This window comes from Talpa occidentalis, unplaced genomic scaffold, assembly GCF_014898055.3.
Source record: "Talpa occidentalis isolate TD23 unplaced genomic scaffold, MPIMG_talOcc4v2.1 talOcc4.9, whole genome shotgun sequence".
Lineage (NCBI taxonomy): Eukaryota > Metazoa > Chordata > Mammalia > Eulipotyphla > Talpidae > Talpa > Talpa occidentalis.
In genome coordinates, this window is record NW_023605305.1 from 94274994 (window position 1) to 94336006 (window position 61013).

Here is a 61013-nt window from a genome sequence, read left to right on the forward strand (position 1 = left end):
GAGGTAACAATATTTTTTCTTTTTAGTAATAAATCGTCTTTTACATCTATATGTATTATGTGGCTTCCTAATTCCTACACAAAACCACTTTAAAATTTAAATACAGTTGACCCTTGAAAAGTCCTGGGGTTTAGGGGGTGGGGGGGGCCTCCTCACCTGAAGATTCAACAACAAGCATCAGTGGTTATCTGAAGGCAGAAACCAGTGGACCCTGGCAGCTGAAACCTGTGATGTGCAAAGGTCGACTGTATTTCTTAAGCTGACTTCTGGGGACATTTATTGAATGCATGAGACCAAAGATTTGACAAGATTCCTCTTGCCAAATCTGAACAAAAATGAAGGATGTGAAACTTAAAATGTCTTTTATTTGTCATGGAATAGCCCTGCGATATCTCATCTTGAAATACTAATCTTTAGTCATTTTTCAAAATTTTGGAAGCTCTTTTCTCTAGCATTTCTGTCACAAATCCCTAGCAAATCTCAACTTCTCCATGAACAGTCACCAATATCTGGATATTTATGTCTCCTAATGTCTTTTCTGTGCTCCTGTCCCATCTTCAACCTGATAGTAATTTTTTTCATTTGAATAATGTACATTTTATTTTTTAAACTAAACCAACAAATTATCAAGAGGAATCTTTCCACCCCACCACAGTTTTGTTGCATTCTAACTACTGTAATTTAACACACTTAACAAATCATACTAGTGAAAATTAATGTGAAAGCTTTATTATTTTGTCTTTGCTGATTGTATTTTGAACTGTATAATAAATTCTCTGCTCAAAATCTCTACCTTGGCATCCGTTGCCCTGAATTATGTCCATAACTGAATTATTTTCCCCTCCCTTAAACTTGTTCCCTTCCTTTAATCCCCTTCCTTGAAAGTAGTGCTTTCTTCCAAGTTCTCAGGCCAGAAACCCCGAATCAAACACTTCTAAAGAGTCCCCTTTTTTCTGTATTCTCCATTTTGCCATCATCTTATTTCTTTTTTAACTCAAATCCAGTTTTGCAACTCTTCTCCTCCCCACCCATGTACACCTTTAATTCAAATCCTATTTGTCACAGTCCTTAAAACTGACTGGATCAAAGGATAATCTACTTAATGTTAATATACTTTAAAGACTTGATACTATGCACTCATGGTGCTTACTGTTTAGTGGGGAAAAGACATTAAATATACCCCTGGCTATATGACTAGAATAGTACCAAGTGGCAGGAATTAGGTTGTAATAAAGTGTATTACAGGAAGATCTAATGGCAGGGTAGCCTCCTTGAAAAATGCCTTTAGGTTGAGGCCTGAGTATTAGCTGTGGGATGGAAGGACAGGGGGAGGGGACCATTGTAGAAGTAGAGGAGGTGCTTCTAGAAGTAGAGGAGGTGCAGTGGGGGGGGGAACAGGGCACTGAAAAAAGGTGAAAGGTCATTGTGGAAATGGGGGCACTGCTGGACAGGGTTGGAGCTGAAGAAATAAATCATGTAGAACCTTGTAGTTGACATTAAGGCTTTTAATCTTTATCTTAAATAATGAAAGCAATTGAAAGGTTTTTAGTGTATGAACATGATGAGATTTAGCTTTTTAAAAGATCATCCAGGCTACTCTGGAGTGTGCACTTCTCTTTTCCATTAGTTCTCAGGAGGAGTCCAAAAAAATTGAGTAGAAAAGGATGATGTAAAATATATCCATATAAAATAAATTAAAAAATTAAAACAACAATAAAAAGAAAAAAATGAACAAGATTTACACCCAGACATTCCTGCCTTTTAATTCTTTGACCTCTCTTAGACCTTTCACAGTGAGAGGGTCCCACCCTAGGTCTGCAGCTAGGTCACATCTCAGGTCCTAATCTTTTCCTTGCATAAGATTTTAAGCAACGCAAATTAACACCAAAATTGAATCTCTACAAGCTGTAGCTATGGTATTGGCTTTTCCATACAATATTTGTTCTTAATATTATTGGAAATAAAGGCCTCCTTTGATTAAAGTCAGCCATGTTCAGAGATTGGTGTAAGAATAGCTTATCTAATGTAAAAATGTCTGGAGTTCCAGTTATTTATCTTAGTAGGATAGGATGCTGCTTTTCTGGTGAACACCTGGTCCTGAGTCCCAACATTCTAACATAAAGACGTTGGAATTTACACATTCTGAGCTGTTTGAGACCCCAGATTTGTGCTTCAGGAAATTGGATTTCTTTTGATGGATTTAGCTACCAGTTCCGCAGCTGTTTTTGCCCCAACTCACCCACCCACCATCCATCCAGCCACTAGGAATGAGAGTTAAGAATGAGACAGTTTGCAACTGTATCAAATAAGTAACTATATACATCCACACATAAAAGACTGTCAGTATCCGAAGTCAATCTTCTCACGCAGCTGTTGTGAAACAGTTTTTAAGTGCCATTTTATTTTTATTTTATTTTTCCAAAAGATTTATTTATTTATGCATACAAGAGCTGCGGTACAGGCCAGAGGTGCAGGGGTGTGTGTGAGAGCGAGAGAGAGGATTCACCAGAGACAGAGCAGGGAACAGAGCAGGCAGACTGACTGAAAACACTGCTGAGGGGAGCAGCAGGTGAGTCAGGAGAGGTCTGTTGCGCCATGTGGGTTGCTCCCTGGCGAGCCGGGAATTGAACTCGTGCAGCAGAGACGGCGGATTGCTTCATAGCTTGCTTCTTAACCCCTTGTGCCACCAGGGAGGCCCTTCAGTGCCATTTTAAACCCGACCAGCTCGCTTTGGCTCAAGCTCAGCTGTTACCTCATGAACTCACTACATGCAAGGGCTAGGAGCGTCAGGGAGGGCGGACTAAAAGCGTGAAAACTCCTCACACCACAACTGACCAAGCCCCCACATCACCCCGGGGCTAACAGATTGAGTTAAAGAACCGCTTTAACGGTCAGCACCGTGAGGGCGACACCCCTGCTCGGAACGCCGGCTCCTCACCGGGCGCCCGGCACTCAGGAAGCGGCCGCCGCGCGGGACGGCACTACCTCTAGTGCCGCCTCGGGTGCGGGTGCGGAGCCCTGACCTCACGCACCTTTCGGCGGCGGCGGGGCGGGGACACGTGACGTGCTCCAGCCAATGGGCGCGCCGCCCAGGCAGGGGCTCCCATAAAGGCGCCTGTCGCTGCCCGCTAGTGGCCGCCATTAGGGTGAGAGCTGGCAGCGACGAACGGTGGAGAACTGCTGCCCTGCACCGCGTCATCGTGTGCAAGCTGAAGGGGACCGTCAAATAAGGTTTTCTTTTTACTAAAAGGTAACAGTTTCCATGGGGAACACTGCCCTGAGATCCCGCCCCCGGGCGGCCCGGGTGGGGAGCAACCGTTTCCCCCCCTCTTTTCCCCTCCCCCATCAGCTGGGCAGTTAGAAGCCAGCCAGGTGCGAGCAGTGCCGCCCAGGTGAGCTGCCAGTTTCTTTCCTTGGTGTTCCCAGCTGCAAGCTCGTTGCCCCAATGGGCCCCCCAATGCAGAATTTTTTTGTTTGGTTTGCTCTTACATTTTGGGTAGGGGGTGTTGGCTTTTTGTTTTCGTAAGCAAGGGATGGGAAGGAGAAAGTTGGGGTGAGTGGGTGGGGGTCGGTTTGTACCACCTACCTCCCCATCCTGAGAAACACTCATGGTCCTTGTGGTTCTCCTTAGGTCTTGGATTGCTGCTTGTGCTGTAGTGTCGGGAATGCAGGAGGAAATTCGCTTTGTTGTAGCGACAGTTGTTTATTCTCAGTGTCATCATTTGGGACAGGACAGTCCCTTTCCTTGATTCATTTGTTCATTCAACTGACATTGTTAAGGCCTTGGAACATGCTAAACCCTCGACTGGGTGCTACAGAATGGGGGCCGGGCTGACTTCCAGGCACTGACTCGTGTTAAGAATTAAGATGTGTATGTACAAGGTGTGTTGGGACCTGTGGTAAGGACCTGTGGATGGAAGGGGAAGGAGAGAGACTTCTGAGTAGAGGAGATAACTGAACTGATCTTAGTGAAATAAAAGTTAAAATAAAGAGTGATGAGAAGATCTCCAATAACAAGAAAATTTCCGAAGGCATGTATGTGCGGGAGCACAGAGTAATGTAGGATAGTAGAAAACCCCACGTGTTTTAGTGTGACTGGCAGAGAGTTGGGGTTCGAGGGAGTGGCAGGAGGTGAGTCTAGTGAAATAGACAAGGGACCATAAAAGGGTTGGTGTATTTGTATGCCTTTCTATATCCAGAAGTCATTTGGGTAGAGATATTTGATATCTTAGAGTGGCTGGGGTCTGACTAAATGGGTGTGTAGATGGAGTTTTTTAAGAGGGCAAAGGAAGAACCCCAGGGACTATTAGTGGGACTATTAGCAGAAGATGAAAAGCAGGTAAGTTGGTATCATCATTTTGGGGATTTTCCTGTTCTAAATGATGACCTGGAGAATTAGAAATTCCAGCCTGACCCTCCCATTTGTTCCCTTCAGCCCTGTTGCTTACCTCTGTCTGCAGTAAAGTGTATGTTGACACGTTGTAATTGTCTATTCATAAGTTTCTGTAAAGAAACTGTATCCTCAATTTGTATCTTGGTGCTTGGTACCATGGTAGGTGCTTTATAAATATTTAATAAATGGGCAAATAGAATCTGGGGATGGGAGGGAGTGGTATCCTGGAAACCAGATTTCAAGGGTCACAATAGTCCAGTGACAGATGTTACTTAGAAGTCAAGTAAGATAAGATTAAAAAAGAATTCAGTGGATTTAACAACTAAGTGTGGTAAGTAGTAACCTTTAGTGTAAAGAAAGTTCTACATGAATAGGTGGGGAAAAGTTGAGTGTGAGGTGGGGAGTAAAGACAGTGCCACTTTTTAGGGTGCTGTAGTGTGAGTTACAAAAGGGAGATGACATAAGAGACATTAGGATCAAGAGAATTTTAAGAGACTTAGAAGTTTGTGTGGATGTTAAACTAGTATTGAACTGTTGCATATACAAGAAAGCAAGGGTGTTTTAGAAGGGGGTGTTATCTAGAGTACCTGGGGAAAGAGTTCTGGACAAGAATAGGTACCTCATTTTTAGACTGAAGAGAGGAGCAGATGAGAAGATTGAATCATTGTCAAGAAAATTCAGTTTCTACAAATTACCTGTTTGACCTCAGTGGAAGCCTGATTTTATTTTTGAAGAAGCCCTTTTCTCCCCTGAAAGAGAGTCACCTTCTCTGATGACACAGGATTTGGAATCAGTATTTGAATTTATCACAGGGCAGTTTAGTTTTGACCTTTCTAAGTCCTAGAGCTATCTGATCCACAGAATCCAAGCTCAATTCCCTGCTGTGCTATTTCCCTCCAAGGTATTAGATCTACTGTGTAAGTCCAATCAGAATAAATTATTCTGTCCATTGCTGAAATGGATGGAAAAAAATATATAAATATAGAAATTTGTTCTTGAAGTAACATTGGTTTATAACATTATAGAGATTTCTGACTTTTTTTACTTAGCATAATCTCAGAATACATCCATGTTGAAAATGGCAAAATTTATCTTTTTTATAGCTGAGTAGTATTTTGTTCTGTGTGTATATACAACATGTGTAATACACTTGTTTACTGTATTCATTTGTTGCTAAATATTTAGATTGTTTCTAAATCTTGGCAGTTGAAAATAATGCTGCTCACTGTTGACAAAGAAAATGTAGTATATATACATAAAGGAATACTACTCAAAAAAGTAGTATTAAAAAAAAGATAGTATCATGCCATTTGCACCACTAGAAGGCGATTATGCTAAGTGAAGTAAGTCTAAAGGAGAAAGACAAATGTGGAGGATTTACTAATGTGCTGATTGCACTCCTGTGGAATATGAAGGAATGAAGCAAAAGAACAGCCAAAGCAAAACCAAAGCCAGCCTTGAGTTCTCACTACAGACTGCGGTTACCAAAGGGGGAATGGAAACACAGGGCGAAGGGGATCCAGAGGGCTAGTGGAGGATGTGGTGGAATAGACACATTTGGCGAGACATGAATCTCTGCTCTTAAAACATGCACAGTGATGTAAACCAATGTTACCGTAATTAAAAAAAAATGCTACAGTGAACATAGTATGTTTTTGAATGTTCTTTATTCTTCAGATAAATACCCAGAAGTACAATAGCTGGATCATGGTATTTCTATTCTTAATTTTTTTTTTTTTGAGAAATCTCCATACTATTTGAAAGATATTTTTAAAAAATTAGCACCTCAAAAATTCCAACTATATTAAGATTCAGCCTTCTGTCTAGGCTTAAAATGCTAATTTCCACTTTTTATTTTTAATCAACTCAGTTCCTTAAGATTATAATATGTGTGTAGGGAAACACAATTTGATACCTGTACTGCTCACTCAGTTAGTAATAATTAAGGAATTAAACATGTTTTTAGCTTATGTGTCCGTTTCAGGAAATCTTTGGTCTGAAAATATTTGTCAGAGATGACTTTGGAATATTCACAACCATCTCATATTCTTTTTCTTGGTTTTAAATTTTACTCTGCAAACTGTTAGTAGAAATGTAAGTTGAATTACTTCTGAAAAATAATTAAACATCTAGCAAAAGTTTTAAGCCTTTGTTTAGAAATTAATAGAAATATATTCAGTAGGTACTGGCATGTGTATGCAATGATGTGTTTGAGAATATTGATTGCAGTATTATGTATAATATCTGTATATCAACATCCATTTGATGACATCAGCCATTTAAAAAAAAGTGGGGTTAGGGGTTTTCCTGAGACATATTCTAGGAGAAGTAAGTATATAATCCATCATTCCTAAAAGAAAATAAATACAAGAAATTGCCAATAATAAGGAAGGGGTCTGGTGGACTAAGGACAAGAATAGGATAGAAAATTTTGAATACCATTTTTATCAGAATTTCTTACCAAGTGGATGTTAAAATTAAATTTGCTTATTTTTAAGAAATACATAAAGGATGCATTATCTTTTAAAAATCTCTCTAGGGTTTTCAAGATTATTTTAATGAGCCAGTGAGTAGGCAAAGGGGTTCTGATTTTTAGGCAACTTGCTCATGGAGCCATACAATGATTTGACCAGATGATGCTATTTGATTTTGTAATTCTGTCAGAACTTTTCACAATCACTTTTCACGATCATTTATGTTAACATTTTCTTTGAACAGTTGTAAATGGTGGTTGTTGCATAGTATTCAGTTCTTACTGGCATCAGATTTCATGAGTTCATGCCAACTTTTTAGAATGTATCTATGGATAAATGTTTTGAAAGAATAATAAATGACAGACTACTCACCATAAACATTAGAAACAACAGTGGATTTTCACATAGACAGGATAGGACACCGGTATGCATAATTGCTAACATACTTGTAACTCCATGCTTTGCAGGTGGGATGTCTTAGTGCTTTTAGAGGAAAAACCTTGAAGTAATCAATCTATTTAAATGGATGACAAATTACTTCTGATATCTTACAACTTATTGTGACCCACCATTATGTCAAGATAAGGTCAATATCTCTTAATAGTGTGTAGTGGAACCATCATGCAGCATTTTTTATTTCCTATTAAAAATTAAGAATACCAGTTAAGAATAAGGCCTTTCAGAAAGTAAAGTAAAATCGTGACATTGGCAGTTAACACAGAAATTTACCAACTATCATAAAAAGCCACATAAATGCCTGTAAAAGAGACAATTCCTAGTCCTCTGTTGCTGGACAGAGTTCTTCATCACATGCTAAAACTGTTCACTCCTGAGAAGATCTTTAGATAATATCCTGCTAAATGATAATTATCAGAGCTCTTGTTCAGGGACAGTCCATCTGCAGTATTTAATCATACTGTACTTTTCTATTAAACATTTCTAACATGTAGGAATAACAGATAAAATAGTTAAAAAAAAAAACCCTGTATAACTACCAACAATTGTCAACATTTTGACATTTGTTTGTCTATATAGGATTTTCAAAGAAATCATCTAAACATATTTTACAGATGTGACTGATATATACCAATTTTGAACATGTTTAATTTTTCTCTACGTATTCACCATATTAGTCTCACTAAATTGAACAATTCTGAATATCCCTAGTCGTCCCAAAATTGTCTTTAGTAGCTGATCTCAAACAAAGACTAGATAAAGGATAGTAAATTGAGTTTAGTTATTAAAAATTTAGAGAAGTTTCTCCTTGTGTTTCTCTACTTGTCTTACAGAATTGTCTGAATTCTACATTTATCTGTTTCCTTATAGTTTCATTTCATTTGTTCTAGCACCATCATATAGAACTTCTCTGCAGTGGTGGAAGTGTTCTGTAGCCACATTGTCCCATGCAGTGGCCACTAGTCATACATGGCTTTTGAGCATTTGACCTATGGCTGTGGTTTTTATTTTATTTAATTTTAGTTAATGTAAATTTACTTCGTTACCTGTGACTTGGTGTTGTCATGTAAGACTATATATCTCTAACCCTTGTATTTTCTGTTGAATGAAAGTTAAACCTAAAATCTTGTTATACATTTTTGGCAAAAAGTCTTTATAGATATAATTTTTTTAAAGAGGTTTGCTAGCCATTTAAAATACTACACAGAAGTCTGAGAAGATTGTGAGGAAGTATGGTGGGGTGTGAACTTAGACTGTTAAGGTATTCGTGTAGGAGAGCAATTTTCAAAGAGTTTGAAGAACCAGTTGGATACCTTTGATCTTTAAAAGGTTCAGTCTTGGCATTGTACATTCTGAGGGTTTGGGCAAGTGTATAAAGGTATCCATCATCTATGGAGTACTTTGATTGTTCTAGAAGTTCCTCTGTGCTCCATCTTTTCATCCTTCTCAACTCCTGCCAACTACTGATCTTTTATGGTCTCCAAAGTTTTGCCTTTCCCAGAATATCGTATACTTGGAATTATACATTAGGTAGCCTTTACAGACTGACATCTTTCACTTGATAATATGCATTTAAAAGTTTTTCATGTCTTTTCATGGCTTGATATCTTATTTCCTTTTAGCACTAAATAAATAATAGTCTGTTGTCTGAATGTTTTTCCACAGTTTGTTTCACCTACTGAAGGTCATCTTTGTTGCTTCCATGTTTTGGCAATTATGAATAAAGCTGCAGTAAACATTTGTGTGCAGGTTTTTGTGTGGGAATGGGTTTTAAGTAAAAAGAAATTGAAAACACTGATTAGAGTATATCTATAGCAGAGATACAAACAGGTTAATTAAAGATAAAGAAGTGAATGTAAAAAATGAAACCACAGAACAGAAAAATGTAACCATGTGCTTTATTACATTTAAACAGAGGAAAGCCTCCATAAACCTATTAAAAGAGAAGTATACAGTGATGGGAGTAGAGGGATAATTAGTGAAACAATCAGACTATGGAAAAAGGCAAAGAAGATCTTTATGGAAAACACTTAAAAGGAAAAATTTGAAAATAAGATAAGGGAAATTAATTTTTTTAAAAACAGTTTCTCTTGTGAACCTCCTGAAAGTCTCTGTTAATGGGTGTAATGGAGTCTGGTTTTAAGGAGTAGAAGTTTGGAAGAGGCATTTTGTAATGGATATAGTAATACATTCATTCATTTTTTGAAAAGCAGTTCCTGAGCAACAGGAACTAATTTAGAGGTAAAACATTGTTGCTTTCCCTCCCTATGTAAACATCTACTCTATCTCTAACATAAAATTGACGTGAACACTTTAATTCAGCAGTGTAAGTTCTACTAAGCATTGGATCAATATAAACAAGGTCCCTGCAGGCCTAGGGTTTACATTTCTGGGGGGTAAAGGTAGGGGGTGTTGGGAGACAGTAAACAACTAAACAAACAAAAAAAAACCATGTTAGTGGTAAAGGCTGACAGGTTGAAATTGGGAAGGAGGGGGTAAGTGTGCCTATTTAAAATGAGGTGAAGGAAATTCTCCCTGAGAAGCTGATTTTTCTGAATAGATAGGGAAGAGGAGCATTTCAAACAGACTGTAAAGGCCTAGAGCTTGGAACGCTTGTGGCATTGCAAAGAACATTGAGATGAGAGTGTGGTTGTGATACAGGGCAGCCACCTGTTACAGTTGTAGTAAGTGAGCCAGGAGAGGAGATTGAAGGAACAATAAATCAGATCCTGGAAGGTCTCAGAAAGGTTGAGCAGTTGGTTAAATGATAGTGCCACTCATTATTTAAAAAAGGGTAAAGTTGGAGGAAGAAGAATCTTGAGATACAGTGGGGGGATTAAGATCAAAACCAATTCATGATTCCTCTCTGCTGGACTAGTTCAGAACCCCTTCCAAGCTTTCCTGTTTTCACTGCTTGTCCCTTCAGTCTTTGCTCACAAAGCAGCCCACATTTAAAGATTGAAACTTAAATTCTTACTGTGGCCAGAGAACCCTACATAATTGCCACTGTCCGTTTAAATAAACCTTTTTTAAAAAAATGTTTTTTTCTCATTTTGTACTCTTACCCCATTTTCTGTATAGCGGGTCCTCCAATAAGGTCATTTTGTTATAATATTGACAAAGGAAAAAATCACAGCCTTTGTTGAACTGATGTAATTCAAGGACATTCTTTCTTTATGCTTTTGTTTCCCTTTAAGCTGCAGCTTCGGAGATCCTATGGACCAGGTTAAGTGAGGACTTACCTTCTGGCCTCCAGTCTTCCTTTAAGAATACCAAGGCTCCTAAGGGCTTTTCCACTTTCTGTTCTTCCTGCCTGGAAAAGTTGTTGCATCTACTTAGTCTTTGCAGCTCAATTCAAGAGTTCTTACGTGCCTACAATCCATTTTACAGTTTATCTTTAGGGTATTTATCACTTATAAAATTATTGTACCTTTTTCTTTTTGGTCTTTCTCCATTAGAACGTCGGTCCATTAGGGGAAGGATTTTCTTATTACTATATCTCTAGCACAGTTCCAAGTCTTAGACTCTAGAGTTCAACAAATATTTGAATGAGTTGAGTTGGATAACATGAATTTATGTCATATGAGCCCTAGAAAAGAAATTATACAGTTTACCAAGTGTTAGGGGTGAAGCTGAAAAATAGGGTTTGGTAGGGATAAGGAAACACAGGCATAGGGAAGCGTATAATAGAAATAGCTCACAGGGGAGAAAAGTGTTGTCTAGGCTGTAGCAAGAGACAAATGAGTTGAAATATTGAAATACAGAAATACTGAAGGACCGTTGTAGGCACGGTACTACACATCAATATTGTCCAATCAGTTTTCTGCAATACCAGAAATGTCTTATGTGTTGTCCACTTGCCACATATGACCATTGAGCACTTAAATATGACTTAATGCTTCTGATGACCTGAAATTTCAGTTAGTCTAAATATAAATATTCACATGTGGTTATCATATTGGACACATAGTTGAAGAGAATTTTCTTCAAAAAGAAGCTTAAGCCTACATACTACATGCCTTTCAAATTTGATTATAAGAACTCTTAAAGCTGTTCTCTAGGACTCCTCATCAATACTTTGTTAAACATTGGAGTTTTATGGATACACTCAAAAATAAAAAAATTCAGAGACCTCTTCTGTGTTTGCTGTGGGAAGGTTCTAAGTTGATAAATGCACTTCATTAATTATAATTTCAGTTCAGCTAAAGACACCACTAAGAGACTGAATGTGTAAGCCTTGCATGAGAAAAGATATTTGCAACACAATAAAGATTTAATATTCAGAGTATGTGAAGAACTCAATAAGATACATTCCCCAAGAGAAAATGGATAGAATGCTTCAGCGTGGTATTTAATAAAGATGATGTCCATGTCATCAGTAGACATGTAAAGAGTTTCATTCATATCATGAATTATCAGAGAAATACATATTAAAGTCACAATGAGATTTGAGTTTGCATCCACCAGAAATGGCTGACACGGAAGACACTGCTAGAACAAAACATTCATGAGGATTTGGAATAACTGGGATTCCCATCTGCTGTTTATTTAAATTGTACATTTTGGAAACTTGTTTGGTATCTATTAAAGTTGAACATACAAATATAACCTGTGACCCAATGATTTCACTCTTATTTTTATATCCAATGTAATGCATGTACATAATACACTACAAGCATGTTCATAGAAGCATTATTTGTCTTAGTGAAAAGCTGGGAGCAATCCAGAAGTCCTAATGGGGATGAATAAAATAATGGCATAATTCTATAGTAGAATATATGGCAATGAAATGAACAACATAGGCAATAACATGGATAAAGCTCACAAATGAATATTGAAAGGAACCCAAGGGCCTCCCATGTAGCCTAGGGGTTAAGTTTCAGCGCTGTCCCCAGCCAGGGAGCTAACCCAAGCATGGGGCAGCAGGCCTCTCCTGTCTCCCCTGCTGCTGCCCTTAGCAGTACATTTCAGTAAAGTCTGACTGTTCTCCCCACTATGTCTCTGGTGCATCCTCTTACCCCCTGCACCTCTGGCCTACACCTGAGTTCTAAGAGAAAAAAAAAAAAAGGAAGCCAAATACAATGTAATACATAGGAAAAAAAAAAACTGTAGAGTTCAGAAATGGTCACAACTTAATGTTTAGTCTTAGAACTCATGGGCAGTGGTAATCTTATGGACAAGGGTGTATGAAACATAAAGTTAGGATAAGAGCCAGTTTTAATTGCAGTACTATAGAATACCTCCTTTGATTCTCAATGACTTTTTATTAAGTTCTATTGCCTGTATGTAACAGGAGCAGTAAAGTCTTGAAGGTGATGTATAAGATTCGTAATGGCCATCAAGTTAATTAATTTTAATGTAGTGGATCTTTAGTCCTGGCTATACATCAAAAGCACCAGGAAACTGAAAACACAAAATTGATTCCCAAGTCTGGTCTTTACAAGTTGGGACCTGGCCTGGGGATTTTGAAAAAAATCCACACCACCTCACACCCATTAGGATGCCTACTATTTAAAAAAAAAAAAAAAAAGGCAGAAACAAAATAACAAGGGAGGATGTGGGAAAACTGGGACAACTATAGGTTGATGGGAATGTAAGACAGTGCAACTGCTGTGGAAAGCAGTATGACATTTTTAAAATTAGTAATAGAATCACCATACCTTCTAGCAGTTCTACTACAGGAGATAGAGTCAGAAAAATTGAAAGCAGGATCTTGAAGAGTTATTTATATACCCATGTTCACAGCAGCTATACACACAAGAGCCAAGAGGTAGAAGCTACCCATCAATGAATGAGTGGGTAAAAAAAAGATGGTATATATATATGTTATGGGATATTACTGAGTTTTATATAAAAGGAAGGAAATTGTGACATGCCATAATGTAGACAAACCTTGAGGACACTATGCTGGGATGAAGGAATCAATCATAAAAAGAGAAATACTGTATGATTCCACTTATAAATACCTAAAATAGCCAAATTCAAGGCTATAGAAACTAGAATGGTGGTTGCCAGAACTGGGGAAAAGTGAGTTGTTTAATCGGTACAGAGTTTCACTTCAAGTTCAGAAGGCTAGTTGCTCAAAAATATGAACATAACAGTACTGAAGTACACTTAAAGGGTTGGAATGGTCAATTTTGTATGTATTTTGCCACAATTTAAAAAAATGCACAAGTGATGATTATATAGCAGGAGTTGAAAATTAGCATTGCTTTCATGCAAACAACTACTGGATAATGCAGTAACACTTGTCTCTAAAAGTGGACAATTTATTTCATCATTTTGTTTTGCTGATATACTTGGTGTAGTACCTTTGCTTTTCATCTTTAAAGTAAGCTGTCTAGAAATACTTAGATAACTATTTCTCTGGCATACTCAAAGGTATTGTAGATGTTGTTACATTGACAAATGAATAGCATATCAACATCTCGTTTTTCTTTCTAATAATCAGATTTTAAATTAACTTTTTAACCAGAAAAATCCTTTACCTTGCCTTTCTCTATTCATTCAATTAATAAATTATAGAGTGAATAGCCATATGCTAATATTGTCTTTATTATCCCTGTTACTTTTTTGCCAGGAACTTAGGCTTTTCCTGCTAAAACGTCAATTTGTATTTTAGAAAAGTAGAAAGAGTGTAAAGTGAAAGATTGAAATAAACCGAAGCTAAGGAATACATAATGAAACAACTTTTAGTACTTGTACAGAACAAGGTTTGTATTAGTTTAAAAATATATTTATCATTTTGTTTCCCCTTTTTTTTGCTGTCTCAGTTGTGATGCGTTACCTGTTACTGTTGAATAACATTTGCAGTTTCTATAAAAGCCACTTTGAAGTGCTTTAAACACAATGGAGTTTTTGTTGTCTTTTAGGACATATAATTGTAAATTTTTGAATAGCAGGATTGGAAGTAATTAAAAATGTCCCTACCAAGTCGACAGACAGCTATTGTTAACCCTCCACCACCAGAGTATATAAATACTAAGAAAAATGGGCGACTGACAAATCAGCTACAGTATCTACAAAAGTTTGTCCTGAAGGCTTTATGGAAGCATAGTTTCTCCTGGCCTTTTCAGCAACCTGTGGATGCTGTTAAGCTAAAATTGCCTGTAAGTATGTCTTATAAAGAAAAATCCTGTAAATCTCTGAAAGAAATATAGTAGCCAGTTTTTTATACCATAAAATATATGTAATATCAATTTAATCCACACTACTGAAAAAAATCTCAATATTTTTTTCCTAAACAACAGCTCATTTTTCTGAGCACTGAAATTCTTATTTTGACATTTTGTGGTAAGTTGCAGTACATTCTCGTGATACCAAAAATTTTCTGACTTTTTGAAGCAGGGTTGTCATGAATGTCAACCTGCTCTATCAAGTCATTCTTGAAACTTCATGGAAGACTTCACTGCATCAGACAGAAATCAACTTTTTTTCTTACTTTAGGAATTTATAGCCATCTCATAACAAAATGGTTAAAAGTAAACTGAAGTGGGTGTTAAACTCTGAATCTATCAGAGTACAGACTTCGTAAATACTAGTTTTTTTCCTGCATATCTTGTACTTTTTATTTTCCAGAATTAGTTCTATTCTTTCATTTTTTTTCACATTTATTACTGAAGGTTTTGCCTCCCAAATTACAACTTTTTAGATGTAACCAATGATTCTCTCTAGTTACATGTACATAATTTCTTAAAATTCTTGTGTGCGGGCCTCCCCGGTGGCGCAGCGGTTGAGCGCTGGGTTGCGAAGCTGCCCGCAGCCTCTGCGGTGAAGGTTCAATCCCCGGCTGCTCCCCGGTCACCAGAGGAGGGTCCCACGTGGCGCGCAGACCTCTCCTGCCGCCCGCTGCTCCCTCAGCAGTGTACTTTGGTCCTTCTGCCTGCTCTGCTCCTCGCTCTGGCTCTGGTGAATTCTCTCACCCTCCCGCACTTCTGACTGTACCCAGTGCATGTATAAACAAAAAACAAATAAATAAATAAATAAAACATGCCTTTATTAAAAAATATATATAAAATATATATATATAAAAAATAAAATAAAATTCTTTGTGTGCTAATAGTTGTAGTGAATCATTCTCACTACTAACATTTAGAATTTCTTCTTGGAAACCACAGGATTATTATACCATTATAAAAAACCCAATGGATCTAAATACAATTAAGAAGCGTTTGGAACATAAATATTACATGAAGGCTTCAGAATGTATAGAAGACTTCAATATGATGTTCTCAAATTGTTATTTATACAACAAGGTATGCAACCCTGTTTCGCTTTCTAATTCTTAGCTGTTGCATATAAATAAATATAAACAATTATGCTGATTTCATATTTTATAACAAATTAATGCCAAGTTCAGTAATTTTCCTGAACTAACTTAGAAATAAGTGTTCTCTGCTTTAGATTTTTGCTTTGTAATTAGTTTTTTCTTACTATGAGGTAAAGTAAGAAGATGACTTCTAAGCAGATAGTTAAGATTTAAAGTGTCAGTTAATTGAAACTGGACAGTTAATTAAAAATTGAATCACATTAAGGGCCTCCCCTGGTGGCGCAGTGGTTGAGCGCTGGGCTGCGATGCTGCCCGCAGCCTCTGCAGCACTGGTTCGTTCCCCGGCCACCAGCGAGGGTCCCAACACACACACACAAAAAAAAAAATTGAATCACATTAAGTCAAACCATGATGTTCTTTTACATTTGTGAACAAGTTTTGTTTTATAGTGAAATTCTAGTTTCTGATACTTTCTTGTATTAGAAGGATTGTTTGGGGTATAACCTTCTGGTGCTCAAATAAGCATCCTGGTCTTGGGTGGAAATTAAAAGGGTAAGATGTTAGAATTTAAATGTCAGTTGTTATGTTGTTTTCTGAGCTTAATTTAGAAGCTATAAATGTTGGTTAGCAAAGTCTATCTAAGAGTACTACATCACCATCTTCTGTAAGATATCCTGAATTGTAGAAATTTGGCACTGTAACCATAGGTGTAAATTGATGGTATATATTATATATTTCCTAGCCTGGAGATGACATTGTTCTTATGGCACAAGCACTAGAAAAGTTATTTAGGCAGAAATTATCCCAAATGCCACAAGAAGAACAAGTTGTGGGTGGTAAGGAAAGAATAAAGAAAGGTAAGCAAGAAAAAAGTTTATGTTCTCTTTCTCTTCCGTATATGTTTGCATATACACATGTGCATTATCCTGTTTGATAATACTTGTGGACATTTTGAACATGTGAGTACAAATATAATGACTAGAAATAAATCCTCAAAAAGGATAGACATCTGGAAGTCTTTCTACCTTCTACTCTATTGATGTAAATGTCCATTTTAAAGGTCAGCTGAATTTTGAGCACAAGGATGTCTATCATACGAGATTGTCTTGCATTGATTATGGTTGTGGAGCTCGGTTTCCTGTAGCACAGTGCCGTTCATATGTAGGCACCCAATAATGTAAACTCTAAGATAAAAGGTTACTGTTTTTAGTGGATCTTGTATCTATTCTATACTAATAGGTGGGCCAAAATTGCCAATGTTTTCTGTACTAAAAGATCCCATAAAAATAAAATATTACTGTTTTGGATCTGAAGCGCAGTTTTATATTTTATTAAATGTTGATTCTGATTCACACTTTGTTAGGTACTCAACAGAATGCAGCAGTTTCTTCTGCCAAAGAAAGACAATGCCCTAGAGTACCAGAAAAAGTATTTAAGCACCAAGTGCTTCCTTCTGTATTTCCTGAAACATCTATCTCTCCTTTAAACATGGCACAAGGAACTCCTCTCAACTCTACTTCACAAACAGTGACTCAAGTAAGTTTACAGTTTGAATATTTCAATGTAATTTTGGTGATTGTGGTGTCAGTATGTTTTTTAAGTTGATATGAAAATTGGTCTTTAGCAGTCTTTGCATACCATTTCTGCCTCTGTATGCATTTTTGTGAACAGAGAGTAGGGTACAAACCAAATCTTTAAGATTTCTTAGAATTTGAACTGTTGTAGTATCGTTGTAGTATTAATATTTTAAGTTGTGCTATAACTTTTTTTAAAGATTTATTTATTTACGCATACAAGAGCTGGGGGGCACGCCAGAGGTAGGGGTATGTATGAGAGGATTCACCGGAGACAGAGTCCAGCAGAACAGGTGGATTGACTGAAATACACTGCTGAGGGGAGCAACAGGCGAGACAGGAGAGGTCTGCAGCACCTTATGGATTAGCTCTCAGGACTGGGAAGGAACTTGTGCTGCAGTGGCTGCTGATAGCTTCATAGTGCTCCCTTGTGTCACCAGGGAGGCCCCATGACTTTTTTAAATCTTTGATTGGTCTCAAAGCTTTGTACAATATAATTCTTTGGGGTACGGGAAGAAAATATTGGAACTATTTATTTTGCTTATAAAAAAGAAATTAAGCTTTAATACTTAACACATAGACAAACTTTGCCAGTAATCTTTTCTGTGTTTTAAAAACTTTTTCTAAATGTGACTTTAATTGTACTTTTTCTGTTGAATTGTTTTGCTTTAGGCTACAAGGGGTGTGAAAAGGAAAGCAGATACAACCACTCCTACAACTTCAGTAGTTAAAGCAAGTAATGAATCTTCCCCAATATTTACAGAGAAAAAATCAGTGAAAATGCCACCTATAAAAGAAAATGTGCTGAAGAATGTTTTGCCAGATTCTCAACAGCAATATAATGTTGTAAAGAGTGTTGAAGTAACCGAACAATTAAGGCACTGTAGTGAGATTCTTAAAGAATTGCTTGCAAAGAAGCACTTGTCATATGCATGGCCCTTTTATAATCCAGTTGATGTGAATGCTTTGGGACTCCATAACTACTATGATATTGTAAAAAATCCAATGGATCTTGGCACTATCAAGGTAAGCGTTTTTTAATAGGATGAACTACATTTTTGATTATAGAAGTAATTTTATAATTGTAAAGAAATTGAAAATTCAGAAAAAAATAAAATCACCAGTAGTGTATTCCAGTGAATCATTGGGATATTTTAAAATATCTTTTTATTATATATTATGGCACGTTATGGTTCTTTTTTTTTTTTTTAAAGATTTATTTAGTTATGCATACAAGAGCTGGGGTACAGGCCAGAGGCGCTGGGGGTAAGAGGATTCACCAGAGACAGAGCGGGGAATAGAACAGGCAGATTGGGCCTCCCCAGTGGCACCGCGGTTGAGCCCCGCAGCCTCTGCAGCGCCGGTTCGATCCCCGGCTGCTCCCCGGCCACCGGCGAGGGTCCCACATGGTGCGCAGACCTCTCCTGCCGCGCCCGCTGCTCCCCTCAGCAGTGTTCTTCGGTCCTTCCGCCTATTCTGCCCCCCGCTCTGGCTCTGGTGGATTCTCTCGCCCTCCCGCCCATCTGACTGTACCCAGTGCTTGTGTAAAAAATAAATATTAAAAAAAAATAAAAATAAAAAATTTCTACAATTCTGTAATTTTTGGGGGGTAAGGCATTTATGTAGTTTCCAACCCTCTGCATTTTTATTCTTGTGTTTTGTCTTCCGCTGGATTAGTAAATGTTCTTTATTGCTGATTAAAGCTTTAAATTATTGGCAAAATTTAATTATATATTAATCTTAGGGCAATTACAAAAAATAATAGAACTGTAGCATTTATAAAATTATTCAATATCTCAGTCTTCCTAAAGGACTGCTCATTTTGTTCTTCGTTGTGGTCTGGATGACATAAACATAGTTTTTTTGTTTCATCAGTATTGGATTTATTTATTAAAAAGACAGACTTACTCAGTGTCATGATTAGAGAATTACATTTACCAATCAACATCATGGGTGCAAAAAACAAATCTGTATTAAAACCCTTTGTTGAAATGATTGACACTTTCCATAGACCAGACTAAAATAACCTGTTATACAATTAGTTATAAATGCATCTTTGCAATTTTTTGCCCATACACAGAGTATTGTCTAAAATATGTCTGCTTTATAGCAACTAGGCCCTGCTATCATTGTGCTTGACTGAGTTGAAAGACCCGTTGTAGTCTTTTGTTTCCTGACAGTTAATTAAAGCCTCCTGCCACTGTCATATCTACTTCTGCTGGTAGACCCACCATAGCCACCTTGGTTTCATGGTTTGACAAAGTATTGGGGTCTCTACCACCATAGAGGTCAGAGCTTCTGCTTCCAAAGTTTCCTCCTTTCTTGTGTCACAAATCTGAAGAGTGATTGTTGTTATTGCCAAAACATTGTTGTTTTCACTACCTCCAAAATTGCTTCCACCACTACCACCAAAGTTGCCTCCACCTCTTCCATTCTGATAGCTGTCATAGCTGCCACTCCAGCCTTTGACACTGTCCTGGTTTCCATAACCCTGTCTACCACATCCATTACTTGTGTCCTCCAGAGTAACCAGGGATGCCTCCTTTATAACCTCCACCACTACCAGGTCCATTGTAGCTATCCACACGACCACCAATGAAGTTTCCTCCATGTCCAAATTTGTCATTCCCTCCAAAACCACCTCCACAACCACCACCAAAATTTCCAGAACCACTTTGCCCTCTTTGACTAGATGAAGCACTGACCATCTCTTGCTTACATAGGACTTTCCTTAACTCATAGTTGTGGTATTCTTAGTGTGATTTTCCTGAATGATGGTCTTGTCTAAAGAATCTTGGTCATCAAGGTTACAGAAGAAAAGCATCTCTTGCCACTGCCTCAACATGTCATGATTTCATCACTTCAGTTGCTGATCAAAATAATCTCTTAAATGAGGTTCAGTATCTTCTTTAATGCCACTAAAAAAATTCTTTTCACAGTTAAGTGGGCACCAGGCCTTTGATAATCTCTTGACACAGCTTTCTTTGCTTCCACAACTCTTCCATCCACCTTGTGTGGCCTTGTCTTCATGGCTGCATTCACCTCCTCTGCATTGGCATACATGACAAACCCAAATCCTCTGGAGCCCCTGGTGTTTGACTCTTTTCTTTTTCTTTTTTTTTTTTTAAGATTTATTTATGCATACAAGAACTAGGGTGTAGGCCAGAGGTACGGGGGGTGAGGGAGTTCATCAGAGACTGAGTGGGGAGCAGAACAGGCGGATTGACTGAAATACACTGCTAAGGGAAGCAGTGGATGAGACAGGAGAGGTCTGCTGTTCCATGTGGTTTAGCTCCTTAGCCAGGCATCGAAATCATGACCAGTTGCTGGTGATAGCTTGATAGCACTGAGACTTTAACCACAGTGCCACCAAGAAGACCCCATATTTGACTTTTTCATTACCAAAGTCTGAGTGTTCTTCATTGCTCAGTGACTTCTCAGACTCTATTCAGTTGTTTCAAAGCTTAAATCTCCAATAAAGAGCTTCCCCAACTGTTTTGGCTTCTTGGGTGACTCTGACTTAGACATAATGATAGTAGAAGGGGATACTTTTACAATGCTTACTCAGTGATGTCCAGGGACAGGAAACATTAAAAATTTATTACCCATTCTTGTGCTTATCCTCATTTCCTGCATCCTACTCTTCCACTCTTTTTATTTTTGCTGAAGTACAAACTGTAGTGTCTCTTTCATGAATATTTATAGATCAGGAACTCTCAGTAGTTGTATGTCTGAAACTGTTTATATTTGTCTTTATTCTTGAGTGAGTCTGTAACTGACTTGGAATTCTAGAATGATGGTTATTTCCCTTGGCTCTTGAAGATATCTTCAGGTATCTGCTGTCAAGATTTATCATCTTTTGTGTCTTTCCTCTCTTCTAATTGGGCATTTAATTTCATTCATCTCAAGTAGAAATCAGTAATTTCAATCTAAAGCTCATGTTTTAACTTATAAAAAATGTTTAAGCATTATCTTTTCAAAATGTGTTTTTCTCCTTTTCTCTGATTTATATAAGAGGTCATGAAACATCTGAAATAGGTCAGTTTGGGTTGATTCTTAAAGGATAAATAGGACACAGTATGGTGCAAGGTAGAAGGACTTGAGGTTAAGAACATACCAGATCTTTATATTTAGGTCGAGGTGTGTGATAGGATTCACCAGAGATAGAGTGGGGAACAGACCAGGTGGATCTACTGAAATACACTGCTGAGGGGAGCAGCAGACTAAAAGGCAGGGCTGCTGTGCTGTGTGGGTTAGTTCCTCAGCAGGGGCTCAATCTCAGGCTGTTACAAACTGCTGAGACTTAACCCCTAGGCTACCAGGGATGCCCCCTCATATTTGATTTTTAAGATTTCGGCGTACAAGATCCGGGGTACAGGACAGAAGTGTGAGGGGTGAGAGGATTCACCAGAGACAGAGTGGGAAGCAGAACAGGCAGACTGACTGAAGTACACTGCTGAGGGGAGCAGCGGGCGAGTTCAGGAGAGGTCTGCTGCGCCATGTGGGTAGCCCCCTGGCTGGGGATTGAACTCATGCTGCGGTGGCTGTGGATAGCTTCCGAGGTTGTGTCTTAACCCCTTGCGCCACGAGGGAAGCTCTCATATTTGATTTTTATAATTCCTCTAGCAGCAGTGTGGTTAGGAGGCTACTAGAGGATGCTAAGGGTAAGTAGATGATGATGTTAATTGATGAGATGATTCTCAATTGCCAGTGATCTGATTGCTAGAAAATTGTTTCAGTTTTAGTTTTGTGTTTCTTTAATTATTCTTGAGGTCTGACACATTATATTTGTTTGTATATTGGTCTTTTGTATTTGTTTTTTACTGTCCATTGATATGCATGTTTTGCCCAGGAGTCTATAAGATTTTCTTGTCTGCTTGTTTTTCTTTTTATAGTAACCCCCTCTGCTACTCTGTACCCCTTCTCTGTTCGCTTCATATGAGGCTGCCCACAAGTACAGATAGTTCTTTTCAATTTTTAGTATTTTTCATTGCAAAGGAATTTTATTACAAACCTTTCAGTTAGGTGTTTAAGGAATTTGTCTTTTTACTATCTTCCTACTTGTCTGTCCAAGATTATCTGGAAATACTTTGTGCTCCTCTGTGATTTTGTTCCCGTTATTCTTTTTACTTGGAATGCCCTTTTCAACTCTACTTGTCAAAATCCTGTGGATTTTTTCAAAATCTGAATATGCAAACAAATATAGCAAAATTTTAACATTTATCAAATCTGGGTGGTAGGTATCTGTTTTTGGTATTACTTGTATTCTGTCTGTCTGAATTATTTCCTAATATAAATACTGTAGGCACCCAAATAGTTATTAAACTGTTACTTATGGATTCTGTAATTTTTTTCCTTCATTTAGGGAAAAATGGACAACCAAGAATATAAAGATGCATATGAATTTGCTGCAGATGTTAGATTAATGTTCATGAATTGCTACAAATACAATCCTCCAGATCATGAAGTAGTCACAATGGCAAGAATGCTACAGGTAGGTCTGTGTGTGCTCTGAGTGTGTTTTTCTCAACAACAGTTTAGAGATTTTAGAATCATAATTTATGATAAAGAATAATGCCCACGCTGTTATAGAGCAGCCCCGATATTGAACGGGTTGCCTGGCTGTGGGTCCTCATCCGCGCGCTTACAAGGGACTTATGAATACTCCACTACAGGCACACACAAAAGGTTAATAAAAGGTTTATTTACAAGGGAAAAGGAAATAAGGAAAATGTACAACTCAGGGAGAAAATAGGGAAATAAAGTCTTTAATGCATCCTACCGGATCTGCCGACCTGGAAACCCAAAAAGCACTCTCCGAGCTGGCCGGACGCTGCAAGCTGGTGGAGAGTCAAAATGGGGACCCCTCCAAAGCCCACGTGTCTGGCTTTATACCAATCTGACTGCTTAACCCCACCCTCAGGTCCCAGCCACCTTTCCTTTGGTGGTGATGGGATTTGGAGTTCCCAGTGTCTTTGGCTTTGGCCTGGGGTGGGGGTGGAGTCCACAAAGCCTGTATGGAATTAGCTTTAGGACATCCTTTTCCCCCTAACAACACCTCTCCAAGTTATAAATATAGTTTATAAATTATACTCTTAAAACTGTGGGGACAGGGGAAGTTATTTGTTGAGGTGTAGCATCCTTTAGTAACAAATCTTTTTTTAAAGCTTCCCTGCATATAGAGAATCCTGGGGGGCGATATTAGTGAAAAGAGAAGAATCAGTAAAAAAGATATGGTTGACCAGAACCCATGTTCCAGTAAAGAAAGACTCAAGAGCTTTTGAGGTTAAGCCGTAGGAAGATTAAGTAGTGATACACCAACCAACCACAGAGCAGGGGATACTTGAAAAAACATCTCCTATATAACTTGAGAGTTCTGTCTTACAGGAAAAGGGAGAAAAATTGCTAAGGTAAAGCATGAGTCTTATTATTTTTAATTCTGGTAAATCTTTTTCCCTAATTTTATAGAGACATATGACATAATATAAAATTATATAAGTTTGAGGTAGGTAACATAATAGTTTGATAAAGGAATATATTGTGAAAAGAATTACCAAAAGAAAATAATGGAATTCTCATCAAAATATCAATATAATAATGAAGGTACTTTTTCTCTTCTCTGTTCCCCCCTACACCCACCCCCAACATTGAGCAACTGGTAGGGAGGAGGAGGGGAAAAAAAAAAAAAAAAGAAAGAAATGAGAAATGTACTTTTTTATTAAAAGATGTTATTGCTGCATTAAATCAGAAATGTAAAAAACCATTACTGCTAATTTTCTATTATAGGATGTTTTTGAAATGCATTTTGCAAAGATCCCAGATGAGCCTGTTGAAAGTATGCCTGTATGTTGCATCAAAACAGATAGCACCAAAACTTTAGATAGAGAAAGCAGTAGTGAAGCTTCCTCTGAAGACAATTCTTCTGGTGATTCTGAAGATGAACGCGTTCAGCGTCTTTCAAAACTTCAAGAGCAGGTAGTTAATTGTATTAACAACAAGTTTTTATATTCGTTTGAGAAGCGACTGCTGATCTATTATAAAATTTTTCTCTACATTAAAAACTTAAATATTTTAGATGACTAAGTATTTGTGGCCTTATTTACTTACTGGCACAGTTCTAATGTTTAAATCTTTTCCTACTCAAAAATCTTTGTATCTTAAATTTCTCATATATTCCTAACCACAGTGAGTTGATTCTAACTGAAATGACTTATATGACATAATGTGAGATATTTATGGATGAGATCTTTATTTGACATTTGTTGCCTTTTGTGATAAAATGTTAATCTGCTCTGAACTCAAGCCTGAACAATCAATGATTTAAACACTTAAGGGGACCTGGAAATGTTAATTATTCTTGATCTGATTTAACATAGATATTCTTTGAGCATGTGATAGCGTTTGCAATTTAATTTATGCCCTTCATTGAATTTCTGAATTAGAATGAGAACCTGAAAGAAAGGTAATATTAAATAAATTTCATCAAGGGTTCTCTTGGCTTTGGAATGCCTTCATTTTTTCAAGTGTCTTTGATTATTTAGAACTATGAGTATTTAAAGAATACTTCCTTTTTCAGCTTAAAGCTGTTCATCAACAGCTGCAGGTTCTGTCCCAAGTACCTTTCCGTAAGCTAAAGAAAAAAAATGAGAAGTCTAAAAGGGAAAAGAAAAAAGAAAAGGTTAATAACAGAGATGAAAATCCAAGGAAAAAGTTTAAGCAAATGAAGTTAAAGGAAAAGCCTAAGAGCAAGTAAGTATCTTTCATGATGCTTTATATAAAAATATTTTGGTTTTTTTAAAAAAGATTTATTTATTTATGCATACAAGAACATGGGTGTGGGCCAGAGGTGGGGGGAGAGGGTGAGAAGATTCACCAGAGGCAGAGTGGGGAACAGAACAGGCAGACCAATTGAAATACACTGCTGAGGGGAGTAGTGGCAAGACAGGACAGGTATGCTATGCCTTGTGGGTAGCTCCCTGCTGCAGTGGCTGCAGAAAGCATCATAGTGCTGCATCTTAGCCCCTTGTGCCACCAGGGAAGCCCCTAAAAATGTTATTATCTGCAATAAATTTGACTAATTGTAATGTTTATTTTCATTGTAATTAATTTATTATAGGCAGCCAAAGAAGAGAAAACAACAGGTCATTGCTTTGAAATCTGAAGATAATGAAGATAGTGCTAAACCTATGAACTATGATGAGAAAAGGCAGTTAAGTTTGGATATAAACAAACTCCCTGGAGATAAACTTGGGCGAGTTGTTCACATAATACAATCACGAGAACCTTCTTTGAGAAATTCTAATCCTGACGAAATAGAGATAGACTTTGAAACCCTGAAAGCGTCAACACTAAGAGAACTTGAAAAATATGTGGCTGCATGTCTAAGAAGAAGACCACTAAAACCTCATGGCATGTATTTCTGTACATTAGTAGAAATCAGTCTGGTATTTATGTTGGTTGAGTTGTACTCACTCCTTTTTCCTTAATCATACAGCAAAGAAAGTAGTGAAATCCAAAGAAGAGCTGAATTTGCTGAAAAAACAGGAGTTGGAAAAGCGGTTAATGGATGTCAATAATCAGTTAAATTCTAGAAAACGTCAAACAAAATGCAAGTGGCAGGTTTTTTTTTGTTGTTCCTGTGACTGTTTAATTCTATTGTTACTTTAATGTGTTTTTCCCTGTTTTATAGGTGAGAAAACTCAACCACCCAAGCCCACGGCCATGGGAAGTGGTTCCCGACTGAGTGAGACTAGCAGCAGCAGCAGCAGCAGCAGCTCAGACTCTGAAAGTAGTAGCAGCGATTCAAGTTCTTCTGACAGCAGTGATTCCGAATCAGGTTAGCTGTCCCCTTAAGTGTGCTTCTGTTTGTGGGAGAATTATTTTCTTGTAATATTGAGACTTACATCTTGAAGTATGTGTTAGTTTCCCAGAATCTGCGGTTTGGATGCCATACATTCTTTAATTGCATGTTGATAATATTACTATTTTTCTTAAGAGATGCTATGTAAAATGAAATTTCATATTATACATATGTGACTTGCAGGCTTGTAATGTTGAAAATAAGTTTACTAAAGGTGGGATAGTCTCTTAATATATAATACCAGATCTTAATATCAGAATATATCAAATAGTGAAATGACGATCTTCACTTCTTTTTATGAAATAAAAGATTATTTGAGGACACCTTTCACTTTGCTCTCCATGTTATAGCAGATCACTCTAATGTTGAAAGTGTTTCCTGTTGTGGCAATATATTCTGAAAACGAATAATCATTTTGAATTAAGAAGCCAGTCATTCGAGAAACTGTAAAGTAGCGTTTCCCCCCACTTCTGTGGTTTCTTCACAGTAGAATATTATCTTCCTTTCATAGAAAAATGTGCTTAAAATTCAGATTCTCAGTAATGCTAAAATACCATATTGACTTGCGGAGTGTACCACAGCTTTGTCAAGCATAACTCATTCATTTTCCTTTGTGCTCTTTGATTGATAGTTTTATAGTTGACCAGTTATCACTGCCTCAAGGAACTGACTTGGCAGTGGCATTTCATCATTGTTTACCAAAAGGCAAAATCAGAATATTGGGTCCTTTTGTGCCTAAATTTTGCTTTATTTTTAATGGGATGTTTCTTATTTGTCATGAATTTCAATTATCTTTTTTAAGAGAAATTCCCACATAGAATGTTGTCACAGCAGGAATTCTTACCATTTGTAAGAATATCCCTCTTTCACTTGTAGTAAGGGTCTTTTAGCTTGCAGTACTTCTCACTGTGAGTTCTGTTTAGTTTGTATGCATGTGGTTCTGATTGCTGCCTTTTGTTTTTACATTTCTTAGGTATTTAGTGGTAAACATTTCTGTTAGAATAAAAAGAGTTTTTGCTTTTGTTGGAATTTGTCATACTAGACATTTTTTTAATTTAGGGCTTTGATTATACATTATTTCCTTATATTTGACTAAACATAATACAATACTGGAAAAACTCAAGTTGCATTTAGTATTTTAAGTTGTATTTAGCATTTGTAATTTCATCTAATAAAGCATTTATGGCCTAATAAGTTAGAGCATTTTGTCTTTTATTTGTAGGATAAAACTCTTAATTATAATGTTAATTTGAATTATCTAATTATTGATTGACTACTGATCAATAAATGCCTTGAGTACTAGAAGAAAATTAGCACTGAAGCATAGGATAGTTTAATAAGTAAATTAAATTTCATCTGAGCTATCAGTTTCTGAAAGAATCCTCCAAACGTTTCTTGAAGGAAAGAATGTTTGTCACCCACTATGTGTCCTTAAAATGTGTAGCAGAATAACTGCCTCAGGATTCTAATTATAAAGCACTATGGAATTTTTATTTCATAACTGACATTTTTGTTTAATGTCATATTTTTCAAGTAATCGGCTGTTTTAAAAAACATTATTGTTAAAAGTAGCAATTTTTTAAATTTCAGCCTACAGTATGGATAATGTGTAAATTTGTAGCACTATAATAAGTTTGTCTTCTAACATGAGTTATCCTTTATCTTTGAAATTTTAATACTTTTATAAATATTCAAGCTATGTTCCTCATTGGAAAAACACTATAATATGTGCTATAAATTGCAAGTGGAATGCCTGATTTTATAAGGAAAAGACAGTTGTATTTTTGATTAAATTAGTAGATGATGCAATATCATCTCTTGTCTTAAACATTAACTTCAGTTGTTCACATTAAAATACTTCAAGACTCAATTTCTAGTGTGTAAACTAAGAATTCTTTTTACTTTACTGAGAACAATAAAAGAAGAATTTTAAACTGAAAAAAATGTTTAAATCAGATCATGTCAATAGCAGCCTCTACTGAAAGATTAAGTGAAGCATCTACCATTCTTAATTATTCACATGACTTTCTCAAGGAGCAGATGACAAATCCCAAATCTAAATTTTTAGGGTAGGAAAAAATTAGGCTATTTACTGAGAAAATGAAATGTGAAAATTAGATACATTAGCAAAAACTTTATTAGTAAAAATTAACTGAAAATATAAATAAGATTTTTTAGCTTTCAAATTTATCAAGATTTGTCCAGAACTGAAACTTACAGTAATGGTTTGATTCCCAGAACTCTAGTTAAGAAGGGGTTGATTATTCAAGATAATACCTGTGATTATAATTTCATTTCTTCAAATACTTAATAGAGGAAATTTTTTTTGAAGCTTCTGTGAAAAATGCTTTTCTGATAGGATATGGAGCTTTAGTAAATTTTTCTTAATCTGTTTTTTAATACCTGTCTCCCTAAATTTTATAGCAACGTAGCTATATACAGTTTTCTTAACCAAGTCTTAGTCTTTTGTAATTTTTGTTATAAGGAACAGAGCTCTAAGTTAACTTCACTAAATTCATTAATATTAACTCCTAGGTTTTTACAATTATCCTGTACTGTGAGTTGATCTCTTTTTACTGAAATATCATTTTGTTTAAATGTGCCCAAATGTTTTAAGAGTAAATTTATGAAAAACATTTAAGTATTATAAATGGTGTTAGAGCTGTGTATTCCACATTACTTAAAATTATTTTCTATGTATTACCAAACCTTATTTTATGTGCTTTTGAAAAACATGGACTTAATTCTGATTTGTTCAATAGAATTAAGTGGGAAAGCAGTGATTTCCAAGGAAAGTTTCATTTAAAAAGTCTTTATTATTTCAAACAAGATATAAATCAATGCTAAGATAGAATTGTAGTAAAGCTCCAAAGCTTTGAAAAATAAAAATGAGGAATCTGATTTTATCATTTATCTTCCTGGATGATATCAGCATATGTAAATTGTCAATTGAAGATAAATTGAGAGTGTTTATTAAACATTGTTATAAATATAAAATCTTTCTAAACTTTTTTTATTACCACCAAGATATTATTAAATATCAGGTAAATAAGGCTTAACAATGAAATGAATTCCCAGTAGATACACCCTTTGTTAGCTAGGCTGTGCCCTTACATACACAAGTTGCAAGCTGTTGAGAGTTTTTCTATAGTACAAGTAATAGGGGAAGAATAGGATTAGCTTTAATCCTGTGACTAATAATATGACTGAGAAATAAATTAAGCAGCTCACCTGTAGAAGTGCTTTTGAATGAAACCTCCAGGAATTATCTTAATGTAAGCACATATTCTTGATTAGTATGGGATAGACTATTTTGCAGCAATGTTTATCATTTCAGCTGTTAAGCAATTACACACAAAGAAGTTCAGTGGTTATGGTTCAGAAGTTAGCTGGTTAAGACACAGTGGATTTGTCCCTTCATCTGTTGCACCTTTTGGTTTCATAGGCACCTTTGGTTTTCATAGCCTTTGGTTTCATAGGCTTTAGTGTAATGTTCAGAGAGTGACATTTATTACATTCTTTAACAATTGCTCTCTCTTTATTTAACTTTCTTAGTTATGGGTAACTTTAAAGTAGGAATAAAATAACAATTTTCCTTTTGGTGCTAAAACCCAGGTTTTCTGTAGAAGTGACAGGATGTGATTTTTTTTCATGCAAGGTTAAACAGACAAAATTGGTTCAAGTATAGATTTTGTTTTACGATATCAGTGGAAGGTGGTTTAGTAAAGGTAGGAAGTATTGTTTTGGAGTAATGACAGTTTTGGAGTAATCTTAGTCATTCAAACCAGAAAGATGATTGAGTATCTATCATTATAAGTTTCTGAAACTTTTATTAGTTTCTCATCAATTAACATGTTTTCAAAGCAAATGAAGGATAAATTCAAGGATTCAAGCTTGATTAAATACTCATATATATTAAAATCTGTGCTTGAAACTTGAGTCTTAGAAATAGTGATGAATTTTGTCATGTGCATTTAAAATTTTTCTTTTCAAATAAATAAAAAGGTTATCTGGGTACTATTTCTCCTCCTTGGCACTACATTAGAATCACCGCTAAAAACTTTTAAAAAAGTGTACATCTGAATGGGGCGAGGTATGAATAGTGTTCAGAGTATCCCAGGTGATTCTATTGTGCTGCCCTCTTTGAAAACCGTCTAAGTTTTTTTGTTTTGTTTTTCCCCCTACTTTCTAATGAGGTTTAAATAAACTAGGTAAAAGAATGAGAAATTTATAATTGGTTTGTTCTTCTATTTTAAAATCAGTATAAACACTTCAAAGAAAACTGCCAAAACATTTTTTAAATGGACCAAACTTTTTTACATCAATAGCAAATTGCTTGATTTTTGTCTATAGAATAAGGCTTTGGTGATAAACTAGCATTACCTAATTAATGGCTTAGGTAGTAAAACTTTTTTTTTAAGATTTATTTATTTGTGGGCCTCCCCGGTGGCACAGCGGGTTGAGCACAGTTCTGTGAAGTTCCAGCCAGGGAGATTCCCTACATGGCGCAGCAGACCTCTCCTGTCGCGCCTGCTTCTCCCCTCTGCAGTGCTTTCAGTCCATCTGCCTGTCCTGCTCCCCACTCTGTCTCTGGTGAATCCTCTCACCCTCCTGTACCTCTGGCCTGTTTATTTATAAATAAATAAATTTATTTATTTATTTATAAATAAAAAATAAATCTTTAAAAAGAAAGACTTATTTGTGCATACAAGGACTGGGGTACAGGTCAGAGGTGCAGGGGGTGAGAGGATTCACCAGAGACAGATTGGGGAGCAGAACAGGTAGATCTACTGAAATACACAGCTGAGGGGAGCAGCAGGCAAGACAGGAGAGGTCTGCTTTACCATGTGAGTTAGCTCCCTGGCCGGGGATTGAACTCATGCTGCAATGGCTGGGGAAAGCTTAATAGCACTGACTTTAACCCCTGGGTCACCTAGGAGGCCCAAGTAGTAAAAATTCTTTCCTTTAAAATAAGGTAGCAAAATCAGGCAGTGATTTCTAATCATTTTTCTATGCATTGTCTTGTATAATGGAAGTGTGATTTATTTTTCTAACTTAAAAAACTTTAGTAAGTTTTCTTGCTTGATGTGGTGTTATGTTTTGGTTTTGCATTGTGAATTATCTTTCTATTTGGCTTATAGAGTTTTGAAGTTCATATTGGCTTGCTGATAACATTTGGTATCTCTGGAGCAATTTATCCCAGTGATTTGACAGGTGATAGATATTAAACAAACTCTTCAATCAAATATATGATTCTAGCACTCTCTCTATGATTAATTTTTTTGCCAGTTCAGAATCAAAACTTGTAATCAGTTTTACATTGAGGTTTTTTGGGAGATGTTAAAAGAGAACATATTAAGGAAGGTACATAATATGTTTTTGTTTAGTACTTTATGTATATTACCCAGTTTTATCCACATAAGGTAGGTATGCTATAACCACAGTTTCCTGGAGAAATTAGTTGCCTCTATGTATATGTTTACTCTAGAGCTCAATTTAGCTAATGTTGTTAGGGAGCCGGTAAGGTTTCTTCACTAATTGAGATATTATATTAAGCTTCATAGTAAAAAGGCCAAGATGTCATAAGTAAACAGAAATATGCAGTTTTACTTTACTATGTTCCTGGAAAGTGAGCTATGTAAGACTAGAATGAGAAGCAAAATACTAAGTCATAGGTTGTCATTAGTCATCTAGCTGTACAGTCTATGAGACTTCTATAAGACATAGTATATAGGTGATTTGGTTCTTTCCTTATATTAGAATTCATTGATGTCTTTTGTTAATATCTTCAAATTTTGAGGTGCTAATTTTTATAATTCTGAGTTTGTTTTATATGTCAGGAAACAAAGATTATACCCTTGAATATTTTAGCAGAATACTTACATAGTATGTCATATTTTTATTATACGTAAGAGTTTATGTTGTAGAATAATATAGTTTAGGTGCATATTTGAGTAATTGATAAATATATAAATGTGCATATATTTTATGATCATTTTAATGAAGTCTGTTTTTTGTTCAGAGCTAAAAATCATAACTTTCCCCTAAATGTGAAAGCTTCCTGAATCTATGTTCTCAATTTTTTTAGTTTCTCTTCTTCCCTTACTTTTCCACCTAATGCTTGACACTTAAAATAATATTTAGTGGAGTGACATTAAGATGGTTCGTGTCATTTTAAATACTTGAATTCTTTAAATTAAAGCACGTCATTGAGTGGCATTTAGCAATTTTAACAATGTCCAGCATCAAACATCTTAGGAGAGGAAAGAACAGTAACACATCCAATGGAAACTGATGGCATTTCAGGAGGCAGAAGGTAATTATTAAAATTAGAATATTTTAAGTTTGAATAAGATTTGGTGTTGACCAGCCTTGGTGCACTAGAACCTGAAGCAAATAGTGCTTACATGGCTCATGAAAACTGGCCAGAATGGGTCAGAGATGGGTCAAGGCATTAATTACCAATTTGGTGCTTTGCTGCACTGACTAGTCTTGTGATTTGGAGGCTAGTACCAGAATCAATTATAAGATAAAGAAAAAGGAACCGAATTATCCCCCTCACAGAGAGGGCTCACTTTCTATCTACTTATACTTCCATTGTCAACTATAAAGGCATTTCTAAAAGAAAAGAGGCACTATAAACCTATTTGTTACTGTATAGTTGAGGCTGCCAAATAGTTTGAAGTAATTAGAATATTAATTAGATGGGTTCTTTATTATTATTGCTTAGCAAGCAAAGCAGATGTTATCACAAAATCAAATTGCTTCACTTTTAATAAGACTATCTATTCAGACAAATAACTACCCTTCTCTTATAGTAACTTCTTAATTGTTTTAAGCCGCTGATGGCTGTATTTATCGCTACTTGATAGAAGATGATTGTAGTATAGTTGGTACTGCATGTTTAACTTGTTATCGCTGTTGTAACTTGTTCTTTTTTAAACTATCACTTATCCAAGTTCTTTACTGTGAAGTAACACACTGTTCTTTTTTTGCCTATATAATCCAAATTGAAATTCATGGGTGGATATTTATTCCTTTATGTGGAAAAGAAAATATCCCATTTCAAAGCAAGTGTCCCTTTAAGTTTTGACTGATTCAAAGAGGGCATAACCTGGTAACTAGAAGGATTTCTTAATTGAAGAGGTTGGTAGTAAAGGCATTTTCTTTAAATCACCATTTTCTAATATAAAAAATTTTGTGACTTTAGATGGTAATTTTTTTTAGCTGGCAAATTCTGAAATACTTATTTATATACATTTGCAGACGTGTTTCCTAAATTTACTGGCGTAAAACAGAATGATTGTCCTTCTAAAGAGAATGTAAAGGTAAATTATTTCATCATTTTACCTTAGAATCTTTAAATTTTGAAAATTTTAATTAGTATAGTAACTTTCTTTAAAATTATTTTTTCTTTATTTACATGAAAAAAGTTTTCACTCTTATTTTGTCAATTAAATGTTTAAAGATTTTTTTCCTGAAGAAACTAGGATAGAGAAACTGTTTGGCTGCCTTTTTCTTACAAGATATAGCTGTTTTCTTAGTCAGGAGTAGCTAGAACAAATTAAAGATATTTCCGCTTAGCCCTACTGTCTAACTAACGGGGGACAATATTAGTATTCCCATGTGCATGCAGTAAGGTATGCATGATAAGGTGGAATTTTTTTTAAAAAGTTAATAGGGAAATGACAGCATTTCTAAAGATAAAGCTTATAGTCACCAACTATTAATTTTAGTACATTAATATTGAATAAGTAATTGACCTGCTTGGAGAATAGCAGTAATTTTATTTTATCTTTTACCAATTTAGTTATCATCCCCATATAAAACACTTTATCTACCCCAAACATAGAACTACAATAATTTAATTTAACACTATCTAACTTGGTTAGGGAATACAACATAGATAACACTGTCTTGAAGGAGCTCTAAGTTTGGAGAAGAAATATAATCATTAGGTTGAGAAATTATATGATTAGTGTTGTAATAATTTATTGAGAAAATGAAAAAGAAATATACACTGCCTAAAGGAAAGGGAATGCTTAAAATGGGTCTGAAATTTACAGAAAAATGGAAGAAATGATTAGTATATTACCTAATATACTAATATAGGGTCTTTTTTTTTTTTTAAGATTATTTATTTATGCAAGCACTGGGTACAGTCAGAAGTGCGGGAGGGTGAGAGGACTCACCAGAGCCAGAGCGGGGCACAGAACAGGCAGACTGACGAAATACACTTCTGAGGGGAGCAGCGGGCATAGCAGGAGAGGTCTGCATGCTATGTGGGACCCTCCCTGGTGGCCAGTGATCGAACCGGCACTGCAGAGGCTGTGGGCAGCTTCGCAGCCCAGCACTCAACCGCTGCGCCACCGGGGAGGCCCTATTCATTCATTTTTATCTACTCATTCACTTCAATGCCTTTATTAAATAGAGGAGAAAGACTGTCTTATTCATCTCTGTACTGTCTGCTACTCAAAGCTTAAGTGATATAGTACCTGGAGTTGGTACTATAACTTAACTTGTTACTGAAGAGATAAAAGGTTTTATGCAAGTTACTTTTATTATTTCTAAGACCTGTTGTAAACTCTAAATGGAGATAACCCATAGGATAATTGTAAAAGTTAAAGAAGACAATATAAAGGGCATAGGGGCCTCCCTGGTGGCACAGGCGGTTGAGCACAGCACTGTGAAGCTGTCTGCAGCCTCTGTGGTACGGGTTTGATTCCAGCCTGCTGGTGAGAATCCCACAGGCGAGCAGACCTCTCCTGTCTCACCCGCTGCTCCCCTCAGCAGTGTATTTCATCAGTCTGCCTGTTCTGTTCCCCGCTCTGTCTCTGGTGAATCCTCACCCTCCCGCGCATCTGGCCTGTACCCCGGTTCTTATAAATAAATATTTATTTATTTATTTATTTTTAAAGATTTATTTATTGATTGATTGATACAAGCACTGGGTACAGTCAGAAGCGTGGGAGGGTGAGAGAATTCACCAGAGCCAGAGCGGGGAGCAGAGCAGGCAGAAGGACCGAAGTACACTGCTGAGGGGAGCAGCGGGCGGCAGGAGAGGTCTGCGCGCCATGTGGGACCCTCCTCCGGTGGCTGGGGAGCAGCCGGGGATCGAACTGGTGCCGCAAAGGCTGAGGGCAGCTTCGCAACCCAGCACTCAACCACTGCGCCACCGGGGAGGCCCTAAATAAATCTTTAAAAATAAAAAATATAAAGGGCTTAGTCTGGTGCCTTGCACATAGTAGTCATTAAATTAGATTTGCAATATTTAAATTAGCTGTTTTACCTCCTAGTTAACTCGAAACAGAATCAAAATTTGATGGTAGCCTTGTTGATCAAGAATCATGTGATTGTTAACCTCTCCTCCCAATGTCTGTAATTCAACTAGGAGAAAAGGGGTAAAGAAAAGTGGGTTAGTCTCTAAATTTAGTATAAAACTTAGTCTTTATTTCAGTAACTCACAGGAAGCTATTTTAAATAGCACTGCTATAATAACTGAAACTTCTTCAGTCTATGTCTACTACTCTTAATATAACTTTGGCCAAGTTATTTAACTTTTTCAACCTTAGTTTTCTCATCTGTAAGGTAGTGATAATTATAACTTTGTATAACTTAAATAATGTATTTGAAAGACAATATAAAATTATATTCTTCTCTCTTGTTTCTGTTTTCTTAGTTATATTTCTTAAGTGGTTAAAATGCTGAAATATTAATGTATATAAATACGTTGATTTTAATGACACATAGCTGAAATTTATGTTATAATGCAGTGTTACTTCAATTAACAAAAATCTCTGAAAGATAATATTATTTGACTTTGTTTTAGCAGATACAACCTTCTGTGCAAGAGACAAGCTCTGTGAAAACTACCCTTATGTGTCAGACTACACACTTATGTGGAGAACCACCAAATCACCTCCAGTTAGCATTTAATCAAGAATCTGAACATTTACAGAATGTGAAAAACATACCACCTTTACAAATTCTGCCCACCTCAGGTAAGAAATAAACAAGTAAATTATTATAATCAAGGACCTGACTTCTCAATTTATATATGAAAATTCTATGACCATCTTAAAAAGTTGCATGTTTGGGAGACTGGAAATTATAACTAGTAAATTCTAGCTTAGAAATAATCACACATTGGGCTTCCCTGGTGGCGCAAGGGGTTAAGATGCAACCTACGAAGATATCCGCAGCCACTGCAGCAAAGTTCCATCCCTGGCTGGCCAGGGAGCTTCCCACATGGTGCAGAAGACCTTTCCTGACTCACCGCTGCTCCCCTCAGCAGTATATTTCAGTCATTCTGCCTGTTTTGTCTCTGTTGTTAATCCTCGTACCCCCTGCACCTCTGACCTGTACCCCAGTTCTTGTATACATAAATAAATAAATCTTAAAAAAAGAAAGAATCACACATTGTTAGAACTTATTTGCTTTATACCCAAAGGTACTCATATTTGAATTAGAGGAAATATGCACAACTATTTCTATGTAGATTATATACATTGGCATGTGGACCTTATATAAAAAGCCCTGTCATTGGCTAAATTTTTATATGTTAGATTCATTTGACTATAAATACCATTTAGTCTTGTCTTATATGAAGGTATTGTCTGTCTCAAAACTGGGGATGTATGGCACAGGATTCTTACCTAATTCTGATGAGCTCAGCTACTGAGCTCCTTGAAATACTAATATTCAGAACTAGACTAGAGGCAAGTGTAAATATTCCCTAACCATGTCTCCTTCCCTTTAGGCTGTTTTTTGGTTTCCACTTGTCCTTCCAAGGCCAGGAATTTCTCCAAGGCAGCAGAAATTTCTTAGCTGTGTTACTGGTAGTACAGATTAGGAGAAACAGACATTCTGATCTTCCTTTGTTGCTTCCAATGAAAGCACCCTACTATTCAGTGTTTGCATATCCCATTTGTATTAAACTTGACTTATAGTTCTTTATTGTGAAGAAGGAAGTGGAGATCAAAAGAAAAAATATCTAAAGCTACACTGGAAAGCAACTAGGAAGAAAAAACAAAAATTCAAAGTATAAAATATTTATATGCATCCTTTTCTAGAAAAATATTTTCTAGATACTTGGAGAATAACATGGGATAATGTAGAAGTTCTAGGCAATGAGTTGTCTTGAATACCAGTGCTACATTTGAGTCTTTTATACATAAGTATCTTCAAACAAGAGCATAATGCTCTTGTTTTATACTAGAAAAAGTTGACTGTTTACTACATAGAGCATGGATTAAGATGAAGATACTCTGATGTAGTTGGGATCAAATAAGGAAACTTAGTGCTATAGCCTAGAAAAGAAATTATGAGGACCAAAACAAAAGCAGTAAGTATAGAAAAGATGTAGATAAATTAGAAAGATATTTTTATGGCAGAATTGATAGATTGTGTTAGAATGAATGTCTTTTACTCTAAGGTATCATACAATAGTTGGATTGAGAATAAAAGGCAGTACTTATTTGAGACATGTTTGGAACAACAAAGGAATATTTTCTGAATATCTAATTGAAAATATATAACTAGAAATAGGTTTCTAACAGGGTATAACAAGATCTTTAATTTTGGAATTATCAATATGTACAATCTACTTAAAACCAGTAGAATGAATGAAAACACCCAGAAAAATGTGTAGAGTAGGAAGGAAAAGGTCAAGGACAAAATTCTAGGAAACAAGTTCCCTAGTAAAAGTAGGACAAATTAATAAGCTAAAAAAAAGAGGTGTCGAAGAAGGAAAAAGGATATACTTGAGGTCCAGGAAGATAGGTGTATTAGAAACAAATCACCAAGGATATCACATACCACAGAGCACTAAAGTAGAATGAAGAGAAAGGTTTAAGTTGGCAGTGTGAAAGCTTTTTGCTTTTGCAAAGGTTTTTGAATTTTCCTTGTCAATGGAACATAAGTTGGATGGTTTTAAATTGAGAATGGTAAAATCTGAATGTAAACCATTCTTTTAAGAACTTTGCTGGAGAGAATGGAAAGATAACTATAGCTTTAGCAGGAATTAAGCCTGTGTTTTTTGGATGGGAAGAGGTGTTGTTTTGAATCAGATATTTGAACATGCTTGAAAGTTGACCTGGAAGAACTAGGGAATGTTTGCAGTTTTCATTACCATACTTCATAGAAGAATAAGTAAGGGTATCCTGAAAATGGAATAAAGGCAGTAGAGAGAATGTAGTTGTGATGGAGTTTTGTTTTTTATTTTGTTTTGTTTTGTTTTAAAAACACTATGAAAAACCAGGCTTGAAATACTTAAGTCTTTAGTCAGGACTAATTTACTGTATTATTTCAATTTCTATTTATGTGTTGCTTATGAGGAACTACATTGAGTAAAGGTAAAGTTTGTATGATGCTAAAGTAGTTATTCTGCATTTACCAAATTTTTCTGAACCAGAGTGGTTTGCACTTGCCAACTGTAGGTGGCACTATACCTAAGAGAAACTGTGTATAAACTCGAAAAGATACATAGAATTTTACTCTTAGTGGAGAATAATCTCAATGGAGATCATTTTTTTTTTTTCCAAATGTTTAAACAATGAAAATTTTTTTAAATTTCTCTGAAGTTTTGTTACTGAAAGAAATAATTTGACAAAATTTTAAAGTATGCCGCGGACCAGCATAAGATTTAAGAAGCTGAATTTCTAGGTACTGTCAGTTTCTTCAAAAAACCCCTGCCATCACCTGCCACATGAACAGGAAGATGTCTAATTTTTTTTTCATTAAATTAAGTTCAAGTTTTTAGTCACACAAGATTTTTTTTTAAGTACTTTTTTTTTTTTAAGATTATTTATTTATTTATACAGGCACTGGGTACAGTCAGAAGCGCGGGAGGGTGAGAGAATTCACCAGAGCCAGAGCGGGGAGCAGAGCAGGCAGAAGGACTGAAGTACACTGCTGAGGGGAGCAGCGGGCGGCAGGAGAGGTCTGCGCGCCATGTGGGACCCTCCTCCGGTGACCGGGGAGCAGCAGGGGACAGCCTCGCAACCCAGCGCTCAACCGCTGCGCCACCTGGGAGGCCCTAGTCACACAAGATTCTTAACGTTAACTTATCCTTTTATAAAATTTTTAACTCAATTATATTAAGAACTTAAAAAAAATGCTGTAGTATCAATGTGAATTCACATGTCAAATGAGAATGCAAATCAAGGAGTTTGCTACCTTGGAGAAACAGAGAGCTGGCATAGAAGTAAAAATAATGTGCCCTAAAAGAAGCAAAAATGAAATTCAAGGAGCTAATGAAGACAGAATTATCTGATCTTTTTGGCAAGTTATATTTTATAAAATAAGTATTTGAGCTAGATATTAGGGAGGAAAGTATGAGACATCTAGGGAATACAGGGAGATAGATTTGAAAGATAGACCAGGTTCAGAGCATACAGAACCTTGATGTCTGGAGACCTGGGGCATAATGATAATGGTTTAGTCAGTTGGGAGCCAGTGAAATCTACAAAAGGAGGAATCTATGCTTGGTTTTAATCAACAGGGATGTAAAGTGTTTGCTCAGGTGATACTGACTGAATATTGAGCCAGGTTGACAGACCTGGATGATAGCTGAAGAATAGAATTCTGAGGAAAGGGGCCCCACTGGTGGCAGGGTGTTAAAGTCTCAGCCTAATAAGCTATTGCGACCCATTGCAGCATGAGTTCAATCCCCGGCCAGGGAGCTACCCACATGGTGCAGCAGACCTCTCCTGTCTTGCCCACCACTCCCCTCAGCAGTGCATTTCAGTCAATCTGCCTGTTCTGTTCCCCATTCTGTCTCTGGTGAATCCTCTTACCCCCCACCCCACAACTCTGGCCTACACCCCAGTTCTTGTATGCATAAATAAAATAAAAATAAATCTTAAAGAAAAGTCTGAGGAAAGATGAATTTTGAAGTGTCATGGCGTCATCCATATAAAAATGTTTTTCAGAGATTTGGATTCTTGACATATTTCTCAGACATACACTGTGCTCTTGACACCCCATCTCTTTGAAATTCCTAATGGATATTTCTTTAGCTGCCTACTTTTAAATGTTTGTAATAATCTGAGTTACACCCTTAAGCCTATTTTTGCTTTATTCCAGGGCTTTCCAGCCATTTTCCAAAGTATAGCTCATTAAGCTAATGATCAGCTGTCATGGCAGTAGACTTGGAGCAACTTTCCTATTTAGCAGCCATACTATGCCTTGGGTGGTAATCTGCTCATTCTTCCTGGGGCAGTATCTTAATATCTTGGTGTCTGACTTCTAACCTCATTTTTGCAGCCCCCAGGACCCAAGCATGTTTATACAGCTCTACTGAATATCTTTCATACACATCACACAGTCATGTCAAAACACAGCACATTATTACTGAATGTCTCTTTTTTCATCTCCACGAGACTTCTAATGAAGTCTTGATAATAGCACTGCCACTGTTATGTGGTATAAGGAAACCAAGACATCGAGGCTAACAAAAAGCAGGTTTATTATACTGGTACTGACTCAGTGGATCTACATCCAAAGGTTGAGCACCCCTTCAAGTTATGAAGTCCAAGAAATAATGTAGCAAGTTGCTTATCACAGGACCTCTGGCTGTCCTGCTCAGGTGCCTTGTTTCACCACCTTGCTTCACTACCTCTTTCCAACTAAGAGTAAGAAAACTGAGAATCATCTAGAATTTACTTTTCTTGACATTTTTACTCTTTGTGCTTCTCAAATAATTTAGCCCCAGTCAGAAAAAGATTTAGTTCTGTACTTAAAGCTTCCCCCCCCTTTTTTTATTCATATATATTAGTGGCAAAAGGACACTTGTTTGTTGAAATGAGAAAAACCTAGATACATTGAGCCCACTAGGGACGTACATCAATAATTTTAAATCTGTTCTTTCATTCTTGCATCCTTTAGCAGTGCTTTGTCTCACCCTCCTTAGTATTCCTATATTCTTCCAGCCTCAGCTTCAACTAGTGTGATTTAGCCAAGAATTAGTGTATCAAGGGGTTCGATGGGTGATAGAAGTTGAATTGTAAGTTCCTACTGTATAAGTGGCAGGATTGGGCCTCCCTGGTGGCACAGGAGGTTAAGTCACAGCACTATGAAGCTATCCGGAGCCACTGCAGCATGAGTTCAATCCCAGCCAGCGAGCTACCCACACGGTGCAGCAGACCTCTTGTGTCTCGCCTTCTGCTCCCCTCAGCAGTGTATTTCAGTCAATCTGTCTGTTCCCCACTCTATCTCTAGTGAGTATCTCACCTCTCGCACCTCTGGATTGTACCCCAGTTCTTGTATGCATAAATAAAATCTTCTAAAAAAAGTGGCAAGATTTTGTGACCTTGAGTCAGTCAACAAAAATACCCACATAGTTTTCATTTGCCCCCTTTGTCCTTTTGCCACTTATATACACACTATACCTAGAGAGAATTGAAATCGAAATGACTCAGTCAGGTTTCATGCATCAGGATAGATTTGGTGACAAATGACAGAAAACTAAGCTCAAATTGGCTTAAACAATAGGAATTTTATTAGCATACATAATCAGTAGCCCAAAGGTAGGTCAGCTATTTTAGGCATAGTTTGACAAATGCCTAAGCTCTCTTTAAAATAGTTCTTTACCCATAATTAATTTTGTAATTAATAAGAAAGCTTAGCAATTAACAGGATTGCATAGATTATTCTCTTACCTCCCGCACCTCAGTCAACCAACTTACTGAACCCATCTTTTCGCTACTATCATAGGTGTCTAGTATCTTAGTTCTTTCCATTTTTGGTGTGTTTTCATTCATAGTTTGACTACTAATCAGCATCTTTCCCTAGGTACCCTACACTGGCTGAAATCTCTTTCTTAAATGATTCTCTGGTATAGGGGTAGAATTACTGTTGATTGGTTTGGTCTAATCAAGAGTCATATATGGAGCTGAGGTCAGTCTAGACAGTGGAGAACTGTTACATACTTTGGTAGGTAAGCCACAGTGACTGTTATATTTTGTGCTACCTAATGGGGGTGTAAGGAAAATAAGCAGGCTATTTTTTGCCTTACAAACAACAGATAGCTCATAATCTTGAAATGTTAAGTTTTCCACCTTTCCAACATCCAGCAAACAACAGGTGGACTGTGCATGCACAACAGTGTATCAGCTATGTAACTATGGGTCCATAATAGTGTTAAAGGGACAGGAGTGGCCACCCTGGTGGCACAGAGGTTAAAGCAGCACTCTCAAGATATGACTAGCCACTGCAGCGCTAGTTCAATCCCTGGCCACTGCAGCACTAGTTCGATCCCTGGCCAGCCAGGGAGCCGTCCCACATGGCTCAGCAGACCCCTTCTATCTCGCCTGCTGCTCCCCTCAACAGTGTTTTCCACTAGATCTGCCTGTTCTGCTCCCCACACTGTCTTTGATGATTCCTCTCACACCCCCCCACCCTTCTGGCCTACACCCCAGTTCTTGTGTGCATAAATAAATAAATCTTGTACAAAAAATAATAAGGGGAACTAGGAGGCTTAGTTGCTGCCTGTCTCCCTGTGTATATGTTTCAGCATTAAAGGCATGTCAGACACCTCTGAGACTCCAAGGTTCTTCTTCCTTTTGCCCATTGCTTGGCCTGGGATGATTGTGGGGGTGGGGGGTGTCAAGTATAAAATGTCTATTTTACTGTGTAACAGTTCCCCAACTAAGAATACACCAAAGCTCAGAAACATCACAAATAGGTAGTTACATATTGTATAGTTTCTAACCTAGAGGGACTGGGGGAAAAGTCAAATTGTGAACAGGCAAAATGAAATCTTGATAATGCTATTATAAAAATGTGTGCATCTAGGTGATTCTGGACAACATTTGAATAACCAAACTGTGACACAATCATCTGGTAACAATGATACAATGGTGTTAGAATCTGAATGTCAAGCTCCTGTGCAGAAGGTAAGAGTAATGTTATTTTTTTCTCACAAATACTGAAGGGATTTAATTAAAATTGAACATAGATATGGCATACAGGTATTTTAAGATGTATTTTCATTGGGCACCACTGAACTACACTGTGGTTTATGTCTTGTAAGAACAGTGGTCATGGCCAGTTATTTTTTTCTTTATACCAAAGAAAGGAAGGGCATAGTTATCGCTGAGGTTTCTCAGCAAATACTGTGCCATTCTTACGGCATCATTTTATTTTGCCTCATTAATCATTTGTATATTTTCTGTAGAGGAAATAGGATCCCTCTAAGACAAAAATCTTGATTACAATTACTGCTTTAATTATATTCCTTGTATTCCTTGAAGATTATCATACCTTTATAATATATATTAAATTGCAATAATTGATGAATATGCTAGTTCAGCTTGGTCTTAAATGTATAATTGAGTTTATATTGTGTTATATTTTCATATTTTTTCTGACTTTAATACTCTTTAAAATAAGTTTAGTAAAAGTTAGCCTTTGGAATTTTTAATTTGATAAATTATTGTCGATTACTGTGTCAAAAATACTGTTTTTCCTCTCAAATTTTGTTGTCTTCTATAGATATAGACTGAATCAATTTTTTGTTTTAGGATATAAAGATCAAGAATGCAGAATCCTGGAAAAGCTTAGGCAGGCCAGTGAAAACACCAGGTGTACTGAAATCCTCAGATGAGCTCTTCAACCAGTTTAGAAAGGCAGCAATAGAGAAGGAAGTAAAAGCTAGAACGCAAGAACTAAGACGTAAACAACTGGAACAGAATACAAAGGAACCAAAAGTATTTCAAGAAAATCAGAGGTCTGTAATTTATAAGATTAAAGAAGGCTGGCATATTGGAAGATACAGACATGTATTTTAAATATATCAAATTTCTTTTTTGTTAAGTGCTTATGATTTAGTTGTCTAGTAGAACAGAGCATATTATTATTATAAAAAAATTTCCATTGATGTATTTTATTAATAAGTAGTAGCATCAGCTTTGAAGAAGATAGAAATAATTAAGTGATTAAGCTATTAAAGGCACTAATATTAAGAGACACTAATAGAACAATACCGATAGAAGATTATTTCAGGTTTGAGATTTGCAATGACAATACCTCATGGTGATGCTTAACATTAACTATAATGTAATGAAAGAGAAACTTTACGGCCTCTATAGCACGAGTTCAATCCCTGGCTGATCATGGAGCTACCCATATGGCGCAGCAGACCTCTCCTGCCTTGCCCGCTGCTCCGCTCAGCAGTGTATTTCAGTCAGTCTGCCTGTTCTGCTCCCCACTCTGTCTCTGGTGAATCCTCTCACCCTCCTGCACCTCTGACCTGTACCCCAGTTCTTGTATGCATAAATAATCTTTTTTAAAAAGAGAGAGAATCTTTACTTAGACATTTAAAAATAATTTTCTTTGCATTTGCTGCCCAAGAAACAGTGGAGAGATGGTGATTGATAAGTTTTCAAATATTTATATTTGGGCAAGTTAACTATAGCAAATTTAAAAACAAGGGAGGGGGGAAAAGGGAGATGGGTTTAAATAAAAAGAAACTTTCTAAATAATATATGTGGATACCAAAAAAAAAGGATAAATCTAGCTTTTTTTGAAGTTTAGGGTGACTGAGTGTTCGTTATTATCGTTAAATAATAATACCCAAAAGTGAAAAAAAGATACTGACATTACTAAATTATAAAAACATGATTATTTTCTAGAAATGTCTTAATGTTGTTGGCATTCCATATGTAAAAGGATTGTGATACACCTTGGTTAGTTTTCTAAAACTTTCATTTTGTTAATGTAGGTAGAAGGTTATACTGTTAATGTAGGTTGTAATGAAGGTTATCCTATGTAAAAATTTACATCAGAAATAGTCATTATATATGAAAAAGGAAGTTATCTAGAACATTTCTTTGTCATTTAACAGATTATCTTGGTAATTCAAACTTTTAAAGAACCTGAGAAACCTAATCTGAGCAATTCTATTTTTTTAAGGGACCGTGGCTTCACTTTAGAATCATTTTCTAATAAAATGCAAAATAAGTGCCTTGGAGAAGTGCAAAAAGAGCAGCAGCAGTCATTGGAAGCTCAGGATAAATGCAAACTCTGGCTTCTCAAAGACCGTAATTTAGCAAGGGAAAAAGAGCAAGAGCGGAGGAGGAGAGAAGCAGTAAGTGATTTTTTTCTTTACTATATCTAACAAAGGAAAGATTTAAACAGTAACTTTTGCATACTGAAAGGTGTATTCAGGTGGTTTTTCAGTGACAATGGAATTACCTCTTTAATGAGGATAAGGTTCTGAAAATCAGAATCTAAAATAAAAATTTCATAATCACAAGATACAATCTTAAGATAGTAACAGTATGAACCCTAGAGCTACTAGACTACATGGGTTCAAATCCTGGTTCTCCCATTTTGGTCCTGAGGAATTTATTTGACTGACCTTGTGCCTCAAGTTTCCTTATCCCTAAAGTGGGATAATATAACCTACTTGTTATTGTGGGGGCATCCCTGGTGGTGCATGGGTTAAAGTCTCAAGCTATTGCCAGCGACTGCAGCATGAGATCTCTCCTGTCTCACCTATTCTGCTCCTCACTCTCTCTGGTGAATCCTCTCACCCCACTCACCCCCCACCCCCACCCCCTATACCTCTGACCTACACTCCAGTTCTATGTAAAAGAAAAAAAAAAGTGTTAAAAAAAAAATGAAAATTACAATAACAGAGTTCGAAGAGTTCATTAACCTCATACCAATTCCCTTGACAATGTTTTTGATCTTAAATATGAATGATTTAAGTACATATTAGGACCCACTAAGAAAGGAACATCTATGGTATCAGTTGTCGACAGCATCAGTAATTAAATCATGATATCTAAGATTAATTATTATAGAGAATAACCAGTTCTGTATCAATAATTATTCCCAAGCACATGTTAAGATGGAGGAGAATCTAAAATAACCTTTTTAAGAAATTAAATTTTTATTATAATTTTCTTTATTGAGGTAAAAGTGGTTTACAACACTGTGTATGATTTAGGGGAACAGGTTCACACCTCCTCAGATACCTGTGACCACGCCACACCCACCAAAGCACCCATAATCTTTTACCACAGGCCATTGGGTCCCGTTACCCCTTTATTCCCACTCCCACCCTCCTTCCCACTTCAGGTAAAATTTGTTTTCTTGGTCTTAATTTTCTTGGTTCTTTAGTTTATTTTTGATGGGGTTATTTTAACATTTAATAGACAACAGTTTTCTCTCTTGGAGAAAGGATAAATTTAGTGTTCTTGTAGGCTTTAATTTTTTTATCACACAAACAGTATTTTAACAAAACGTCAGGTAGTATTTGAACAAAGATGAAAATCATATACAGATACCCATTATGTTAAATAAATTGTATTAATTTTATATGATCTGTCCAAGTACTGTGTAATTGTTTTAATATATAATTAAGGCATTTTCTTAAATAACATTTAAATTTTCCCTTTTTTTTCTACAGATGGCTGGTACCATTGATATGACTCTTCAAAGTGACATTATGACAATGTTTGAAAACAACTTTGATTAAAATTCAGTTTTTTAATTAGCCATCAGATTAAAGTAAATGATAAAAGATTAAAATGCATATGGTAAAATGATTGCTTTCATACACCAAGATATCTTACATTGTATTTTGACTGCTCTAAAATTATTAAACAATTTTCACTTGCATTTTTTAATAGCTATATGTTCTTTTTTTTTTTTTTAGGACATAATTTACAGGAAATTTTACAATTTTGGATCCCTAGAAATTGAAAAAATTCCCAGATAATGTCATTCATTCTACAAATAACTGACTGCTGTATACTACAAACCCTTGTCTAAGCAATGTAAAGCCCCAAAAAGTAGTTCTTGTTTAAAAATGAATATATAGAAGTGTGTCATACATAGTTCCTGTTGCGTTTTAACTTTTAAAGCAAATATTTGTCTGCCTCCAAAATATTTAGTACCTCTAACAAGCAACACTTGATTTGAGTGTCAGTTTACATAAGATTTTCTGCTAGTTCTATGTTGAAATTTAAAGAAGATATTATGTATGGTTTGGAAGATGTTAAATTTGAGGCAAAATAATAAATGTTAATTATGTATGTAAGTTTCTGTCGGAACTTATGATAATTTTAAGTATTCATATATGATAGCAATTAATGTTTAAATTTTTACTTAAGTACTTTTTTTATTTAAATCTGTAAAATATTTTTGTTTAGTACTTCTCAAGTTGCAATTATGTATAATGTGTCAGCTTCTTGTATTTAAAAATTTTCAGCTCTGAAAGTGTAATACAATTGACACTACTATGAAAGCATCTAAAGTAAAAACCCAGTGTTTATATATTATAGTTTTCTGGACTTTATTTATTTTTATAATCAATATAATTTTTAAAATATCTTTAAACAATGTTTATTTTCATATGTTTTCAAAGATACATCAGAGATACATAATAATAGTATATGATGGTATTATAGGTATTTTCTAGATTCTCTTTAGACTTTTCAGTATTGTTTGGTTCTTTTTAGTGTTGATTATGTAATACTTTTAAGATCTATGGGAAATCTCCATTTTGAAGAAAGAGAATAAAAATAGCAAATAAGAATTAGTGTCAAATACACATATTAAATCTTTCAACAATTGCCTTTAAAGAACTAAAACTGATCTTTTGCACCAAAAAACCCCCACAAAAGTGCAGTATTATTAATATAGCCTCTTACATCAAGAATGATGACTTGTTTGAGTTTTCCTATAAACATTTGGAATAGCCCTTATAGAGAACTATGTTATAGTTACCAGTGTTTAGTTTAACCATCTTAACACCATAACCATTTTTCAGTCTGTAAGGGACCTGGAACATTATAGATACACAACAAATTTTTGGAGGGTTGGTTTAGCAGAGAAAATACTGGTTTATAAATATTATTTTCCTAAATTATACAATTTTTTAGTAAAAAATTGTTGGGCTTCTCAACTTCTTTCATGGAGTTTACTTCTGTTAACTTCATACATGAAATAGTACTTATAATTTATTTGCTTTCAACTTAATACCTGGTTTTGTGAAAACACCTTTCCTGTCCTTATCTCTTATTTAGCTCTGACTTCTAAAACTTTCTCATTGTGTTTTCTGGGATTAATGATCAGTAATCAACAATATCCCTTTTATTATCAACCATTTTGTTTGTTTCTTTTTGTTCTTGCACTGTTCTGGAGATGTGGTCTCTGGACCAACTGCATCAGCATCACCTGGGGGGTTTTAGAAATGCAAATTCTTAGACTTCAGACTTATTAAATCAGAAGCTCTGGATGTGGGGTTCAGCAATCTAATTTGGTGTGATTCCAAAAACACTAAAGTTTTGAGAACCACTGCTCAAACTGAATTCTGACTTTCTCACACAGGCTGTCATTTAATGCCTGTGTGTTTCATTAGTATTTTTCTTAACTTTTGGTTTATCATGATCAGACTGTATGTCTCCCATATCATTTACTATCCCTGCTTCACTTCTTGTTCCCCAGAGATTTTAATCTCTCTCTTACTGTCACTCTCCAATTGACACCTCCTGATCCTTTGACATCTCTGCTAAAGGTAATAGCTAATGAGCCTCAGCCAATCCTTTGTCATTACCAACAACTAACATGTCAGGTTCAAGTGCCCTAGTCTCTTACTACTTCCTCCTGGCTTTTCCTATTTGATTTAATATTAGCTCTTGACCCCCACAATCATCAGACATCCACAAGACCTACTAATCTTAGTGCCTTTTCACAAGTATGTCTACCCTTCATGATCTCAATTCTCTATCTAAAATTTGTAGTGGACTGTAGTTATAATTACTCCCTCACCTACCACTTTCAACTCTACTTCTCCTTTCTTTGCTATATTTACCTAGCAAATATGTCTGCCTATTCCACAACCATGAAACTAATTATGGTTGGAGAAAGACAATAATGTCAGTCAGTCTCAACTTCCAACTTTTTAAACATAAACTCAAATACCCTTACGTGGACTTCTAGTGAGTCCTGGACCTGGGACACAATGGTGAGGGAAATTAGTCATGGGGGACTGTCATGTCCCGCATGCAGTAAATCTTTATTGTCTGAGTGCTCATTATATACGATTTTAATTGCAGCAGGTGTAACATCAAAGCATACCATATAATGACAACACATATGAATGATTAGTCTACTTTCTTATTATTATCTATTTACTTCAGTCATTAGGGTACCAGGTGGTTAGTTCTCACGCACATACTCTTATCGCCCCCTAGCTGGAGCTTGGGAAGTTCGCTCATTATTTTTGTTATTTTAGGACCTTGGAGATGTAGAGGCCTGACTCCATGCAGGTCACTTTCCGGGCACTCAACACCAGGTCCCGTCTCTCAGAGGTTTTCCTCCGAGACGCATGTGTTTTCACATGCCTTGGGGACTCAGGTCAAGGCCCTTTTGCTCACTTTGCGAAGTCTCTCCCAACACCCTTATTGCTGTGCAGAAATCTTAACTAGTTGTTTCCATAGCCCATTCACTCTGGTGTTCTAGGCAGCAAATTATATCTGCATCCTGCTGAGAGTGCCAATCAATACCACCTCCTAGTCATTACTCTATGCTACCTATTTCAGAAGAAAGCTGAGGATTTCTACAATGATATAGGAGCATCATTGTTCATAAGCTGTGTTCTCCTTCTGTTATTAAGGAGATGTCCATGCTCTCACTTAAGGTGAGTAACAATTTTTTTTTATCTACACAAAGAAATCACTTCAGCATTTCTGGTTTCTACCAGCAATGATCTCACTTCTAGAGTTAACAACATATAGATTTGGATTTTCATAGTTACCAGCATATAGATTTGGATTTTCTGGAGGATGAAACTGGGTTTTTAAGTTGGCTACTCAACTCCTTTGCCCATTAAAAAAAAAATTCTTTATAGAAATTCAAAAATTAAGATGTAATTCACCTTTCAAAATGCCATTCAAGTGGTTTTTAGTATAATCACTCTGGGAATTCTTAACATCTTTTTATAACTTCTGGATATTAACATATTGTGTTTCAATTGGTTTCCCTATGTAATGTTACCTATCAATTGTAGAATTGTTGAAAACAGTTTGCTAATCCAAAAATCAGGTAACAAGTTATTTATACATGAATATTATATATAGTTATGAATTTTGTGATATTTTATCATTTTTAAATCACAAAGTTTTTAGAGATAATTTGAAGATAGAGGTCAGAAATCATAAGAAAAAGTTTCTCCTCCCAAGAGATCAAACCTTGTATATTTTTCCTTTTTTTTTCATATTTTTCCAAATATGGAAATGTAGACTGAGGGGCTTGTTTTTATAACAAATATGATCATTTTTACATGTTATTCAGCAACTTATTTTTCCTTAAATATTTTACGCATTCAAACACAGGGGTGCAGGCCAGAGGTGCTAGGGGAAGAGGATGTGAGAGGATTCACCAGAGGCAGAGTGGGGAGCAGAACAGGCAGATATACTGAAATACACTGCTGAAGGCTGCAGCAGGCAAGTCAGGAGAGGTCTGCTGTGCCATGTGGGTAGCTCCCTGACCAGGTTTAGAACTCAGGCTGCAGTGGCTGCTGATGGCTTGATAGTGCTGAGACTTAACTCCTTGTACCACCAGGGAGGCCCAGCAACTGATTTTTCTTAAAGCATCAGCATCTGTTTAAGTCATTAGATGGATACATACTAGCTCATTTTTTAAAAGAACACAGTGTTCCTTAGTACAGCTATATCACAATCTATATAATTACCTATTGACTCAGTTACTGATTCTAGTGCTTTTTCTATCCTGAACAGTTCTGAAATACCCTTTTTATCTAGCCATAACAATTATGTTCTTATTTCATGAGCACAGAGCTCCTAAAATGGATTGCTATATCAGAAGTTATAAAGGGAATGGTTTTAATTTTAATACATGGTGCCAGGTAGCTTAAAAAAAAATTGGAATGAGACCCATTCCCCTAAGTTTGAAGGTACCACTTTTCCATTTTCCTTACCAACATTAGTGTTATTGTCCTCATTTTTTTGTCAAGCTGAATGAAAAATTATATAATCTGTCTTAATTCACAGGTGGGGTCGATTATATTTGTTGACCGTATGGTTTGTCTGGTCACTAATAATCATTCTCTTTAGGGTTTTCTTAACAGTGTGAATTCTCCTCTTTTAAAAAATGCTGGCCCTTTGTTTTAGAAACTTTTTCACAGTATTTGCCTTTTGAGGTTTATTGTCATTTTTCCATTGCAGTATAAAATTTTACATATTCTATGTCTAGATTTTCCTTTATAATGTGTAGACATTTTATCTTGTTTTGGACCATATCCCCCACATCAAGATGATAAAGTATTAATACATTTTTTGTTTAAAATCCAAATATAATTTGTTAAATCCTAAAATGCCAAATGGATTAAAAATGTTATACCACATAGTCGAGGTGTGTAGTACACTGTAATGATAAGGTTTCTGTACTACATTTGCAGGTTCACACAACGAATCACCTAATAATGCGTTTCTCAGAATGCATCCCCATCAGTAAGCAACACATGACTAAAACAGTCTGCAGATAAATCCAATTTGCCTAAGTTTTACATTTATTTACATATTCTGTGCTCCTTTTGTGCTAAAATGGCAAACTTCAGTGGGCATAACCAATTGCAGGGCCCTCAAATCTAAAACATTTACTATTTGACTTCTTGCTGAGGATTGCCAAACTAGACCTACAAGATAAAATGAAAAGGTTTCATATACATCACATCCAAATCCTTGAAACTGACCAAGAGAACGAGGAAGATCATTAGGAGATAAGCAATGTGATTTTCTTAAACTAGTGATAAATCCTTTTATCTTAGAAATATAACATCCCAAGCAGATAAAAAGAAATCCATACCTTAGACATGTTTCCATGATCTGCACAGTATCATAAGCCAAGATTTTGCACACAAATAAGAATGCGCAACCAGCAGCAGTAACCATCATAAAGAATTGTCAAAATTTGGGGGCCTCCCTGGTGGCGCAAGGGGTTAAGCTGCAGCACAACCATGAGTGCAATCCCCAGCCAGGGAGCTGACCCACATGGCACAGCAGACCTCTCCTGTCTCGCCCGCTGCTCCCTTCAGCAGTATATTTCAGTCAATCCACCTGTTCTTTTCCCCACTCTGTCTCTGGTGAATCCTCTCACCACCCCCCACAAACCTCTGGCCTGTACCCCAGTTCTTATATGCATAAATACATCTTTTTTAAAAAATTGTCAAATTTTTGAGGAAAATAATTGTCCACTTGAAATGTAGAGAACATTTGAGGATTGTGTCTTTTCCAGCATTAAATATGCTGGGCATATTTATTTTCTTGTGTATGTATATATTGCGTGTCTCTGCAGCAGAGTTTCTCTTGATAGTACCCATTAGGGCACAGCTAGTTAATCAGTAACTGGATGCATCCCAATCACTACTCCCACTTCTGTTTTTTCCTTAACACATTTTGTATATAACATTAGCATAAGTAAGCAATTTGAATAGTTCTCTTCCATCTTGTAGTTATGCCACCTGGAGCACATGGTGTCTAACGTTGATGCAGCCCAGAATTGGATGTATTTAAGAGCCATATTGGATGGCACCATATTGTATGTGTTTAAGAGCCAGAGTTAGAAGAGATTTATACCTCTTGCCCTCATATCCATATGGCTAGAATCCAATCATCTGTCCATAAACACTTAATTACATCTTACTGCAAGTCTGAGAAATTCAAGACAACGTGTGAATATTAATGATTATCTGCTACACAGTCATTGCACTTAGGAGGAAATACATATGGCTAATAAATCTGAAAAGATGCTCAGCCTTTTTAATACTGAGGCAAATGAGAATTGAGGCCACAGAAGATACCAATTTTTATCCATCAAGTTGGCAAAAATGATATCTCTAGCATATCAAATGTTGAAGAGGATCAATGGGCACTCATACTGTTGGTGGGTAGGGTAAATATAAACATTTAATAACCAATAACAATACACATTTTTTTTCTTAAGCAGCTAAAGGATAGTCATCAAGACCATATTCTGATTATGAAATTTTTAGAATACATTATTTGACCATAATAGATTAAAAATAAATGCTAGACAACAGAAAAATCTCTAAAAGTGCATTTGAACAATACTCTTACAAATAAGTGGGTGGAACAGGAAATCTTAAAGAAAAATTTGTAAAGGTACATATAAATGAATGTCAATGAGCATAAAATATCCTGAGGTGTGGGATGCTATTAAGAGTACTGATAGGGGGCCTCCCCGGTGGCGCAGCGGTTGAGCTCTGGGTTGCGAAGCTGCCTGCAGCCTCTGCAGCGCCGGTTCGATCCCCGGCTGCTCCCCGGCCACCAGAGGAGGGTTCCACATGGCGCGCAGACCTCTCCTGCCGCCCGCTGCTCCCCTCAGCAGTGTATTTCGTCAGTCTGCCTGTTCTGTTCCCTGCTCTGGCTCTGGTGAATTCTCTCACCCTCCCGCGCTTCTGACTGTACCCAGTGCTTGTATAAATAAATAAATCTTTAAAAAAAAAAAAAGTACTGATAGGGAAAGTTAAGTACCAAATGCACCTTCCATAAGAACGAGGAACGATCTTAAATCAATAACTTTTACTCTTGACTCAACAACCTACAAAAAGAAGAGCAAACCCGGGCCTCCCTGGTGGCGCAAGGGGTTAAGTGTCAGCACTATGAAGCTATCGGCAGCTACTGCAGCATGAGTTCAATACCCGGACAGGGAGCTACCCACATCGTGCAGCAGACCTCTCCTGTCTCACCCGCTGCTCCCCCCAGCAGTGTATTTCAGTCAATCTACCTGTTCTGTTCCTCACTCTGTCTCTAGTGAATCCTCTCACCCCCACAAACACACCTCTGTCCTGTACCCCAGCTTTTGTATGCTAAATAAATAAATCTTTAAAAAAAAAAAAAAAGAAGAAGAAGAGCAAACCCAAAGCAGAATCAAAATAGAAATCAATGGAATTGAAAACAACAGAGAAAGTCATTAAACAAAAGGCTGGTTTTTGGAGAGAAGTTGATAAACCTAGTAAAATTAACAAAAGTAAAAAGACAAATCACCAACATTAGGAATGAAACAGTGAACATCACAACAGCGTACAACCTCCAAAAATATAAACGGGAATGCTTCAAATAACTTTACCCTCATAAATTTTAAGAAATAGACTAATATCTCAAAAACTGTAAACCATAATCATGCAACATAAAATGATCTGAATATCTCTGTACCATTAAAATTCACAATTTTAAAGTTCCTGAAAAACTGCCAGATTCAAATGTTTCACTGGAAAATTAACACCAAATCATTAAAGAACTAAACACCAATTTAAGACTTATCTCTTCAAGAAAATTGGTCTATTCTATAATTTTTGTCAACAGGATAAACTATCATTGGGAAAGAAGGAATTCTTTCCAATTCATTTTAAGAGGTCAGGCTTACCCTGATACTAAAAGCAAAACAGTACTGGGCCTCCCCTGGTGGCGCAGCGGTTGAGTGCTGGGCTGCGAGGTTGCCCGCAGCCTCTGCAGCACCGGTTCATTCCCTGGCCGCCAGCGAGGGTCCCACAAAAAAAAAAAAGCAAAACAGTACTAAAAAAAAAAAACTAAATAAAAGCTGTAGACCACGATCTCTAACAAATTAGACACAAAAACTTCAACAAAATACTAGCAGATCAAATCCAACAAAGTGTAAAAGAATTGTATATAATGACAAAGCAATTTATTCCAGGTATGCAAGGCTGATTCAACATTTGAAAAATCAGTGTGATCCATCATAGCTTCAAGCCTTTTGAAGAAGAAAAAATATCAATTGACACAGAAAAAGAATTTGGGGAGAGAAGAATCTGACAAAATTCAACTCACATGATTTTATAAAAAAGCTCTTAGCAAATCAGAAATACAGAGAAATTACTTCAATTTGATAAGGAATACATACAAAAAATCTACAGTTAACATTATACATAATGATGAAAGACTCAATGATTTCCTCCTGTTTTTGAGGTGAAAGGCAAGGATGTCCACTCTCTTCTTATTATTCAATATAGTGCTAGGTATTCTAATTAATGTAATGAAAACAAAAGTTGTGCAGATTAAAAATGAATTTAAAAAACTCGGTCTGATCTCTATACACTACAAACGTGGAAACTTCTTAAAAGTTAACATCACTCTAAAGAAAATGAAATACCTAGGTAAATATACTTAACAATACATGTGCAAGGAAATTTGTGCTGAAAATTATAAAATGCTTATGAAATAAGTCAAAGAAGAGACATCTAAATAAATGGAGACTGTTCATGGATTGGAAGACTCAACATAGCAAAGATATCAGTTCTCAAATTGATTTGGTTTAATGCACAAACTACCAAAATCCTAATAAAGGTTTTCTTAGACATGCACGTTTATTCTAAAATTTATGTGGAAAGGCAAAGGTACTAGAATACCTAAATGATATTGAACAGAAATTGTGATTTTTAAGTCTTACTATAAAGTTGTAGTAATCACGATAGTGTGATAGGTAGACTCATGGATCAATAGAATGGAACAGAATAGAATACCCAGAAATAGAAACACATAAATATGCACAACTGATTTTGACAAAGATGCAATTTAAAAGTGGAAGGATAGTCTTTTCAACAAATGGTTCTACTACCCTCTTTGTATTAATATCTACCCCCACTGAATGTGTTCTATCACCCAATTTTGCTCTTCACTTTCTCTTTGTATGTGTGTTAACCTAAACTATATGCCCTAAGCCTCAAGTGACTTATTTTGTTTTCATTTTGGGATGAAGTTTCAGTTTTATAGATCTAGGTTTTCAATTAAGTATTAACAGCACAAACAACGGGTTAACTTTAGAATAGGAATTGGAGTGGAGGAATCTACAAGAATATGTATTATTTGGATGAAATTTTTATCTGCTGTAAATTAAACATTCCTGTTGTGCTGCAAAGTTATAGCAGATTTGAGATGCTGTTGAAAACCAAATTATTCTCCCAAGTTGAGAGATGTTCCAGGGTTGAATCGAAAGTACTATCCAAAATTGAAGCAGGGGCAGTGAAAAGAGAATGCCTTTGCTTCTTCTGCCCTATCCCACCCTCCCCTTACATCTTTTTTTTTTTAAGATTTTATTTTATTTTGCAAGAGCCGGGGTACAGGCTAGATGCGCAGGAGGGTGAGAGGATTCACCAGAGTCAGAGTGGGGAAGAGAACAGAAAGAAATACACGATGTAAGAAATACACTGCTAAGGGGAGCAGCAGGCGAGACAGGAGAGGTCTGCTAGCCATGTGGGTTGCTCCAAGGCCGGCAGGGATCGAACCAGCGCTGCAGAGGCTGCAGACAGCTTCACGGCACTGTGCTCAACCACCTGCGCCACCAGGGAGGCCCCTCCCCTTACATCTTTGCCTTTTGAAAGTAGATCATTTTCACTCTGATATTGGACAAAAGTTTTGGATCCCCAGGCCAGGGGGGACCTCCAAAGCGTTCATTATAGCCTGGATCCTCCACTCACACTGTCGTTTTTCCAACGGATATTCAAGACTTGAAATCTCATAGCTATCCAAACTTCTTCCTAAATTTTAAAAATTTTAATCAAACGTTTGAACTTAACTGCTGTTTGTAAACTAGTAACACCACTGAAAACCCAGCCATCAAGACAAATCCTTAAGTGTTCTCAAGGAAGTGATGTTTCTCTCATCTCAGCCTTTTGGTTAAGGCCAAGTGTAGTATGTGTTCTTACCAGAAAATGCTGCTGGTTGTCACACCTTCACCATCTCTTGTTCTTTGATGCTCAGTTGCCCCTGCTGACTTCACAGTTTCCTGGCTTTTCCTTTTGCCCTCTTATCATTTCGCCATCCTATGTAGTGATCTCATAGTTTCAAGTTTTATTATTGCAATAAAAGTGCTTTATACTACCTTTTCTCAACAACAAAAAAGATGATGCTATCAACAGTAAGCACTATAAGGAAAATGCATTAACTCAGTCTCTTTTTCATCTTCCAACAGCAGACAGCCCTTAACCTTGAAATGTATCAGTTACATTTTCCACCTTCAGACATTTAGCAAACAACAGATGGTTAGTTAACTTTGAAAGTGCCTTGTATGCACAATAATAAAGGGGACTAGGAGGCTCAGTGCTATTCCTATCTTTCCATCTCTGTTTTTTTTTTCCTCTGCCTGCCTGTGGTTCTGGTGCCCTGCTTCAGCATTAAAGACATGTCAGATACACCTAAGGCTCCAAGAATCTTTTTTCTGTTTACCCCAATGAACAGTAAATCTGCCAGGCCAGGGATGGTTGCACAACAGGACCATGATCAGAATGAAGAAAACAGCACACAGAAAGATGGAAGAAAGAAAAAATGGAACAGGAAAAGTCAGAGCAACAGCAAAAGTAAGGTGGTTGTTTCAGGACCGGTAGAGCATCCCCTGCAGTATAACTATACTTTCTGGTACTCCAGGAGAACCCCCAGTTGTCCCACCAGTTCACACAGCTGTGAACAGAATATCAAACAGATAGGCACCTTTGCCTTTGTGGAGCAGTTCTAGAGATTTTTCAGTCACATGGCAAGCACCAGGGACCTCACAGGCCACAGTGACTTCCATCTCTTCAAAGAAGAAATTACAGGGCCTCCCCGGTGGCGCAGCGGTTGAACGCTAGGTTCAAAGCTGCCCGTAGCCTCTGCAGTGCCAGTTCGATCCCCGGCCACTGGGTGAGGGTCCCACATGTCGCGCAGACCTCTCCTGCCCCTGCTGCTCCCCTCAGCAGTGCACGTCGTCAGTCTGCCTGTTCTGCTCTCTGCTCTGGCTCTGGTGAATTCTCTCACCCTCCCGTGCTTCTGACTGTACCCCAGTGCTTGTATAAATAAATAAATAAATCTTAAAAAAAATTGTCCAAAGAAGAAATTACACCCATGTGGGATGATGAAGCAAATAATGGTGACAAGGGGATTGTTCCACTGCAGAAGGGCTTGGCATCCTATTGCTGGGCGAGTCTCATTCTGGTCATGTTGGGAGAACAGGTCACAGTCAAGGAGGCAATCTGTGGGGCTGTGGTCACCATCCAGTTTCAGGAGAACATTATTTCCACATGGAATAATACTCTGCTACCAAGCAGACATAGCCCATATCTGGGTTTCAGGAATTTTATTCCCATTAGGGAATAAAAACCCACACTGACAGCATCAAAATGCGAGGCATTTTTTAAAACTTCTAGTAGTTGCCATTGAGCAGTGCCATCACTGAAGTCTCTCGTTCTGTTGGTATGCTACCTGGAGGATCTTCTGTCCTGGACAAGAGAAATTGAAGGAGGTACTTTAAGAACAGGTTGATGGACACCAGCTACAGCAAAAGCTGTGGTCATAATAAATGGTGCTAAACTAAAAAAAAAAAATTAAGTAAAATAAACAACATTTCATTGCGTACCTATCAAAAAGGTTAAAATAAAAAATAATAACAACATAGTGCTGGCATGAATATAGATAAACTGGATAACTAATACGTTGCTGGAGAAATAAAATGTGGTACAGTGTGGAAATCAGTTGGCAGTTTCTTACAAGCAAAGCATGCGATTACCATTTGACCCAGCAACTGTACTTATGTTCACACAAAAACCTATACACAAATGTACATAGGAGCTTTATTTGTAATAGCCCCCAACTAAAACAACCCAGAAGTCATTTAATCAGTGAGTGGCTAAACAAATTGTAGTACATACATACCTACTATGGAATACTACCCAGAAATCAAGAGAAAGGAACCACAGATACATGCGAGAACTTGAAATTTTAGGAAATTAAGCTGAGTGAAAAAAGTGAAACCTAAAGCTAAAATATGGTATGATTTAATTTATATAACATATTTGAAATGATAAACTTTTAGAAATAGAGAACAGAAGTTGCCAAGGATTAGGGGCCAGGTGACAATGCTGTTATAAAAGGGCAACATGAGGGATTCTTGTGGTATGGAAATGTTCTGTATTCTTGACTTTGCTGGTTGGTACAGAATCCTACATATATGATAAAATTATAGGTAAATTGCAAAATACCCTGGATAAAGTATATACAGATTCTCTGTATTATTTCTTTTATGACTATATAAATTTATAATTATCTCATTAAAATTTTCAATAAAATGATAACAGTCAAAACAAAATTATGTATGAAACTTATTGTGGTAAACATCATTATATAGACAAGTCGTTGTGCCCATAAAACTATAACAATGTTGGGCCTTCCTGGTGGCGCTGGGTTGCGAAGCTGCCCGTGGCTTCTGCAGCGCCGGTGTGATCCCCGGCTGCTCCCCGGCCACTGGAGGAGGGTCCCGCATGGAGCGCAGACCTCTCCTGCCGCCCACTGCTCCCCTCAGCAGTGTACTTCGGTCCTTCTGCCTGCTTTGATCCCTGCTCTGGCTCTGGTGAATTCTCTCACCCTCCCGCGCTTCTGACTGTACCCAGTGCATGTATAAATAAATAAATAAATCTTAAAAAAATATATATATATAAAACTATAACAATGTTATTGCAATTGTATTTCAATTTTTTTTAAAAGAATTCAGGAGTCTACTCAGAATCAAGAAAGCACTGTCCTACCATTACAACAAATCAAAAAGTCAGAAAATATTCTTTTCAACAAATGGTGACAAGACACTTGAATACTCATGTGCACATATCAATCCAGATTTTGTGCCCTATACTGAAATTCAATTAAAAATGGATCACAGACCTAAACATAAAACATAAAGTTCTAGAAGAAAACATAGGATAAAAAAATCCTTGTTGATCTTGAGTTAGGCAAAATTTTCTTACATAGAAGACCACAATTATTATCTATAAAACAAAGAAATGGGGGCCTCCCCGGTGGCGCAGGGGGTTGAGCACAGTGCTGTGAAGCTGTCCACAGCCTCTGCAGTGCAGGTTCGATTCCGGCTGGCCAGGGAGATACCCACATGGTGTGGCAGACCTTTCCTGTCCTGCCCACTGCTCCCCTCAGCAGTGCTTTCCATCTGCCTGTTCTCCTTCCCACTCTGTCTCTAGTGAATCCTCTCACCTTCCCAATCCTCTGGCCTGTACCCCAGCTATTGTATAAATAAAAAATAAATCTTAAAGAAAAAAAGAAAAGAAAGAAATGATAAGTTGGATGACATCAAAATTAAGAAAATCTCTTCAAAATCTATTACACGAATGAAAAAAGAAAGGCTGGGGAAATATTTGCAAATCACATAAAGTACAATAAAGGATTTGTATCCAAATTCTTTTAAAATTTTATAAAAACAACTCAGTTTTATATTAAAAACTCAATTGTAAGAAAACAACCCAATTTTTTAAAAGTGAGTAAAAAATCTGGACACACTTTGTAAAAGAATAAAATCTTCAGAGAAATGCCCCACCAAGTGAACCGAAATGAAATGAAAACTTAGGTTTACACAAAAAAACTTTACATGGATGCTTATCATCACTTTATTCATAGCTACCGAAACCTGGGGAAGAAACCTCAATGCCCATACCTGGGGAACCAACGAACAATTATCGCACACCCATTCAATGAAATACTAATCAGGAGCAAAAAAGAAAAAAAAAAAAAAAGAAACAACACAAGCAACAGATTGTGTCTCAGATGGATTATTATGCTAAGCAAAAGGTCACATATTATTTAAATATATTTATACAATATTCTTGCGAGGAAAACACTTACAGCAATGGAAAACTGACAAAAAATGTATGTAGGCAGGAAAAATACACAGATGGGGGTTGTCAGAAGCGTGACTTGAGAACCAGCGAGGCCTAAATGGGTTGCCGGTGTCTCCGAACCGAGCTGGAGAACAGCAACAGCTTCCGAAGCCTGCGAAGCCTGAGTAGCCACGTCTGTCCGCAGCACGAAGACCAATGAGCGCCTCCCGGACCCGCGCCCCGTCGCCGGGACCCAGAAAAAGGCCTAACGACATTCCAGCACCTAACGGGGCGCGGAGCGGGAGGGGCGCGCCCCGCTCACAACCAAAGGGGCGCCTCTCGGCGGCT

The 61013-nt window shown here is 36.7% G+C and overlaps 1 protein-coding gene and 1 pseudogene across 7 annotated transcripts; one reads left to right on the plus strand and one right to left on the minus strand.

The window, feature by feature from the left end:
* The first annotated feature begins 3085 nt into the window (after positions 1 to 3085).
* On the plus strand, positions 3086 to 47297 carry BRDT (bromodomain testis associated). Of its 7 annotated transcripts, none has more exons than XR_005122923.2 (20): positions 3086 to 3250; positions 13904 to 14036; positions 14196 to 14432; positions 15441 to 15578; positions 16335 to 16449; positions 16956 to 17128; positions 17839 to 18192; positions 22532 to 22660; positions 23953 to 24141; positions 24743 to 24915; positions 25283 to 25575; positions 25661 to 25774; positions 25856 to 26002; positions 33293 to 33354; positions 35856 to 36027; positions 42821 to 42921; positions 43549 to 43754; positions 44939 to 45113; positions 46443 to 46572; positions 46692 to 47297. XR_005122923.2 is itself a non-coding variant. In XM_037499384.2 (20 exons), the coding sequence occupies exons 4-20, from the start codon at positions 14244 to 14246 to the stop codon at positions 46509 to 46511; spliced, it is 2799 nt and encodes a 932-aa protein (XP_037355281.1). In that variant the 5' UTR covers positions 3086 to 3250; positions 10521 to 10725; positions 13904 to 14036; positions 14196 to 14243; the 3' UTR covers positions 46512 to 47297. The 7 variants fall into 7 exon arrangements, 6 of the variants coding, with proteins under 6 accessions (XP_037355281.1, XP_037355280.1, XP_037355286.1 ...); XM_037499384.2 differs by adding an exon at positions 10521 to 10725 and having other exon boundaries at positions 46443 to 47297; XM_037499385.2 differs by lacking the exon at positions 3086 to 3250 and adding exons at positions 4639 to 4724; positions 10521 to 10725 and having other exon boundaries at positions 46443 to 47297.
* On the minus strand, positions 19351 to 20694 carry LOC119235836 (heterogeneous nuclear ribonucleoprotein A1-like; annotated as a pseudogene).
* Positions 47298 to 61013: the final 13716 nt, after the last annotated feature.

What these genes read in the sequence shown, in the direction of transcription:
- BRDT (XM_037499384.2), top strand. Translation starts at nt 14,244, where the DNA reads ATGTCCCTACCAAGTCGACAGACAGCTATTGTTAACCCTCCACCACCA. An exon ending in CTTCTAAAGAGAATGTAAAG is followed by an intron (nt 33,355 to 35,855) that starts GTAAATTATTTC and finishes ACTTTGTTTTAG; the next exon opens with CAGATACAACCTTCTGTGCA. An exon ending in GTCAAGCTCCTGTGCAGAAG is followed by an intron (nt 42,922 to 43,548) that starts GTAAGAGTAATG and finishes TTTTTGTTTTAG; the next exon opens with GATATAAAGATCAAGAATGC.